This window comes from Setaria viridis, chromosome 2 (assembly GCF_005286985.2).
Source record: "Setaria viridis chromosome 2, Setaria_viridis_v4.0, whole genome shotgun sequence".
Lineage (NCBI taxonomy): Eukaryota > Viridiplantae > Streptophyta > Magnoliopsida > Poales > Poaceae > Setaria > Setaria viridis.
The window spans coordinates 44,774,054-44,837,962 of NC_048264.2; the positions used below are offsets into that span (position 1 = coordinate 44,774,054).

The 63,909-nt window shown below is 47.2% G+C and overlaps 5 protein-coding genes across 5 annotated transcripts; 2 read left to right on the plus strand and 3 right to left on the minus strand.

Annotated features, from left to right (window-relative positions):
• Positions 1 to 14,455: 14,455 nt before the first annotated feature.
• Positions 14,456 to 19,121, minus strand: LOC117843838 (probable inactive receptor kinase At5g10020). The gene is made up of 3 exons (XM_034724564.2): positions 17,990 to 19,121; positions 15,425 to 17,092; positions 14,456 to 15,218 (listed from the first exon to the last, which is right to left on the minus strand). Exons 1-3 carry the CDS (start codon positions 18,909 to 18,911, stop codon positions 14,638 to 14,640), a joined length of 3,171 nt encoding a protein of 1,056 aa, XP_034580455.1. The 5' UTR covers positions 18,912 to 19,121; the 3' UTR covers positions 14,456 to 14,637.
• Positions 19,122 to 28,464: 9,343 nt separating this feature from the next.
• On the minus strand, positions 28,465 to 33,918 carry LOC117844872 (putative MYST-like histone acetyltransferase 1). The gene is made up of 9 exons (XM_034725691.2): positions 33,564 to 33,918; positions 33,142 to 33,230; positions 32,909 to 32,968; positions 32,537 to 32,749; positions 31,454 to 31,522; positions 30,734 to 30,895; positions 30,458 to 30,551; positions 30,191 to 30,333; positions 28,465 to 28,837 (listed from the first exon to the last, which is right to left on the minus strand). Exons 1-9 carry the CDS (start codon positions 33,853 to 33,855, stop codon positions 28,634 to 28,636), a joined length of 1,326 nt encoding a protein of 441 aa, XP_034581582.1. The 5' UTR covers positions 33,856 to 33,918; the 3' UTR covers positions 28,465 to 28,633.
• Positions 33,919 to 34,384: 466 nt separating this feature from the next.
• On the minus strand, positions 34,385 to 36,469 carry LOC117844486 (uncharacterized). The gene has a single exon (XM_034725182.2). It carries the CDS (start codon positions 35,907 to 35,909, stop codon positions 34,524 to 34,526), a length of 1,386 nt encoding a protein of 461 aa, XP_034581073.2. The 5' UTR covers positions 35,910 to 36,469; the 3' UTR covers positions 34,385 to 34,523.
• A 4,529-nt stretch (positions 36,470 to 40,998) lies between these two features.
• On the plus strand, positions 40,999 to 49,214 carry LOC117845411 (E3 ubiquitin-protein ligase RKP). The gene is made up of 11 exons (XM_034726449.2): positions 40,999 to 41,194; positions 41,428 to 43,034; positions 43,617 to 44,435; positions 45,618 to 45,778; positions 46,161 to 46,299; positions 46,392 to 46,475; positions 46,741 to 47,019; positions 47,150 to 47,281; positions 47,530 to 47,729; positions 48,072 to 48,276; positions 48,412 to 49,214. Exons 2-11 carry the CDS (start codon positions 41,535 to 41,537, stop codon positions 48,706 to 48,708), a joined length of 3,816 nt encoding a protein of 1,271 aa, XP_034582340.1. The 5' UTR covers positions 40,999 to 41,194; positions 41,428 to 41,534; the 3' UTR covers positions 48,709 to 49,214.
• A 500-nt stretch (positions 49,215 to 49,714) lies between these two features.
• On the plus strand, positions 49,715 to 55,676 carry LOC117845412 (4-alpha-glucanotransferase DPE1, chloroplastic/amyloplastic). Its single transcript, XM_034726450.2, has 16 exons — positions 49,715 to 50,128; positions 50,928 to 50,990; positions 51,110 to 51,198; positions 51,319 to 51,379; positions 51,665 to 51,743; positions 52,907 to 53,043; positions 53,212 to 53,370; positions 53,471 to 53,547; positions 53,663 to 53,802; positions 53,921 to 53,952; positions 54,046 to 54,120; positions 54,587 to 54,659; positions 54,742 to 54,830; positions 54,939 to 54,983; positions 55,067 to 55,219; positions 55,320 to 55,676. The coding sequence occupies exons 1-16, from the start codon at positions 49,763 to 49,765 to the stop codon at positions 55,422 to 55,424; spliced, it is 1,743 nt and encodes a 580-aa protein (XP_034582341.1). The 5' UTR covers positions 49,715 to 49,762; the 3' UTR covers positions 55,425 to 55,676.
• Positions 55,677 to 63,909: the final 8,233 nt, after the last annotated feature.

Consider the following 63,909-nt stretch of genomic DNA (forward strand, 5'->3'; position numbering starts at 1 on the left):
AACAAGTTCCAAGTCTCCAAATGCAACTGCACACTTCGTTGCCATGCCTTGCTTGCTTCCGTCCCTTCGTCCTGGACAGTCGCGCGCTCTCTTGCATCTAGCCAGGGCAACGTTCGGACACTCGTGCACTTGTGGCAGCTAGACGCCAAGGAACTGGTTCCGGTTGTTTGGTGGCCACGCATGGTAAGAGATGGTGCGTGCCCACTGCCCAGTCGCGATGGCTAGTTACGGCATGCCATCCCGTGGCTTGCCCGAGCGCCACCGAGTTCCCGTCGTCCAAGCACTGCCCTCTCTTCGTACCACGATGGTTACAATTCTGATCTGACGATGACGACGCATACGCAATAATGGTGAGGCGTCGTGCCATCGTTGTGAGCAGAGAGGAGAGGAGGATGTGCCGTTCAGCAGCCCGTGTCTCGTGGCGTCCTTCTTATGAACCAACGGCCACCCCTGCCCGGTTTGCTCGTCGCACAGTGGGGGTGGTGGTTCGAGGACGCGAAACGGAGCGCAAGGACGTTTCGCTTAATAATTGCATAATTAAACAAAGCATTTCACTTAAGTATTTTGAATATTTTCACGATTCCAAATGACCAAAATAACTTTCACAAAAGGCTTATGTTTACACTAACTCTTATGTTTACCATTCTGGTTATTACTCAGTGCATTTTAAGATTGCAATTGACAATCTTGGGAGGAAAATATTCCACACGTAAAACTTTGTAGTTTTACCCTTCAGCTAATAAATCACGTCTCTTTGCAATTAAATTGGGCATTGGAATTTATGTGTTTAATTATTATAAATGGGTCTAACCCAATTAAAGTAAGGCTGTACCATAAATGAAGAAGGTAATGGTCTTGCAGCCGGGTGGTGGAGCTATGTTTAGGCCAAGAGGTATAAGGGAAACTTATTAGACACTTCAGAAAATATCTCTCGTGTAATTCCCAGTTCTTTTGCATTTGATAGAAAAAAACTATCTCCAACTCAAGTTGCTTATGCGTGCTATTCTCTTACTCAACTTCTTTACAAAGACCCCTTTAAACATCAGACCTTAGACCATCTTAGCAAAAAAAAATTGTCACACTAGAATACCAATTCATAATAAATATCTTTCACTGGTTGTGTGGGTACGCACCTTGATGTTTGAGAGCATATCTACCGGCAATGTAGGTCTATAATTGGCCAAATCATGATGTGCTATAGAAGCATAGTGTGTAAGGCAATCTAGCGGCAATATAGGTCTATAATAGGCCAGGTTACCTCAAGAAAACCAAGGGCCACTATAAGCATGATGAGCTATATAAGCATACGGTGTATGGTTAGACTGCCATAGATTATTCGCATAAATCAAGTATGAGCGAGTAATGAAAAATGTCAATATCAAAATAGGGAGTTTTTTTTCATGTTTAAGCACTCGCAAATATAAATACCATCTAAATGCTCGCAAAATTGAAGGACCCAAACACGAGCCATATTGGCAATCACTAAACTCTGTACTTACGATAAATACACTAGGATGATAGAAAATATATAAGTTTTGATGTAACATTTGTGATCATAGAAAATCTAAGCATGACCCGTGTATAAATGCTCAAAAACTTGTGTAAATCATAATCCGTATGTTCGCTTCTGCTACTGCCGTAGCTGCTGCTGCACAGCCAAGCAGCACAGCTGATCGTTCATTCTCTCTTGCTGTTTTGCGGTTGCAGCCCACCAAAGCTCCTGCTCCCACCCAAGCAGAGTTCAGCGCTCACCACCTCTTCGGCTCCTCTCCCATCCCATCTCCTCACCATGGCTTTCTCAAGCGCAGAGCTGATCGGCGCTAGACACGGTGCTATTCTAGTTTTTTTAAAGCACATCTGGTCTCCTCTGATCTTTTCAATTTGGGAAGAAAACCCTAATTTTTTTCTTCATTCTGGTTCTTTACCTTCGTTTCTTTCTTGTTCTCTGTTGGTTTTGGGGAGAAAGCCTTGATTTTTTTTTCTTCATTCTGGTTCTTTACTCCTGCTCTTTGTTGTCCTGAAATATTTCTACTTCTCCTATCTTCTTGTTTTTTATGGAGAAAAGCTGCTTTATTTTCTTGCTCTATGTTTGGGCATGGTTCTTTCATTCTCTGAAACCAATTTTATTCTGATTTTCTTAATCTCTTATTTTCTTCTTTTTTGTGAGAGAAAACCCTATCTTTTTTCTTGTTTTGTGCTTCGGCACTGTAATTTTGCTGTCCGATTATTCTTACAATATTTTTTTCTTTGTAGTCCGGGAGCAGTACAAACATGATGCTGAGAAGGTGATTTTTTTCTGTTGTTCTTTTTCTCAATCTTACCATGTTGTTTTCCCTGACTGAAGAAATTGCTCATTTTTCAGATCAAAGGAGCAATCCACACCCCACTCTTAATCCTAATGATGTTGTATCCATCGCTCATCACCATCACCCTGATGTGCCGCAATCAAAACTTCGCTATGTTCAATCCCAAGCTTTTCACATCAAGCCCCCCAGGATCGGATGCATGGGTGACCATGAGCGCCGAGATGCGTGGACGCACCTACCTGGCATTCGCGTGTGTCTCCACAGTGCACCTGCGCCTCCTCACTTACCTCAGGTTTGATGGTGGTGTGGGGGCGATTCGGATTGCTACTCGCTTCGCTTGGATCGTGCCTACGGTCTTTTGGATCTCTACTATGGCCTATTTTTACTACTACATCACGATGACAAGGTGTTTAGAGCTCCTGTACAGTTCTTTTCCTGATGCATCTGTTGTTCATTCTTAGATTCATTCGTTGGCATGTTTACATTTTGTCATAGGTATGGTGTGACACTAGTGGAGTGGATCACTATGGGTGCTTTCTCATTTCTTATCTTGGTGCTCACCCTTGTGTTGATCATTGTGAGTTTTCTCAAATTTTACACTATATTATCCTTAGCTTTAGAATTGTGTTAGATCTGAGTAATTTTGTTTGCTTTCATTTCAGTATCCTGTCAAGTCTCAGAAAGAAACGACTTCTGTATGAAGAAGCAATGAAGATATTATCATCATGAGCAACTGATCAGAAAATGCCGTATGTTGGCATAGAGAGTATCATTTTGAGCAAGTATTTTTGTTTAAGTAGTAACCTTGGGGAAAATCACCCTTTCCGTTTGGGCGACGAGTGACATGTAATTCCTCACTTATGTAATGGATTTGTACTCTATTTAGCCCTTATAACTATCGTCGATGATGAACTTTTGGATATGGTGCTGGCTGTGCATTATTCTTTTTTGGATTATCTGTCAGAAATCGTATGTGTGTTCCTTTTTTGTGAATTCTGTTTACAGTGAGATGCAGTTGTCTAGACAAGGAAGAACGGCAATGCAGGCGAATGGGGTAATCTCCTTCCTTCACTGCCAATCCCCGCCATCAAGTTTTCCAACGTGAGTTGTGTTCCCTCCTTCCTATAGTCCACCTCATCCTGTATGGTCAAATTGGTTAGATAGGGGGAATTCATTAGGGATGCTTGTCTCTATCATCGGGGATTTCTTGGTTCTGAATGGAAGAGTGAGATATGATTGTGGTCCACTTTGTTGTATTTCTATTTTGTCTTTTTTCTAGTATTCTTGTTACTGCATAACCCTAATCCTAGATGCATGCTTGGTGTCCTCTTGGGTAGTGGCATTGGGTAGCTAAATAAGATTCAGCTAGATTTTCTGTGACTCTGCTTTGTTCGTGTGAAGTAAATATATTTTGCTTTACATATCTGTGACATTTCTAATATCTACATCTTAAATTATTCTTGTCCCCTGTATTGTTCCGAATGTTCCCTTTACCTGCTCCTATATGTACTTCAAGTTCCTCGAAAGGGTTTTCTTTTCCAGGTTCTAATGGAAGATCACACTAGCTTACCTTTTTGTTTACATAATTCCAATGTAGTTTAGAATTTAGTTTCTCTACAGCATAATTTAATATTTAGAGATAATAAGGTATTCATGCATTTATTTCTTTTGTTTTAAAGCTTTGTAAATGTTGTATTGCCTTGGATGCCTGTTCAATTGAAAATGTATTTGGTCTGTTCAATTGAAAATGTCCACATCATTGCTTGCTTTATGCCTGTCCTGTTTCTTTATGTTGATTTATACCTAATGTGATTGTACGGTCATGAGTTGTATTCTAATTGAATTGTTGCATTAAGTACTCTTTAGATATTTCTTTGCAACTGCATAGCTTTTAGGGTATTTGTTATCATTTTAGGAATCAATCTATATGTTTATGTAAAATATCAATCAACACTGTAATTTTTAATAATAACGTGCTGCGAGTTACTTTACTGACAGCAACCTGATACGATAATGATATTTGGACTCATGTTATTTTGAATTGCTTATTAGGTTCTTAAATTTCTCGTTTATTTCCTCAAGTGTGTTTATCATAACCTATAACTTCTACCTTGTCCCAAATCCTTGTGTGTGAACCTAATACAAGACCCTCAAATGCTAATAGGAACTATGAGATAACTGATGAAATGGATGCAAGAGTTTTTTATGCTGACTGTGCATGGCACTTTTCCTTATAAGCCTTCCTTGTTATTTATAGATGAACAACAAGTTCTGTGTGATATATTTACTAATATCACAAATATATAATAAAACTACCGAGTTAGGGTGGCCGAGTCGAGCCCTCACACGCCGCTGGGACGCAATGAGCGCAAGGAGGCGGCACGCGCACGCCAAGCATCATTGCATCTTGCGGAGCCTGGAGAAGCCAACGCGCCATCAAGGAAACTGTAGACCATCCGATGCCTCCCTTGTAAATCCAACGGTGGAGAGATGACAGGAGAAAAGGATGGACGGACCACACGTCACGATGACGACGTGGAGCGACGAGTTGAGAAAACTCCTGCCAGGTTTCGTTATTTAGAGAAGAGATTGGTGTTTTGCATTGGGATGGTTCCCTCATCAGATAAGTCCAGCCACGGTTGAAATTGTAAAGGTGTGTTTGATTTGAGGGTCGAACTGGTTGGAACGGGTTCGACCCCATCAACCTGCGTTTGGTTGAAGATGCATCTGGGTTGGGTCAGACCCAGCAGGGAATATACCCTCTAGATCCGGGTGGGATGGATTCCACCAAAATGAGCGAACCATTTCAACCCAGATGGATGGCGTTGTTGCTCCGTTTCCCCTAGGCACAAGCGCGAGAAGGCCCGGCTGGAGTGCAGGGATGGAGAGGAGCGCGCGCGAGGCTCGGCACGTGCAGGGCTGAAGGGAGGAGTAGCTGGCGGAGCGGCAGGGCCTGGTGCGCCGGACGAGGAGCGTGCAGCCGGCGTATGCGAGAAGCGCCACCGCCGCGTCGACGGTAGAGGAGGGGTTGGCGCGGCATCACGGGGAGGAGCGAAGGAGTACGCGGCGAGGGGAGCGGCGGCCGACGCGGGGAGGGAGCGGCGCAGGCAGAGGGGCGGCGACGCGGGGGAGAGGAGGAGCGGCGCGGGCGGAGGGGCGACGACGCGGGGGAGAGGAGGAGCGGCGCGGGCGGAGGGGCGGTGGCCGACACGGAGAGAGGGAGCGGCAGGCAGCGCGGGGGAGGGAGGGGCGGCAGCGCGGGGACCGATAGCCGGCGCTGGGAGAGCGTGGGGGAGGGAGAAGCAGCGGTGCGAGGGAAAGTGAGGGATAAGGTGAGTGAGAATGACATGTGGGCCTCGCATCTTACAGTCGACCCATTACTAACGGTGTTAAAATGGCATCAATCCCATCCCTCGCAACACCTCCAACCAAACAAAAGACTGAAACAAACATATCCCTCTTATCCAAATACGAGATGGGTTGAACTCAGAATACGAGATGGGTTGAACCCAACCCACAAAAAGTGGGATGAACCCAACCTATTTCACTTGCCCTAAATTTGTGTGGGCTTGGAACTGGAAGTGCAGCATGGGATGGGCTTACGTTGGCCTACGGTGGCTTGCAACAGAAGTACTACAGAAAAAGCCGACAGAAGCAGCGAAGAAGGCATCGATGACCAGAACCAGAACCCGGTGGCGGCGAGCGAAACCGGAGTCAAGGCAAGGAGCAACAGCTTGAGGCTATCTTAGGCTAGATTTCTAACTATCTTCTCCTTCCTTCCCCCACTCATATACCCAGTTCCTTGTATATCGAGTGGGTTCGTGACATATCACACATTCCTACGGAGCGATAATCTGAGGACTCCCAACTCTTTCCCAGCTGGTGCCATGAACACAAACGTCGCCGCATTTGGGGTCCTCCATAGATCATCTTGGCATCCCGGCGTCACAGATGTTGGGCAGCATCGACGGACGACCTGCTCCGACGCAGACTACTGCACGCTGGTGATGGGAAAAGATATCCACCAACTTGAGCGGACGGGGCGGAGAAGAGCATGGAGTCACGCCGTCGCGGAGGAGGAACAATGAAATTGTGTTATCATAGCAACTTCAAAAGGTCCTTATATTATCCTCAAATCTTATTTAAGAAGAAGAACATACTTTAAAAGGTCCTTATATTATCCTCAAATCTTATTTATATTATCCTCAAATCTTAAGGATAACATAAGAAATCAGGCTCCAACAGATCCACTATTCTTTCCGAAAAATACACCGACGCTGAAACCTACCCTGTCGTCCTGCATATTTCCGTATGCTCCTCCCCCGGTAGCCCCCGGTTCTCCTTTCCCGCGGGTAGATTTCTTCCCGCCGATTTTTTTTCCTCCGCCTCGCCGACGCGCACGGCAGCTTCCGGGACGCGCTAGTGTCCCGCGCCGCGCTCCAAGCCGAGGCTCGCGCCACGCTGCGTCGGGAGGAGCCCGCCCGGCTCGCATCGGCGCCGCGCGCTCGGTCCCGCCGCGACCTCCCGCGGATCGCGTCTCGACGGCCCGCTGACCTCCCCGTGCGGGGAATCAAGCGGCGGAAACAGCTTGCTTTGCTTATTTGATGTCCACATGCGAGCATGAGTCACCGGAGCCCAAGCTTTGATTTGCGTGAGGTGGAGAGGTGGTTGGTGCTACTCGTCGCTGTTGCTTGCTGTTATTGCTGGCTGCTAAAGGAGAAACAGAGGGAGTTGAATACCGGGGAGGTTATGTTTGCTTGATGACGAATAGAGCAATGAGAGGTAAAGCATCCGATTATTGTGGGCTGAAATTTTGTTCAGCCAAGGAAAGAAGAAGAATCGGAGAGGCGGGATTTGAGCTGGTGATTGGAACCGGCGACATGAAGGCATGCTTGATCTGCAGAGGAGCTCGAGCAGTTGAGGATTTATGGCATTCTTACTGTGCCGACCAGCTAGAGTGGGGAGATTCCGTCCGCTCGGGTTCTGCTCATCCACCACTCGCGTAGCCATGCCCCACCCGCGTGCCCGCTGCCGGCACCAACCCTGACGACGACGACGAGCTCGGTCAGTTCAAGGAGACGGAGCAGAGCAGGTTGGCTGGCTCAAGGGCACAATGGTCAGGTCACGTGGTTAGAGGAGGGAGAAATCAACAAATGAATTGAAACAAAAATGGAGAAAATGCACTGTAGCAGCCCAACTGGATTAGGTCCACCAATAAATTGCGGAAATTTGGTCGGCCGAACATATATCACAATAAAACCAATGCAACGAAATAGCATGGAGCATTTCTCTATAAACACCCATTGACACTATTATCGTTTATCTTTAGCTTTGCTTGTTCATGGTTATTGCGAACAAATCTCTTGATCAACAGGAGGATCTAATTTTACACAAGCATGGAATGCGTTCCGTGTTTTTCATCAGATACTCCTTCCCTCCACAAATATTAAGTGCAATCATGTGTACTTAATTATTAATTTCTCTTTTTACGCACCAATACGAAGTTATCATCACCTTAAAATTCGCCAACCAAAAGCTTGTCCCGAGGCTTAATCAAGGGGTATGATAGAAGTTTAACAAATTTTTTTAGTATATACAACAAGTAAGAGCGGTTTTTTTGAAACATATTACAAACGCAGAAATTGACATGCAGGCGCACACACTCACTTCTATCACCTTTCTTCATCTACTTTACGAGAACTTTCTACCTCCAGGGGATTTTGAGTCCACTTTGGGATGGACCAAATGAAGGCAGCCAGCACGACTACACACAAGATGGTCAACGCGTAGGCTGAGACTTGTAACCACCAGTGCTTCGTCTGACTAGCAAAACTAAAGCCCATTCCTGCTCCCATCAAAATAGCACAAACGAACCAAATTATGAACCAGACCTGCAAAATCCAAAATGGAAGATTATAAAACTAAGCAAGAATGTTAACAAGTTCCTTTTTAAAAAAAAAAGATATACGCAAGTCAACGACGACGTATGGTCCCAAAAGTGATCATCTAGGGAAAATCAAGAATTGCCAACAAAGACCACGTACCAGGGGTTGATGGAAAGCAGAAAGGATCCCGTGGCATGCAGCCCTCGCCACGTCGTACTGTTGCTCATCCTCGAAGTAGGCCGCCGTGAGCTTGTGGTACCAGTACTTGCCCACGCGGCCCTCCCGGAATGCAAACCGCGGCAGCGCAGGCAGGTTGTTCCCGGCGCCGCGAGATGCGGCGGCGGCGGCGTCCCACCTGGTGACGAGGACCTTGGGGCAGCGGGTTCGGCAGACGCAGCACCGTTTGTCCTGGTGGAAGAAGCGGATCCGCACCATGCACCGGCCGCACACGACGCGGTGGCCGCACCGCCCGACGACGACCCACTCCAGGGGCTCCGTGCACACCACGCAGCAGCTGCTGCCGTCGTCGTCGTCGCTGCCGGCGCCGTCGCGTTTGGCGCCCCCAGGTTTTGCGGCGGCGTCCGCTACGTGATAGTCGGGGCTCCCAGCTGTAGGGTTGCCGACGACGACGCTGGGGACATGGAGTAGGTTCATGTCCACGACGCGGCAGTCCGCGATGTCGCCTGTGGGGAGAGGTTTGACGACGACGTCCACGGCGTTGCGTTGGCTGGCATCGCCGCCGTCGCCGGCGACGTTGACGGGTTGAAGTTCGATGTCCACGACAACGTGGTCTGGGCGAGGCTGTTGCTGCTCCATACACGCACGAACGTATAGCGTCGGGATCGATCGATTTGTGCTACGAATAGTCCATAAGCGTGAGATGTCGAGGGACGTATGTATATAGGGGGCCAAAAAAGGGAAGCCGGCCGACTCCGAGTAGGTGACGGTGTCACTCCGATTTGGACTTGAGTTTTTCTGGCGCGTACACTAGCTAATTCGGAGTTCCGTATGACCGTATGGGGTTTAGCCCGGCCCTCTCTGCTGGAAAGGAAAGTAGTTGAAGCCTGCGCTGAGTGAGGCTTGCTGAGGGATCGTTTCTCTTTTTGGCTTGTTTTCATGTTGTGAAGCATGCATTAAGCCATGCCATCATCAGTTAGAATTGCGTCTGTAACGTACTTGTGCCGCAGACCGATCGAGAGGCTCTGGGAAGTTGGACCTGATGCTGTGAGACACCAAAGATTATCCGAAGAACGGCCACGTCGATCGGTACGAAGATGTGTCGTGTCGTGTGTGATGCTGTGGTTTGCGTGGTCAAAGACGAGCGTGCAATGCATGCAGCACAGGCAGGGTCAGCGTGCAATACGAATTTGGGCCTTTGCTCTCCACCAACTATCCTTCAATTCATGGGTGGAGGCCCAGAGCCGAATGATAGTGTTGGATGAAGTTAGCGGCTGGTTGGACAGTTTGGTTGAGGTGCCAGCTTTGAGCCTTTGATGTATAGCTTAGCACCATCTAGCTTCATTAGCAGGCCCCCTCAAAAAAAATCTAGCTTCATTAGCATGGTTGTGAGTTTATGACAGGCGCAAACATTAACAATGCGGAGCCTTATTGTAAACGGAGAACAAGATATTTACATGTTTTTTTTATTGGATGGCTAGCTACTTTTTGATGCTGTGAAGGTACTTTTGGTACCAAAATACTCCTGATTTTTTTATGGATGGCTAGCTACTTTTTCCAACTCAAAGACAATAATCTTGAATGTCTACGCCTATAGACTCCTGATATGCTAATGTGCATCAACATATCCACTGCTGCTCATTATTAGCTTTATCATAGCGCCACTGTTCCAACTCGTCAGGCTCGTATTTGGAGCACCTTGGCAGTGACCACATGACGGTAGCAAACAACAAGGCAACGAATATGCATGCTCAGGGCGCCGACTCCCACTTGTGACGTCAAATTCTTCATCTCGCTTGCAAATACAATCCCCATAAATGCTCCGGGCACAAAAATCAAACCAAACCAAAACACGAAGAGACCCTGGAAAATAAAGAAACAACAGAGTATACACACACATTTAGACCCTGTTTGGGAGGAAGGTGCTAAAATTTAGCTTTGGACTAAATTTTAGCACCATCAAATGGGGTGCTAAACTTTAGCTCTTCAGGAGGAAGGTGCTAAAATTTAGCTTTGGACTAAATTTTAGCACCATCAAATGAGGTGCTAAACTTTAGCTCTTCAGGGTGTTTGGGAAGGAGGCTAAATTTTAGCACATGTGTTGACAAATGACAGATTTACCCTTGCTTTCTCCCCCTCCTTCACCCCTCCTCTTCCTTCCTGCTCACCGGGGCAACCACCATCCTCTTCCTGCTTCTGAGCCCAGTGCCGGAGGTGAGGCGGCGGCGGCGGCTACGAGGCGGCGGCGGCGGCGGGGCGGGATGCGGAAGAGATCGACCCGTTGGACGCCTTCATGGCGGAGATCCAGGAGGAGATCCGCGCTCCGCCCTTGCCACCCAAGCCTGAGGCGGTTCGCCGCGCAGACTCTGACGATGACGAGGATGACCCCGTCGAGACCTTCCTGCGAGCCAAGAAAGACGCTGGGCTCGCTGGAGGTGAGGCGGCGGCGGGCGAGGTGGAGGCGGCGGGGCGGGCCGGAGGCAGAGGCGGCGGCGGGGCGGGCCGGAGGTGGAGGCGGCGGCGGGGCGTGCCGGAGGCGGCGGGCGAGGTGGAGGCGGTGGGACGGGCCGGAGGCGGAGGCGGCGGCTACGAGGCGGCGGCGGCGGGGCGGGCTGGAGTAGGAGGCGGCGGGCGAGGTGGTGGCGGCGGCGGCGGTGAGACGGAGGCGGCGGGACCGGCGCCGGAGGTGAGGAGCCAGCCCCCGAGCGGTTCGGTGAAGGAGGCGGGGAGAGAGAGAAACTGAGGGGAGGAGAGAGAGGGGAGGGGGCAGGGGGGAAAGTGGTCCTGGGGGACCACTTTTTAGTCCATTTAGCCCATTTTAGCTACCCCAAGTGACTAAATGATTAGTGGGGGGCTAAAGTTTAGCCCACAAGATTTAGCCCACCTGTTTGGGAAGCTTGGGGGCTAAAATGAACTAAAGTGGGGGTGCTAAAGTTTAGCACCCCTCTCCCAAACACCCCCTTAAATATAATATCAGGTAAGAAATGCAAGTTTGAGAGATCGAGAGGTATCTGGGGTACAACCAATTTTATGTATTTAATTTTAGCTTGCGATGGGAAAAATTTACCAGGGGATAATAGAACGGTGGCATTATTCCTTCGCATTCAGCCCTTACGGCTTGATACACTTTCTCTTCCTCGAAGTAGGCCGCTGCGTGCCTGTGGTACCAGTAGTTACCCACGCGGCCGTCTCGGAAGGCGAACCGGGGCAGCTTGGGAGGAGTGGCTGCTCCGCCGCGGACACCGTCGTCCGCCCTGGCGACGAGGACCTTGGGACATTGGATTGGATGTTGCAGATGTAGCAGCGCTTGTTCTGTTGGAAGAACCGGTCGCGGACCATGCACTTGGTGCACACACCGCGGTGGCCACACCGCCCGATGGCAACCCACCTCATGGGCTCCCCGCACGCCACGCAGCGATTCTTGCCGGCGGCTCTGTCGTGGACGCCTTTGGGTTTGACCTCAACGGCGTGGCCTTTGGGTTTGACTACCTCAACGGCGGCGTGGCCTTTGGGGCTCGTTGTCCCGGCGTCGCCGCCGGCGACGACATTGACGGCCAGACGATCGACGTCCACGATGACGTGGTGATCCTGCTGGCCTCCGGACGCAATCCGTTTATTGGGCAATAGCAGCTGGTAGAGCAGGCTGCTGTTGTTGATCCATTTCCATACGCGAAGCCTGATCTGGGCAAGTATAATGTCGATTTGGTAGCGTGGATCTGAGGATCTCTCCCCCCCTCTCTCTCTCTTCTTGTGTACGGAGTATGTGCAGGCTGGCGCGCGTGCTTCTATGCTTCAGAGAGAGAGAGAGAGAGAGAGAGAGAGAGAGAGAGACGGACAGGGGGGTTAAAGAAGAGGCACGTGTGCGACTGGATCGTTCCAATCCCGTTTCGGTGTCGTCGATAGCCCAAATCAGTAGCCCATACAAGGTGCTTGGGTCGTCCATACGAACTCCAACTCCTGTACTGCTGTACAGAACAACACGTAAACCACTGAATTGGTCTTCCAAGCGAATTTATTGATGAAAGAAACTCTCTGGAGCCCTGTATTCGGATTTTTTTTTTCCTTTTGAGACGAATGTCTTCGTTTCTAATACACACAGGGCCGGACTCTGGAAGAGGATTTTTTTTTTCCTTTTGAGACTTATGCCTTCGTTTTTAATACACAAATTTGTTTCATGCGTCCAATTTCACATGCTGATTGTGATGTTTCGTGCCAGGAAGAGGATTATACAAAAGAATATGTCTTCAAGGCATCCGGATCATCACCCAACGGCTCACCTGTTGCATGATTGCATCATGTGTTGCTGCTCCTCCGCGCTTGTGCTTTGTGGACCCGTTAGCACTTGGAGGCCTATTTTTGCCTCTGTTTTGGGCCTGCTACTAGCCCAATCGTTTCGATCCCATGCAAATCCCGTTCCCATTCCGCCGGATAAGTTATATGGGCTGGGCGTGGAATGGGCCAGGCCCAGGCAGGGACCATGCCTACGCAGACACATTGTTTCGATAGTCCCGTGTTTGCTTCCACTTTGCATCAAAGACTTCACTTAGAATCATTCCTAGCGAGAGGTTCATGAGTCATTTGAGGACTTTACATAGATCGTGATTCTTTTGTGAAGAATTTGTAGGCTCACGTTCATCCCGGTTGCCGCTCCCCGGTCCTTCCATATGTGCTTTCAGTACAGCATCAGTTGATTCGATCTGTTGAGGACTGTGTGAGCTCATTGCTTCTCTGACAGATGGCACACCATTTATTTCGTTTCGGCGCGAGATGACAGGAACATTAAGAGCCCTCCCTCGGCAAGCTCCGCGAATACTGGCCAGCCATCGTGCAGCAGTAACCTATTATTAAAAGACGTGCATAGCACGTTTGTCATTAAGAAGAAGAGATGTTTAAACAGGTAAACTCGAAGAAACACACAACACCACATCACAAAGCTTGGGAATGACCCGCCACACAAAACAAGGAACTCAACGTCTGGCGAAGCGGAAGATCACCAAGCACCAAGCGCGAAGTCCAATCTTGCCGAGTAATGAGCCACCACCAAAGTTTGCGGCTCCTATTCCATATACATTTCTCTACAAGTGCACATAATTTTCATAGTCTTCAAGAGATGGACAAGGCATGCAGGTCAGTGGGATATGAACCGTGGCATTTGCGCAAACGACAGGGGTGCCGTGACAATCGAACGGATGGATCATGATTCATGGCCTGCTTGACTCCTAGGAGCACAGAATTATAGATGGATTTAATTTTGAGTTGCTTTCCTTGGAAGGCGTCTAAAAGGTTGCATTGATCTAGCAGATTCAAGATGCTGAGGATCAGGAGTAATCATGAACAAGTGCATTTGTGAAGTGATGGTGCGCTGACAATACGATAACAGATACAGCCAAGGACCACAGGCCCCACGGGGCAGGCCTTCACTACTGAACCAAGATCATTATGATCCACGCACGAGTCCATGACCCATGTGTCTTCCGATCCTGCAACCGAAGGACGACGACCCTCCAAATGCTTACCTGGCAACACCACGGCCCACCTGTCAGTATCGGAGCGCCATCCGACGGCAGGTTCGATGCCAATTGGCACCATCACGACCCGGTCATCGAGTAGCTGCCAGTCCCACGGCGAGGTGAAGATGATCAGATTCAGAGGTGGAGTGGAGAATTTCTGGCCGGGAGAACATGGCTGCGCTCTGCCTGTCTTCTCCAGTTTCCACAGCGAGAATTGAAGGCTGCTGCATGGACCGGCTCACTAACGACCCCCCCCCCCCCCCCCCCCCCCCCCCCCCCCCCCCCCCCCCCTGTTTCATTCAATAAATCTGGCGCCAGAATGGTTGCTACAGGGGGCACTAGATATCCAGCACATGCTGCAGCTGCTCCAGAAGCGCATGTGATGCAAGTAATAGTAGTCAGGCAGGCCGAAATCGAAGTAACTTCACATACAAGATCAACAGGCCAACTGCAGGATTGCATGTTGCAGCTACAGTATTGGGGCAACAGGAGCAACCGTGTGCAGTAACAATTCACAGGGAAATGTTCTGTGTGAAGAAATTGATGAGTGAACAGCAAGGCAGTTGTGTCGAGCTCATGAAGAAAGACAGCAATGGTTGATATCAATCAATCAATGGGTGGATCGAATCCTCTTTACACTAGCAGTTACCAATCAAACAAACCCTGGCTACAAGGCTCTGGAAAACCCACGGAAAAAATCGGGATGGGGAGACGGAAAATCGGTTACATGTACACTGGGGAAGGAAACCAAAGGAAAACTCACACTGTTATCGAACACAGGTCATCACAGACCGTCTTCATGTTAGGCCTCTCATTTACAGGTAGGATACACCTAAGCGAGATCGCCAGCAGCTCGTCCATTATCCTCGGGGATTCTTCCAAGCCCGTGATGTCCCGGTCAAAGCAGTCCGTTCCCCGCCCCTCCCTGTTGCACATCTGAATCCAGTCAGTTAGATCAACAGCGCCAGATTGGCCTGAGATGATGTCTCCTGCACTCTTCCGCGTCAACATCTCCATGACAATCACCCCGAATGCATACACATCAGCCTTAAAAGATGGTGCCGGCTTGGCTGCGTTTGCCAGTTCTGGGGCTCGGTACCCTAGAGCTCCTAAATTCAGTATTTGCTCAGCAGTGCCGCTTGGAGCCATGAACCTATGCAGACCATAATCCACCAGCTTCGGAGACAGGTCAGGACCAGTCAAGAATATATTAGTTGGCTTCAGATTGCCATGAGGCAGGCCCTTCTCATGATGTAGGAACTGGAGGCAGCGAGCTAGCTCGATGGCAATTCTGAGCCGCTGAGAAACTGACAGACGGGAGTATCTTCTGGGAGTTGACTCTGTATCACAGCCAGCACAGATTAAATAATCAGTGACTGCAAGTAAATCTTAAGTCTGGTGAGAAATGACTAAAGAATTAGACACATCTTTGATACATATAATAGTAAAACATTTTCTTTCCCAAGGAGACAATGTATATCGACCTAACAAACAAAAAAATCAAGAAAATTGATGCTTAAAATGAGGATGAGCATAAGATAGTTACCATAAAGGTAAAGTGCCAAGCTATCACCACTGATGTAGTCAGAAATAATTAATCTCTCTTGCTCCTTAGGACCCCAATAGAAGGCTCTCCATGAAACTATATTTGGATGGCTGATAGTGCCAATCCTCTTTACCTCCTTAATGAACTCTTTTTTATGCTTCACAAGACCAACACGCAGCCATTTCACTGTCAGGACATGCCCACTTTGTAGAACAGCCTTGTATGTTGTTCCATGACTGCTCCTTCCAAGAACCTCTGCTGGTGCACGTGAGAGGTCCTCAGCTGTGAAAACCAAAGTGCTGTCCACGAAAATCAATTCTCCAACCAACCGATCTGGCGAGTATACTTCAAAAGCTACAGGTTCCTCATGGAATCTGGAGTCAAAGTGTGGTGATGTTGGCAATGCAGCCTGTGGAGAAGACTCCCGAGCCTGGACTGCAGCAGAAGTCTCAGCCACACCTGAACTTGTGGATTGAGCAACCTCCTTTGGATCGGTGTAACCATATTCCACAGCAGCTTCAGCCAATAACTCTTTCTGAGCAGACATAGATCTAGCTGCAGCCGTTAAGAGATGATCATTTGAGAAACTTGTTTTACTTGGTATAACATTATCTTTGGGCGACTTGAACAGATTTGGACGGCTTATTCTCCCCTTTAGATCCCTGATGGTAATCTGACCTCTAAATCCATTTCTTCCACAAAGCTCTTGAGACCTGACCACATAGAGTGCTAGGGCTATGAAGATCACTAGCAAGATGGCTCCAATGCAGCCAACAATAAGAGCAACTCGAACACCGGCCTTATGTCCGTGAGATGTTCGGCTCTGACCAACTCCAGTGTAATCATCATTTCCAGCAGGTAGGCCATCTGGGAAAACTAACAAGTCATTTCCAGGTCGGAAGCAAGATAAAGGGAACTTTTCAACACTTTTAGGAACAGTTCCTTGTAAATTATTGTAAGATACATTGAATAACTTAAGACCATTTTGAGGCATATCCGGAATTCTGCCTGTAAGGTGGTTATGTGACAAGTCAAGATACTCCAGAGCTTGAAGCTTGCTTATCTCACTGGGAATCTCCCCAGACAATTCATTCATCGCAAGAATAAGAAACTCAAGTTTTTGCAAGTTGGAGATATCTGGTGGCAATGGTCCATTCAAAGAATTACTGGACAGATCAACAATCTTGAGGGCAGGTTGAGATGAGAGAAGTATTGATTCCGTTGAGTGGGTGCTCTGAAATGGAATAGTTCCAGTAAATCTGTTTCCAGAAAGATTTAACACTGTCAAAGCTGGTGACATGAAGAAAGTAGGTAAAACAGATCCCTCAAGTGCATTCAGACTGAGATCAAGGACAGAGAGCTTTTGATAGGTTCCCAAAACAGAAGGGAGAGACCCTGACAATGAATTGTTCCGCAACTTCAATGAGACTAGGTTCTGAAACTGGGCAGCATCATTCGGGTAGCTTCCCTCCAGTTTGTTCGAACTCAAGTCAATAACCTCAACAATCCCATCCCAGGAACGCAGTTTAGCTAGCTCCCCAGAAAATTGGTTTCCGCTCAGATCAACTGAGGTACACTTGCCAACAGTGGCTGGTAATGATCCTGATAGAACATTGGTGGAGAGATTCAACACCTTCAAAGTTGTAGAGTTCACGATCGGCAGTGACCCTGCAAAGTTTAAGGGCACATGCATCATTTAATGACAAATATCAATGAATAAAGTATCTGTAAATGACTGTAAACAAGACAGGATACATGTAAGTGGAATACTATTAGACTATTAGTTAAACTCGCACATGATCAAATGTTAATGTGTATACATTTCCAATAGTCAATCTCATGTCACGGTATTCAAATAGTTTGTAAAGTTCTTGATTGAACTGTGAAAAGTCATGATAGGCTCAGACCAAGAAACAGGTCTACATTAGAAGAAATCAAGAGCCAACATGATAGTTGATTCAATAGGCAAAAAATGTTTACTTCGCTTATCAATCACCAGGCACCAGCTGTCAGAAAATAGTCGGTTCCGAACTAATACTTTTCTTAGTAACGTAACTGATTCTTGCTAACATCACATGCTAGAAAAGCAAGCACATGACTAAAATGAGAGGAAAAAAATAATTCTCAAAATCAATTGTAAGCCAGCATGCATGCAAGTACAAGGTTGATGACCATATCCGTCAAAAGGAAAACGGCACACTTTCTACACCACGACAAGCGGCATTGATGGAAGAGCCTGTTTTTATCTATGCTCATCAAATCCTCCAAGCAAATGGAGTCTTCCAGATTCAAGACACAGCGATCATTTTGCAATGTCGTCACGAGGAATCCGTTTCCATCAGACATGCATGTCTGCGAATGCACCAATGCCCAAGATCTGATTCGCGGCTTGCAATTTTAAGCACCTTGGCCCGGGAGCCACTCGCTATCCCCATCATCAAGAAATTAAACAACACAAGAAACAAACTAATAGATCACCAAAATTCAACTTACAGTGGCAATCCTACTCTGATAGATCACAAAATTCAATGAGATATGTACATTTCAGTAGAAAAGGGAAGGTACCTGAGAAGCCGTTCCTGCTTAGATCAACCTCGATGAGCCGCATTGAATTCTGGAGAAGTGCCTCGGGCATCATCCCAAACAGCCCATTGCCAGAAACCCTGAAAATCTCCAGTGAGAACCACGCATCGAGCCTCGGCACTGTCCCACCAAGCCCATTGTTGCTCAAATCAAGGACCGCCAAGTTCTTGAACGCCCCCACCGTCTCATTCCGGAAGAAGCCGCCACCCAGCTTGTTGTGGCTGAGGTTGAGATACTTGACTGTATTCCCGATGCTGGTCAAGTTGTCCAGCTCCAAATCGACGCTGCCGGTGAAGAGGTTGTCGCTCAGATCGATGTGCTCGGCATTGCGGAGCTCTTTGAGCAGATCCCCGGCATTGCCCCAGAAGGAGTTGTTGCGGACGTCGATGCGGCGCAGGTTCTGCAGCTGCCGGATCCCGTCGGTGGGGAAGCCGTTGGAGAAGTTGTTGTGGGAGAGGTTGAGGTGGACGAGGCCGTTGAGGTCGGAGAGGCGGCCCGGGATGGGCCCGTAGAAGCGGTTCCCAGAGAGGTCGAGGTGGCGCAGCGAGGAGAGGGTGCCGATAGCGGGGGGCAGGCGGCCGGAGAAGGCGTTCCCGGCGAGGGAGAGGTTCTGGAGCGCCCGCATGCCCGCGAGCGTCGCCATCTTGAGCTCCCCGGAGAGGCCGAGGCCATCGAGCGCGACGCCGACCACCGCGCCGCCGTCGCACACCACGCCGCGCCACGCGGCGGGGCAGCTCCCGCCACCGTTGCCGGCCTCGGTGGTAGCGGGCGGGGACCAGGACCCCAGCACGGGGTCCCGGTCCCGGTCCGCGATGCCCTTCTTGAACTCGAGCAGCGCCGCCACGTCGTCGCCGGCGGCGCCCCCGGAAAGAAGCAGGAGAACGAAAGCGAGGAGAACAGCCATAGATGCGGGGGGAAGTGGCGATAGCTACCTAGGGTTAGGGTTTGTAGGAGGCGGAGGAGGGGGAAGGGGAGGTGGTGGTGGCGGCCGCCATTGGAGATGGAGAGAGAGGTGGTAGTAAGATGTGTGAGAGAAAGGCCAATTTTTTGGAAACGGGAGGGGATGGATGAGTAATAACAGGAGAGAGAGAGGGAGAGAGGGAGAGAGGGAGAGAGAGTACAGACTGGAAAGTCACAAGTGGTGGTGTGCTTAGCAGTTTATTAAGCTTAGCTGTGAGACTACTGTGACCTGGTGTTACCTCTCTGTTTAGACTGTTACTGTGGCTTGTGGAGTGCTATGGGTACTTTATGGATTCTTTTTTTTGGGCTGCTACAACACTCCTCTAACAATTTGCAATTTTCGTACGAATAAAAATGTCAGATTTTTTCTACTTTTATTTTTTTGTTTTGGTTAATTGTTAGTAATTTTTTGCTTATTGTCCGCTCTACTAGGCTCTACAAGCAATCACATATTATCCAAACAGAGTGGTTTGAGATAACAAATGTTGGATGATTGTTATCTATCCGTACATCATTCAGCCTGTGTCTTACAAACACAGAAAGTAATAAATAAAAAATGTAAACAACCAGGAAGGCAAAGATTGCTCTCCCATCCGATGCATCCAAATCAAAAGGGAGGGGGAGGGGCAAAAGAAAACAGAAAAGAATCTGCAAAATGATGTGTGCAGGCACTGGGTACTGGTAGGAAAGTAAGAGCCCCACATGCCCCTAGGCTGTTTCAGTCTTTGACCCCTTTCCTCCAGCTCAGGTGAGCTGCCTTTGCCTGGCTTTCCCCTCCCCTCCCCTCCCCATATGCTTTCTTTCTTCAGACCACTCAACAGGCCAAGCAGGGCCAGCTGCCACATTCAGAAATTCAGAACAAATTCACATTTCGGGTGACGAGGACAGGTTGACGTGATGAGAAATGGAGCTTAGTAGTAGTGTGGTAGTGTTATAATTTCAGCAGCTCGTGGGGTCGCATTTTCAGGAACCTGTCCAGCCACTAGAGATTTTTCTGTACTATGTGTATGTGGATCAGGCTCTAGGCAAATTTGCATGACAAATACACAATGCTTTTTTAAATAAAACCAAGCTTTGATTTGCTCCACCTAAATTGCCCAGCTAGCTAAACGGAATCTATGACTGGTGAGTTTTATTAAGGATGACAGCAGGAAAGGAGGAGGAGGAGGAGGAGGAGGAGAAGAGTGCACGGCAGATCTAATCCGAAAGGGGGGGGGGGGGTGTGCTGGAGACGATACCCTAATCCGGGCGGATGCAGCAGGATGCTTGCTGTTAGGAGGAAAACATGCCCTGAAAATGACCGGGTGTATCGCATCCATCAATCCGGCGAGCGCGATGGGCGTTGGGAGCGCTTCAGCACCCGGGAGCTGTCGTGACGGGGACACGAGCGGTGCCTGCCCTGGGAGGAAAAAATCATTAGCCGGGACGCGGAGAAAGAACATGAGGCCCGGGCCGGGCCGGCTGATTAATCAGGGTCGCAAAAGCGAAGCGCTAGGTCAGGACAGGGAATATATTTTTCCAGTTTAAAAGGCGGCCGCGGCAGGCATGATTGATTGATTGCAGCCGCTGCACAAGTCAAATATTCCTCCTAATTTCCTCCCTTGATTTTGTAGTAGTAGTTGTATAGGATGTGCTTGCTCGTGCATGGTAGAGAGAGAGAGAGAGAGAGAGAGAGAGAGAGAGAGAGAGAGAGAGAGGATGTGCTGAGCTGGATGCAGGGCCTGCATGGATGCCTATTGGTGGTGCAAAGCCATGTGTTAGAAGCAGCTGTTTCTGAATTGATTTTTTTTCTTGTAAGAGTCCATTATCAGATTACGAATGCATCATATGACCAATCACAGGAAAGATAAGTAATCACCGGATTTGAATACTATGAATCCAATTCCACAAATGCATGCCATGCGCTAGGTATCATTACCTGTGTGAAGTGACGAGGAAGTTTCTTTCTTGGCATGATTAGGTAGGTTCAGCACCAGGATATAGTGAGAGTGACGTGTCGGTATGAATCGCAATTCTCGGAGAGCAAATCCAAAGAAATGCAAATGCCGTATGGGCATTTCAGCTGATTTGGCACCTAGCAACGCTGCTAATTTTATGCAGGGCATCAGTAATCAGGTGACGTTTTCACTCACGCGTCCTGAACCGACGGAATACCGAGTGGGAATTGGTTGGCTGGAGAAGAGAGAGAGAGAGAGTACCAACAAACCCAATGCACATGAGCTGTACGTAACCAAACCAAACCGTGTAGAGTAGAGCATCGACAGGGAGGACAAAAACAAATGCGTCTATTCACTCCTTGAAAATTAGATGACCGAACTAATATTCTTTGCCAAAGTCGGTGAGTTTGAAAGAAAAAAAAAAGATTTAAGAGCAGAGACGAGAAGGGTGATGATTGTGGCAGATGGAGAAAGGACATAAAAGATATGGGCGGCAGTTGGTGGCAGTACAAAGGGCGGGGAATTAACCAGGGCACTTTCACTGATGAAAAAAAAAGAAAGACGATGAAACCGGGCGGGGACTCAAAGCTGCCATCGATGGGCAGGGAGGGACAGACGGGCAGGCAGGCTAGCTTTGCTTGGGTTTGAATCATCTGGTAGAAGAAAAGTAATTTGTCACTCCACCAGTGAGATGATGTCTCGCAGCTAAACCTGGGCCGGTTTTGGTTAACTTGTGATCCAGGCATGCATCATGATCACGGTGGTACTGTGTTATAAAAAAATAAAGGTACCTTGTGTTAAAGTTTAGCAAGTGTTCAAATTTTAACACTCTTAAAATAGAGTGCTAAAGTTTAACATATTAGAGTGTTCGGATGGTGTGTTAAACTTTAACACATTCGGTGGCAAATGACTCCATTACCCCTTCCTTCGGTGGGAAATGACTCCATTATCCCCTCGTTTATGGCCGGCGGAGAGAGGAGAGGAGAGAGAAGGGAGCAATGGTGGGAAAAAGTGGAGAGGGGACCACTTTTAACAAGTTTTAACACCTTCTCCATGTATTTATGAAATTGGAGATGTTAAATTTTAACACATCCCTTTTAACACGTGTTTGGGAGGTAATGTAATAAAATATGTTAAAAATAAGGTGTTAAACTTTAATCCCTCCTATTCAAACAAGGCGACACCGAGGCCTCAGTCTTAATGAAAACACATCAATGGCAAACAAATTTTTTTACTGGTATATAAGACCTCTGCCATGGATATGTGGATAGTGGAGTAGTGCTACTGTCTTCTGCCGGTGGGACCTAGCCACCCAGGCTATGGATGTCCGCTGTGGCCGCAAGGAAAAGGCTCGGATCAAGGTGGGCCAGACATGGCAGAAGGATAAGCGTGGCGTGGCCGACTGCCAGGTCACACACACACAGCGCCTCCGGCTCCCTGACTGAGGTCGAGCCGAGCCTCTGCAAATTTGCTTTTCCAAAAAGGTCTAGTTCTTCGAGAGACAGGCACGCAGACAGCGAGAGAAGGGAAGAGCCGAAGAGGGGGATTGTTTCTGAGATAAAGAATGCGAGGGGAAAAAAAAACAAGTGTTTTCCCACGGCGACAGGAATATCTGGAGGCTCGCGACACGCCGGATGAGGCTCCAGCAAACCACCGCCCCCGCCGCGTTCCATTCCGTGGCGCCATCTGCCACCGGCGTGCGCGCGCGCTTTACAGGGGCGGGTCACAGCGCACCACCGGCCGCGCGTCGCGTCATCTCCTCGCTCGCTTGCCCGCTTGCTTGTCGTCCTCTCGCACTCGCCGCGACGTGCCCGGCCCCGGTCTTTCCCTGCCTGTCGTGTCAAGGGGTTCGGTGCCGAAGCGGCCGAGCCCACCCCCGCGCCCATGAGGCCGTCACTGTCTCGAGGTTTTCTCTAGATACAGTAATGATCACCCTGTCTTCAGCTGCTTATTGTCCGTGATGGGTGAGAATATAGTAGTGCTGATCGATACCCGGGCTCATGTGCCATGTCTTTTCTAGGAAGGTAGGAAGGAGCACGGCCTATTCATCTAAGAAAATAGAAGTTGCTGATTATAATAAGTTTAATATTACATAAATGGATGAACTCAAACTCGAATAGCTTAACTAATATTAATGAAATAAAGTTAACTCAAACCCAGATCCGAGTTGCCACATGCCATCTTCTTCATATTGATATCTTTCATATTGATATCTTCCTGAATCGTGCCTACAACTTGGTCAAGGTGCAAGCTTTTGCCTTCAAATACTCTCTTATTTCTTTCTTTTTCATATATTCCAGGTTGTGTACACGAGGAAAGCTGCTACTGATTTTCTTTGCTTCCCTTTGACATTGATTAGAGATCGCTGCCACCATTGCTCCATGTCTTCGTTGGCCGCGTCAGGTATGTTAATCACTCCCTTGGTCCATATGCTCATCAAGTGCCATGTTTCCTTGGTATAACTACAGTGTAAACACAGATGAACTGTCATCTCGAACTCTTGATCACACAAGGCACACTCACTCTTACATGGCTAGTTTCTCTCTTGCATCTTGTCTGCCGTCATGATCTTGCTCTGTACTAGTAGCCAACCAAAAAATTTTTGCTTCCCCTCCGCATGAGCATGCCAGATAGCTTTAGCGTCAAAAGAGTTGTACGTTCCTTTCAGTTGTGCCAGATATGCAGATTTGGAAGTGTAGGATCCATGCCCAGTCCATTTCCAGACTATGTTGTCTTTTTGATCATTGAGTTGGACATCTTGCACCAAGTCCCAAAGCGTAACAAAATTCAACCATTTCCTCCCCCTAACTCATTCTCCACAGGCTCCTGGTCCAATTGTGATCAGTGATGTCCTCTCTCACTGTTCTATTCTTCCTCCAGGCTAGCTTATAAAGCTGTGGTGCTATGTCTCGTGGAGCTCTTCCTTGCAGCTAGGAACACTGCCAGAACTTTGCCTTATTTCCATTCCCAATTGTCACTGTCATGCTTGCTCTGAACAATTGCTTGTCTATTTCATCACAGGGAGGCATTGTTCCCACCCATGGTCTATCAGCTTCCATCCATTCAAACCATAGCCAGCGTAGGCGCAGAGCTCTACTGAATGTCTGAAGATCGAGAATGCCCAATCCTCCCAATTCTTTTGGCAATGCTGCCTTTTTCCATTTTACAAGGCAGTGTCCAGCACTTACCTCCTCCGACCCCTTCCATAGAAAGTTTCGTCTGATTTTATCGATCCGCTTTGCAGCCCATTTCTTTAGAGAGAAAACAATGAGGAAATAAATAGGCATTGCAGTCAATACTGTTCTGACAAGTGTCAATCTACCAGCTTTATCCATGAGCTACCCCTTCCACCCCCCTTCCACCTAGGAAGTTTTCCTGCAATTCTGTCTATGAGTGGCTGAATTTCCACTCTCTTAAGTTGTCTCAAGATGAGTGGTAGTCCCAGGTATTTACAAGGAAAGTTTTTGATCTCACGCGGCATACTCTGTCGTATTTCCTGTAAATTGGTACCCTCACATCTTATTGGGTATGCAGCACTCTTGGTAAGGTTGACATGCAACCCTGAGGATCTACCAAATGCATTCAGAATCTCTTTAACAGTTTCTATCTCCTCTCTTACTGGGTTGATGAAAATGGCAGCAGCATCTGCATATAAGCTGATCCTAATCTTTGTTGCTCGGTTATGTATGGGCGTCAAGGTGAGCCATTTTCTGCTAATTGTAAAAGCCTATGTAGGGGTTCTAGTGCAAGAATGAAGAGCATTGGAGATAAAGGATCGCCCTACTAGCCCTGTTCTGTGTTTTAGTTTTTTCGTTCTCGATCCATTTACCAAAACTGATGATGTGGCTGAGGAAAGCAGTGTAGATATCCATTGTCTCCATTTGACCCCAAACCCCATGATTTCCAGCACCTCCATTAAATAGTCCCACCTTACTATGTCAAAGGCTTTTGCTATGTCCAATTTGAGAAAGAGTCGGCCTCTTCGCTCTGTGCAACTTCTTTATGAGATTCTGAGTGTATAGAAAATTATCATGTATGCTTCACCTTTTAATGAAAGCACTTCGATTTCTGGATACCAGCTCATTCAAAACTTTGGACAACCTTGCAGCCAACATCTTTGATATGATCTTTAACACACCGCTAGTTAAGCTTATTGGTCTAAAATCAGTTACAGTCTTTGCTTTTGCTATTTTTGGGATTAACACAATGTGTGCAGAGTTGAGAAGGTTGAAATGCTGTCCATGTTGGTTATAGAAGAATTGTACTGCAGCCTTGAGGTGCTCTTTAATTATTTTCCAACAGCACTTGAAAAACTTTCCAATGTACCCATCTGGTTCTGGTGCCTTTTCTAAGTTCATTTCCATTATTGTTGCTTTGATCTCTTCCTCAGTGAATTCTTCCTCCAAGCATTCCAAATTATGTTGTTGCATGCTCAGGGTCTTCCAATTCAAAGTTTCATATGTGGCATGTTCAGTCCAGGATCTCCTGGAAGTGTGTCAATATTGCTTCTTTCTTATCTTTTTTAGATGGACTACCCCTGTCTTGTTTCGTCTTGTTTCCATCGAAGAGGGGAGTGTTCAAATTATCGGAATCGAAACCACGTTGCATTCTGCACGAAATGATGCCCATCACAGCAGGCAGGGATGGTAGACAACAAGTAGGTTCAGCGAGGGAGGGAGGCCGAGACGTGGTCCGCTAAACAATTCGGGTTGAGGTCTGGGTGCGTCCCGATCCAAACGAACCCAACCCCATCACTAGCTAATAAATCGCACCCCTCGTGGCAGCGCCACGCGATGCCAGGGAGCATGTGGGGCCACGGGCCAATGGACAACGAGAGGGGAGCTGGCAGAGGGAGCCTGAGCCGGCTTCCTCCGTCCTTCGCACCACACGCCGCTCACTCGCTCATGCGACGTGAGCTGCCACTCAAGAAGCCAAGCCCCAAGGATTAGACTAACGGGGTGTTTGGCGGCACTTCACTCTAGAGAAAAATAACTTCACTCTACCAACTTCATCTTTTGCAGCTCCACTCCACCAACTCAAAAAAAAATATTGAGTTGTTGTACGTGTTTTACTGATTGCAGTACTCCAGCTCCAGAAACATAAAGACTTATTGTGAATAGTCTATTTTAGCCATTGTAAATTTACAATGGACCCACCTGTCAGTCCCTTCTTTTTTTTTCTCCCCTCCTCTTCCTCTCTCCTCTTTTATCCACTGCTAGGGTCGTCGCCCTCCTCTACTCTTACTCTCGCCCAAGAACAGAATCTAACAACAAAGTGAAGGTCAATTTAATTCTCACCAAAAAGAATAACAAACAATAATAAAACCGAATTACAAGAGCCAATTATTCTAGATGCTGTCGCTAGCAGCAAGCAATCTTGAAATCCTTTGCTACGCAGGCACGAGCAAGATGGACGGACAGAACCAGAAGAGCAGCTCGCCGGCCGTACCACCGCTCTGCTCTCTGGCGCACCTCGAGCTTGAAGTCTCCAACTTCCCAAAAAATTGTACTCTTCCTCCATGCGACCATGGATCTATTCGTTGGATTTTGACTTAACGCGGAAGACAGGAGGAGTGGCACAAGGCTAGCGGCTCGATCTTGTTGACTTGGAGGCGGAGAGGCAACCTCGGGGGACGCGGGACCCAGCACCGGCAGTCTGTGGAGGCTTGGGGCCGCAGGGCAGTAGCGGCCTAGCGCGACGTGCATCCCCCGAGACCAGCGGCGCCCGAAGGGCGGCAGCGGCTTGCGACGGAAGTAGAGGCCCGGCGGTCGGCAGCGCGCGGCAGGCAAGCCGCGCGATGGTGGGCAGGCAGTGCCAAGTCGGCAGCGCGACAGCGGGCAGGGGTGGCGGGGCGGCCCGTCTGGCGACAGCGACCGGACCACGAGGGGCAGGGGCGGCACGGCGGCGGTGGGCAGCGGAGAAAGGAAGGGGGCGACGGGAGGAGGGAGCGATTGTTTTGTTTCGCTAACCAAGTTGTGTAATGAGCGTGGGTACCACAACTTCTCGAGGAGGTCTGATTTAGTGTTTTTGAGCACTCTTTGAGATACTCTAGAAAAAACACGCTTCACATTTTTCCTAAAGCTAGAGTTTGTGAAGCTAGACGTGTTTAGTAGAAAATTTTGTGAGGTTGGTGGAGTGAAACTATTTTTTCTGAAATAGAGTGCTGCTAAACACCCCCTAAGGGCATGTTTGGATGTGCTATTGATAGAGTTTAGCCCATCTAAAATTTAGCACCCGTTAGAGACATGGTTGATAGATAGAACTAAAGTTCATGAAAAATCACTTTTGCCCTTTTATCTTCTCACCTCCTTCCTTTCTCTCTCCTCTTTTTATCTTTTCATAAATCATCAGCAACCATCAGCTCTTCTCACTAGCTAATACTTTTGTATTTTTTTTTGAGAGTCTTCCGTTTGAATGGGCTAGCGTAAACTTTAGCGGACATTAGCCATGGGATCAAACATGCCCTAACCACACCCGGAGCCGAGAGACAGCGGCTGTGCGCGCATGATTAGCGCCCGTGAGAAAGCGGCGCGCATCGGTATTAGCGTAAAGCGGCTGGGGGATGGGCACGGCACGGCCGCGGTTGAGCACCGAGCACCGGCGCCAATCATGCGTTCCTGCCTGGGCGTACGTGTACGGTGGTCCCCTTGGCCCTTGCCTTCCGAGACGAACGCTTTTGGCGCGCCTCGTCTGTTCCGGATTTCCCTAGCTTCTTCCAGCATGAGAAAGCGACCATATCTTCAGCGTCACAGCGTGCATTCCCTCCTATTTTGCGACGTTCAGCAAAGCCAAACGGTTAGATGCAAGGGGCTAACTCTATCTTGAGGGCCCGGGACGGGGTGGCCCTGCTGCCGTCGCCCTGCGGGAGCCTCGTGGACTGCCGAGTTCGCATCGCAGGTGGAGCGCACGCGCCAGCGCCACCAGTGCACCACCCGCCCAGTAGGTTGCAGAGCAGAACGTCCCGCCCCCACGCCACGACGGATCTCATCTCCTCTCCTCTCCATCGCGTCCCCGCCTGAAGCCGCAACTGCATCTGTCGTCTTCCCCACAATCCCTTGCTCCCCGGTGTGTTTTTTGTCCCCCTCCCACATCACCCATTCCATTCACCCCCCTCTCCAGTCTCTCGCGGCTCGCCAGGGCGGGGGCTCTCATGGGCACGCACGTACACGCGAGCCCCACCCATATGGGCGCACAGGTGTGCGTGCCGGTACGCCCAATCCGCTGCAACGGCCATGCCAAACGTGCAACACAAACACCGGGAAACAGAAATGAAAGCACGAACCAGGCATGGCAACGGGGCCAGGCGCCCTTTTCGTTGCGAGTGGCTGTACAGGATCTGTATCCGGCAATGGCCACCTCGGCACAGTCAGCAGATCAGCACAGCTGTTCCGCTTGAATCATGGGGGACGAAGACCGGTCTCACTTCGCTGCCTGATTTGCGTATCAAGGAGAAAAGGCGGCATGATTGATGCTTGATTTCAGAGGGGGAGTTTTTTGTTTTTTTTTGGGTGGGGGTGGTGGTGGTGGTGGGGGGGGGGGGGGGGGGGGGGGTTGGGGGGGTGGGCACAAGCACAACATTGTGGATGTTACATTTACAGACTACAGTTCGACAACAAAACCAGTGAGGGGAGGGGAGATCCTAGCAAATGTTTACAGGATTGTGTCTGTCAGCGTCTCTAATCCCGGGGTGGGGGTGGGGGGGGGGGGGGGGGGGGGGGCGCGCTGTGCCTTAGCCTTGCTCCTTGTAGGGAGTCCAGATCAGCTTGCTAACGTCGACGTCCAGGCCGCCCCGACCCGCCGCCTTGAGGTGGCGGTCGAGGACCTTTGGGTCCGCGCAGATGACGTGCTGCCCTTTGCGGTACTGGATTAGGTCCAGGCTCTGCAGCGTGCTCAAGATGTCATCTGCTTTTATTGCCGTCATATCGCTAAGTTCCTGCATCCAAGTGCAAGAGCTTGTTAGAAACAGATGTGACTGCAGGATGCTGTCATTTGGATTCAGAAACAAATATGAATGGTGGAGCTGTAGAGGAACACGTTATATGCATTTCTTCATGAATTTATTGTATGGAAAGTGAACTCATAAGATCTGCCACGACCATGTGCACTCTACCAACAGACACTGTGGTACAGGTCAGAGACAAGAAGGAAACAACAATTGACGTTCAGAATACAATTGTTCCATGTACTATCATCAAATCGTCTGCTTTGCATAAGTCCAAACGATTTCAAAGGCTGCAGCAACAAGAACAGGAAGCCACAGGCAGGAGAGCCAGAGTGCACATGGATCAAATGTCCTTCAATGGAGGAAGTTTCTGCAGATTTCACTAGTTGCACGTGGCCCTGTCAACATACACTGTGTCTTACCATTTTAGAAATAATGCCATTCGATACACTTCTTACCTGGCTTGAAGAATCTGAACCTAATATGTTTTTTTTGCTGTAATCCTTGCACATATATGTTACAGCTGCCTATGATATGGCATTACCATATACAAGTTATTATGTCTTCTCCATGATATTACAATGGTTTCAGCAACAGACATGATTATCCTAGTTCAAGAAGAGGGGGGGGGGGGGGGAGCATTGACTGCTCATATAACGGTTCCTGTAGCAGTTTTTCAGTAAAAAATCTACTGCACATAAGAGTTAAAACCAGGTATAATAATCTACTGCCTCCCTGAATGGCAGTGCCACAGTACATTATGCTGATGAGTGATGACTACAATCCCACAAATATCCAGAAAACACCAGATATTGATTTGTACAACAAAATGGGCTGCTTCACATGCAACCAAAAGTTCCAGGGCTCAGACAAGACGTGAAGGAAGGCTAAGGTGAAAAACCAAAAGTTTCACAGCACAGAGGAACGTACATCTGACTTTGCTGCCCGCCTGGCCCCCACTGACCCTTTAGGGTATGTTTGGTAAGAGGAGATTGTAACTAAACTAAACCCAAACATAACTGAGGTCTGCGGTGATCTCCCATGTCCAAAGACCTAATAAGTTCCAGAATACTACTTCTAAATGTCCTTATTTAGGGAATGCTTGATTAACACAGCATTGCAGCACAGCAACCTACTTGTCAAGTATAATCGACGAAAAACAAGACGAGGCAACCCTTTTTTTTTGTCGCAGAATGTATGATCAAGGGGTTAGGTGGGTAGTTCGAGGAATTAAAACCAAGAGAAAGAAACTCTTTCTAGAACTGTTGTGCCATAATTCAATCAGCTTTTGAAATTTGTACAACCAAAAAACAGGGAAGATCTGGATCGAAGGAAGGCTGTTACCTTTATAGATATGTTGCCCTTATGTTTCTTCAGAATTTCTAGAAGCACTCTAGTCCAATAACCTCTATAACTGAGCAGACCAAGATCAGAAAGAGGACGCTCCGGTGTCCCAACTTTACCTTCCTTCTTGGAAAGCTCATATGCTACAACAGTAGGAACAGTTCTTCCATGAACAAAATGACGAGTACAAAAATTGTTTTTGGGGCACAAGAGACTCAAAATTTAGAGATTAGGTAATGTAATATACAACTCAAAGGCCATACTTACAGAAAGCAATCAGGAACTTTCCATATCCTTTTCTTTGATATGGAGGGAGAGTGAGAATGCAAGCCAAATTATAAGATTCTTCGGAGTGCTTTTCCTGCAAATAGAAAACCCTATTTAAAAAATGTAGCTAAATGTTTTCTATTAAATCACCAATCTCTACTGCTGCGAACCATATATTGTATAGAAACTCTTGAAGGAGCTTAACAAAAATAGCATTCCGTTTCACAGTAAAATTAAGTTTCATAGTTTTGTATTGTCGTGAAATGCGAACTTTACCTTAGAGAAATATCCCACCATATGACATCCCCGGTCATCACATTCACACAGGACATAAAACAAGAATAAATCAACGTCATAGTATAACGTCTTGTGATCAAGAAATAGCTTGGCCAGATAACAAAGGTTCTGTCCGTAAACCTTGTTCTTCTTGCCATCAACCTGTCATTACGCAAGCATTCTTCAAATTACTATCCAAAGAGTAAAATCAAGCAGTCTGACAACAGAAATTCTTCATTCCATCAATTGCGGCACCTGCCCCTGCATGTTCTTGATTCCTGAATAATACATGTCGATGATGGCTTTTAAAAGATTTTTTGATTGACCAACCACAGCTGACCAAAATATATTGGTAGCATACTTTCCCAGAATCAACAAAGTGGATAAACTTGCTAACAAAGAAAAATACATGTACTTCTTTTACATTTTGCTAGAGACTCTAAGACATTCTAGCCAACCCCAACTTGGTTGGGATCAAAAGGTTTTGCTGTTGTTTAATGCATTGTACCTAGAATGGGAAAACTCTGAGCTACATAACTACTGCTAAAATAAGTGTAAGTAACTATTTTTGCAGAACTGCAGCAAGAGCCATCTTCTCAAAAGTGGCGGAAGTAAAACTTTGGCACCCAATCAACAAAATATGTCAATAAGAGCACTAGGATAAGATGTCCGGAAAGAAAAATACTTACGGAAAAAGTTAAGATGGATGCAAAACTTTACCTCGAACATCGACAGAGTTCCACTTCTATAGATTTCATCACCTGGGGGATGTTTAAGGTCGCACTTCTTCTGTAAAATCAAAGAAAATGATATTCAGAACCAGTTGTGCCTTATGGCACTTTAGCTGTTTAGCATGAGAGTTCTACTGAAACAAAAAGAAAAATATATCATAGATCAACTCAGGAATAGTCTAACAGAATGTGGTACATGTGCTACGATGCTAGAAAGGTTCATCTTAGATATGATATTGTATAACAGTAAACTGTAATCATGACTTCAGCTTGTCAAAGAAGGCTTTGCTACTTAATGTATTTCCTTGCACTTAAGAGTGAAAGTTGTTGTGATCGATTCTTGCAGGAACTGCCAGAAGGCATACACCATGGTGGTGCCTTGCGGTCAATGTACATAAACTATTAGACTAAACGGCTAACTAGCCCAACTAGTCGGCATCTAGTAGGAAGTCACTATTATCTGATCAAACCCCTAGTTTAGGAGGTAAAACGTGGGGTAATCGGTTTTACTGTCTACATGATTATATTTGGCATTAGTCAGGATGGGGGCTAGGCAGTTCTTGGCAGTGATTAACATGTCTAGGCAGCCAACTCCGAAATGGCACGTCCAGTCACGTGATGAAATATTTGGACCAATGATTAGACACCTGTCCACCATGTTTTGGGTGTCTGTGCTTGCGAGTTGTGACCTTGTCATGTGTCGTTGCTCTGCTATTTGAAGTAAGTACTGTATGATTACTCATTGAAAATTGATTAATTGCAAGATGTGCCTACCTGCCTACTGTATGATTAATTCCATACATAGATATTTGTTTGTGTAAATATACGGATGTTTGTGGATACAGCACAAAACCAGACCTTCTATTTGCTGTTTTGACAGCCTAGTTCCTACTTCCTAGTCTCGGGGTGACCAACCGCATAGCACCTAGGTTACCACTAAATAGAAATCAATGAAACATGAGTCGAGACAAACACAAAAGGAGCTAAGTATGCTAGAGGAGTTTTGATCTCATAGTAGAAGCATGCATCTGACAAATAGGCAAGGTACAAAGGACTAACAAGTATAGCTCACCATGTGCCTCTGAAGCTGTTCTTTGCGCTTCACGAAGTTGAGGCAAAATTCACAGAAAAACAGCTTCGGGCAGTCATTGTACTCTGGTGGAAAAGGAGAGAAATACCATGTATCTATCTCATATCTCCCAAGTTCTATCTTCGCAATATTTTTCACCTTTGTGAATTCTTCATGTTCCCTCAAGCTGGCTGCATCAAGCTCCTCATGTCCTTGCTACAAGAGAAATCGAGGTCAAATGAGCAGGAAATGTTTTTTTTTCCCACCAAATGCATCAAAAGCTAATGTCCCAGCTACCACTCAGATAATAAATCATCACATAACATTTGAGTTAAAATAGTAAAAGTATAATGAGTATAAATGCCGGCAGCATACCTCCACATGTGTTTCATCAATTTTACGTTTTTGATGCCGTGTCATCTTTAAGCTTGTTGCCTGGACAAATATAAAAATATCATTATATTAAACATTCATATTGCAAAAGCAGTGCTGTCAATAAAAGTTATACACATTGCTTCATGAAAAATTCGCAAAGCGGTGCAGCCAGTGAAGAAATTAAAATGGTATAGATATCTGTACAGCAATATAACAGCATAGATTTCACTTACCTTATCTTCTACTTTCTCATCAACATCAGTCTCAACAGTATCAAGATCAAGTTGCTCAAGCTTAACCCACTCATCGAGTCTTCTATTGACTGAGAATTCAAATCATTTAAGTTACATTAGCCTTCAATTATCTGAACAGACTGCAGTTATATTACAAAAGAACGCCCCAATTTCTAACTAAAACTGTCGGTAGAGTTTGTGATTATACTAAAAATTCTCGACCAACAGAATGATAATTGCTGAAATGGGCAGATGAATGAAATGGAAAGCTCAATTCATTACAAAAACCCTTCGAATTGAACGTCTTCAACACCCCATTAACCAGTGGGCTGTTAAACCCAAATTTCCTAAATCTGAAGAGCCCAAAACCTAACCCTAGACACGAAGAATCCTGATGATTGGGAGGCAGGGAGGCTCCTTACACTCGGTGTAGTGGACGTAGTACTCGTAGTCAGCGGGGGAAGAGGAAGAGGAGCCCTTGCGGCGCTCGATGACCTTGACCGGGTGGAGCTTCTGGTCGCGCCACCGGCACATCACGCGTGTGCCCACCTCCAGGGGCAGGTGCGCCGCCCACGATGCGGACGCGGCCGAGGACCTCAGCCTCCTCTCCATACCTCCTCCGTTCGGTGCTGCGCCCGCCCCGTTGCACGCCGCGCCGCCGCCGCCGGCGGCGGAGCCGTTCTCCGGCGCGGTCGACGGTTCCATGGAGCCCATCTCGTCGTCGGAGCTGGGGCAGATCCGATGTGATCCGGTTCGGGGTTGGGCCTTCTGGACTGTTTGGGCTTTGATACTTGAGTTATCTTCTTGATTGAGGAGTTGCGGTCCAGATGATTCGTTGGTGGGGCCCGCATGTAAGAAGCTTTGTCTATTGCCAAATGAAATAGACGTGTGGGCTAACTTGAGCCACGTCGACCCAGTTTAGGTGATATTGGGCCTTGCCAGCCCCATGCGAGACGACATTTCTTCCCTCTTTATTTTTCCTTGGAAACACCGACCTCTCTTCTTCACACGGGTCATGGACATATTTCTCACTATCTTTAAGAAAACAGTTTAAGATATATTATTCCTTTTTTATCATTGCTTCTTTGTGAACGACGTTATGGACCTGAAGAGCCTCCATGCTTGAAAGGAGCTCGCGAAGTAGCTATTGATAGTTCGACTGAATTGTTCAAACTCGTATGCTGTGATGATTTGTTGCATTCCAAGTTCCACTAATGGTACTGTGCTCACAAAACAAAGAGAATTTGATGAGTGAATATGAATCAAATTAGCAAAAGGAAACTGTTACAGATGTACATGTACTTGTCACTCAAAAGAAATCCTCGTTCATCCTAATGAATTTTCATTCCCACAGCAAAACGAACCAACTCAGAGGCTCAAGCTTAAGAGGACAATCCCCTGTCCTTGGCCAGAGCCTCAGCCGCCCTCCTCCCGGACACCAGCGCGCCATCGAACGTGGCCGAGCACCAGTGGTCACCGCAGACGTACAAGCCGTCGCCGATCCTCGGGTCCCTCCCGGCCGGCGTCGTGGGCGGTGTCTGGTCCGGTTGCGCGAACCCGATACGGTACGTCCTCAAATGCTTCCACGACGCGACCTCTCCGGAGCCGAACCACCCGCCGAGCTCCCGGACCACCTCGTCGGCCAGATCGGTGTCCTCCCTGTCGGCGAACGAGCCGACGAGGGACACGGATACCAGCACCTTCCCCGCCGGCGCGTACGACGGCGCCACATTGGTGGCGAAGAACATGTTGTTCACGATCCCCTTGCCGGACCCGTTGAGGAGCAGGATGGGATCCTCGACCAGCGCCCGGTCGGTAGAGAAGTAGAGGCAGACGGTGCTCCTCTCGGATTTCTTGGGCTTCTCTGGAACTGATAGCTGCGGCAGGAGCTTCTCGGCCTCCGGCTGCTCGACGGCGACGATGACGCCGAGGTCGCCGGGGATGGTCTCGCCGGTGTCGAGCGTCACGCCGGACCTGTTGATGGCGGCGGCGCGGGAGTTGAGGCGGACTGAGCCCGGAGGGAGGCGATCCGCGAGCTGCGACGCGATGGCGCCGATGCCGTCCTCCGGCAGCGCGTTATCGCCGAGGGCGAGGCGCTTGAACACGAGCTGGAAGAGGCGGGACGACGTGTCGAGCGCCGGGTCGAAGAATATCCCGGCGAGGAACGGCCGCAGGAACCGCTCCACGATGGACGGCGAGAACCCGAGCTGCTGCAGGTGCGTTGCCGTGGTCGTCTCCGGCGCCGAGAGGATGGCGTCGTCGGGTGTGGCCGCCGCGCGGAGCCGCGTGAGCCCGACGAGGACCTTGTCGGCCAGGGTGCCCACGGGGGAGAACACCGCGGAGAGGGAGCGGAGCGGGAGGCGGAACGGGTCGGAGAGCAGGTAGAACGGCTCCCCGGCGCCGGTGAAGACGAGCGCGCCGGGGTAGAACGGCCGGAGCCGCAGCGCGGGGAAGTCGAGGAGGCGGCGGCACTCCGGGTACGCGGTGAGGAAGATCTGGAAGCCCCGGTCGAGGCGGTACCCGTCGACGACGTCGGTGGCGACGCGGCCGCCGAGGCGGCCCGAGGCCTCGACGAGCGTGAACGGCACGGAGAGCGAGGTCAGGTGCGTCGCCGCGGCGAGCCCCGCGAGCCCGCCGCCGACAATGACGGCCTTGCGGGCGGCAGCCGACGGCGTCGCGGCGGAGGCGGCCACGGTGAATCGGAGCGCGGCGGCATGGCAGTGGGGCTTGGGCGGCGCGGAGAGCAGGTGGGGCGCGTGGACGGGCATGGGCGTGCGTTGCGGTCGCAGCGAGCCAGCAAGTGGCGGGAAGCGGCCGGGCCGGTTTGGCTATTCGAGTGGTTTAGGAGCTCGTCCATGGAGATTGTGGATATGGTGGATTAGTGGATGGAGTTGGCGTTTGCGTGGAGACCGTAGCTGAGATACTGCTTGTGGGCTCACTTGTGAGTAGGTGTGTGTAGGCTCGGTCCATGGAGGAAGAGAGTGGTGGTGCCCGCGTTATCCTCTCTGAATCTGCTGCTGCTGCACGCGGAACAGGAGAACTTCTTACAGGATCAGATTGCGCTGAGGGTTGCTTTGGTTCGCTGCTCTAGAGCTTTTGTTTAAAACTGCTGGGTGATGGAGCTGGAATAAGGATTGGTTGTGTGCAAAACTCTTACAGAGGCAGGAATAAAAATTCCTTTTTCTAAAAAACGAGCTGAGATCGAAATTGTTGTGATGGCATGGGCACAAAGATTAGCTTTTGCTGTTCCAGATTCTGCAATGAAGCACCCAGCCCACTCTGCTCATCAGATGCATGATCGTGACGAAAAAGGCAAGATGGAAAGTGCATGACTGCTGCCTGCCTGCCTAACTGCATTTCTTGCCCAGCGTTGTTGATAAGAGAACCTGTATCGATTTCCAATCTCCTGAAAATGGCATGGCATGGCATGGGGTGGACTGGAGAACAGGGTGCGCCACTCGCTCCAGCGCCATACCGCGCAGTGCTCCGAAACAGGGAAGGGTTCAGTGCCCGGCAGCGGCGACGCACGTGATGGGGCGGCGTCCCCCCGAGAAGCGCGGGGGCGTACGCGCGCACGGCGTCAAAGCGACGATGGTGGACGGGGTGACGCGGCCGCGCGAGAGCGGCACGGGCACGCGGTCGCCGCACGCCACCGGCTCATCCGCGAGTCGTGGAGGCGCCGCCCGCGCGCGCGGCGACGGCATTGCTTGCCACCGTGCCGCACCCGGGCGCCTACGTGATCAGATCTCGCGGCGTCGCTCTCGCGCCTGGTCTCCTCCTCCGGAGCGACGAAGACAGCCACGAAGATCACACCATCATTTCCATCGCTTTCGCTAACTGGAGCCTGAAGGGGAATCGGCCGCGGCTAGCTCTTCGCCAAATCGAAAGGGAAATCAAAGTGCTCCGAGAAAAAGGATGCAGGGAAATTGCCCGAGGCGAGACGGGTTCACGTGCCGAATAAAGTAATCCTTCTTCCGTTCCGTCCATCGTGCACGCAAAATAATCGACGAATCTTGTGCGGGTAGGCTACGTCTTTCCGGGACGGCTACCAAAGCACCTTTCGTCTCTTCCTTTCCCCTGTCCAGAACTATGCCTGGGGCTTTCTACGCTTTCGTCGCCCACCTGCCAGTGGCTGCGCTAGATGTGGCAAAGACACGGACGAATCAATTCGTCCCCTTTTGTAACAGCAACACCTGCGAGGAGATGATCGATATACAGTTATACACGGTGAAAAGAGAAAGCTTCTTCGATCAGGTCATCATGGTCTACTTCGTGGTTGTCGCAAACGGCAGCGCCATTTCTTTTTAAAAAAGAAAAATAAACCGGCAGTGTCATTTCATCTTGTTCTATTTGTATACAATTAACAGTCGGCTCAAAACTGAGTGCACACGAACAACAGCTTGCCAGGCGGCGAGCTCGGAGTCCAGACTCCAGACGGTTCAGGACTTCCCATTTTGTATCAGCAGACAAATGCAGAAATGCAAGTTGCTGCGAGCTCCAAACAAAGCCCAGCTTGTCCTACTGCCATCAAAGCATTCGCCGCTGACCGGCTGCGGCGACGGCTGGATTGGTTGCGAATTCGCGATCCGTCGCACGGGTGTTCGGCTTAGAATGACGACGCAGGAACGCCGGATGCAACGGCGGTGGATGGTGGGGCGCTTTCGGACATGGACGACCGCGGTTGCCCGTGGAGGAGGAAAAAGGGCTTCTCTTTTTACTCTCTGCCGTTTGTGTGACGCATTCTCATTTTCTAACGGGAGTTTTAGTTGAGGCATTCTCTATGCTAATGCTATATAAGATACTCCGTAGATGATATATTGATATGCATGCCCAAAAATGGTATTATCCCTCTATTAAATTCTTGTGTCTATTTCTTGATATAAGCAACTTTGTCAGTGGTGTTCTTGAATCTTTTGTTCCAGTAGCACAGCAAACTAATAATAGATGATCAAAGGCTGACGTCCTACATTGCCTAACTGCTTCCGAATGTTTGATTATTGCATACCTGCATTACATGGTAACTGAACTTAAATGGGATTGCTTGACAGTTGGCCCTAGCATTTCAAGCTAACGAAAGGCTAACCTCACAATTAAGTATATGAAAGGAAAAAGGTCAACGGGGACAAAGAATACTTTTATAGAAAAAGGTAAAGGTCGATGTCTCTTCTACCGCCATTAAAATTGGCAAAATCAACTGAAAGCCACACATGCAGTCATGCAAAAACGAAGTTGACTCTTAGAGGGAATCACACATAGCACACAGCGTGCGCACAGTAGAGCTATATGTTTTCTGAAAAAGGAAAGTCAAAAATAAAAGACAGTAAGAAAATTCTCTTACCAATCGAATTTTTATTATCTTTCTCTCTCCACCTCATCTTCCTCACAACTTCTCCAAAGTCCTTCCAAACTTCCCGCTGATTCCAACACCGATGGACGCAGGGGCGGATCTAGCAGTGGGGGACGGGGGCTCGCTGTGGAACCCCTCGAGCCCCTGGAATATTAAAGTTAGTGTTTGCCTTATCAGTAATTCATTTGTTATGTGTAGATTGCTCTTTATGAAGAATAAGGTGTATCACAATGGACGTCACGTATCATCTACTTCGTTCGATATGGACTAATTCAAATTGCATATTTTACATATTTTACTTGTCCCTGTGATGTACTTTGAGTTATCCTCTACGTTTCTCTATAAAACTGCTTTAAATTACAATGTTGGTCTTGTATGGGGTATGATGAAACTTATATTATCATGTTGATGATCTAGCGCTCTTATAAGTTCAGCCCCCTATATGTTTTTTTGATCCGCCATTGGATGGACGATAATAACTGAATAGAAGAGTACGTTCGGTATCTAGGACCTCTCAATTGAGGTTTCAACTGAAAGACGTGGAAAATAGTGACCGGTAGTTTTATTTGCGTACATTGATTAATGAAATTTTGAATTTCAGCTCAATAAAATATTTTTGTTAGATTAGCATGATAGATTCTACCATCTAGTTAGGTTACAATACAAATATGCTTATGGGATATAAAAATGTGATGAAAACGATTTAATTGGTTTGGGTTGTTTTATATAGCTGTATGTATAGGTGCGTGTATAAAACTATATATGTATAGAATATGTATGGAATTCTAAATCTGAACATATACTCTTGCTTAAGGTTTCTTAACAGGCAGGGAAAATATTTTTTTTCTGTTTTGTTATTTCCTTTTAAGAAATTAAGAAATAAATCAAATAAGAAAAAACTTCTAGATTTTTCAAAAAAATCTCATTAAGTATTATAAAAAACCAAAATGAATTTAGTTGTTTAAATTGAAAAGATGAACCGATTTTATTATCTAGCTATTATATTAAAACTATCACCCTTATGTTGCTACATGTTCTTACTTACTACGTTATTATTCGTTTGTTCCTAATATGTTGGTTTCGCTTCACAGTATGTTGGTGCGTTGTCACTAATAGTCCTCTTTTTACAAGTATAGTAGTAGAAGGCATTTGTGAGTGGCATCTGTTTATTACGTGGGACCCACACAAGGAAATAAAAAAAAATTCACCGCTTAACTTCCGCTCTATCCATTCATTCGATTTCCCCCGTACTCATCGTCATCCAGCCAGTCGCTTCCTCTTCGTCTATCGGCGCCACCCACATCTTGCTCCATCCTCGCCGTCATCGGCGCTGCGCATCTTGCCGTCCTCGCCGTCACCTAGGCAAGCGCTCGTCCTCCCCGTGCCTAGCCTCATTCCCGCTTCGAGCGCTAGGCCACAGCGCCTCTGGCTGCCATGAGCAGGAGTGCGTTCTCCTCTTCTTCTCGTTTCCATCCACCTCTCTTCTACACTCCACTCCAAATCATTCCAATCAAGTGCAAAATCGAGCCCCCAATTGCTAGATGTGGAGGCCTTAGTTACGGATCTGGAGGTCTCTTTTATACTCCACTCCAAATCGTTCCAATCAAGTGCAAAATCGAGCCCCCAATGGCTAGATGTGGAGGCCTTGGTTACGGATCTGAAGGGGTTGGACGTCATTGAGGGGGTGTGAGGTCCCGACCTCCGCCCCGTTTGCGTTGCCTGCCGACCGCGCTGCCCCCCGGGAGACGACCTCCATTGCAGGTTGGCATGACAGTGATTGGATCGACCAGTGGTCCCGACCAGATGGTGCCCGAGGTGCTGGGGTCACCGACGAAGATGACGATGCGGGAGGAAGTGGTGCTTCCCGTCGGTAGTGGAGTGGCCGCCTCACGGGAGGGCAGCTCTGGAGGGTTGACAACGGCGGATCCGTTGGGCAACAGTGCGAGTGACAACGAAGGTAGGGTAGGGCGAGGTGCATGAAAACAGGAGCTTTCCTCTTCACCATGCCGTCACCCTGACTGCCGTGGCACCGGCCGCGCCGCTCAGTGGTCGGCGCCTAGGGGCCCACGGCTAGCGTGGGCACGTTGGCACGGCAGTCGGAGTGGCACAGGCCCACGCGACAGTGCACGGGGCTCGCGGCGGGTGACGCTGTGCACAGGAGTGCGGGACCGACGTGGTTAGACACAGCGCACGACCCCCGCGGTGGCTGGCGTGGCCAGCTTAGCGTACGGGAGCGTGGGGGCTGACGCGGCTGGGCACAACCTGTGTTCTCGATGGTCGAGCCTAAAATAATTAACTCCTAGGATGACGGGTTGATTACAAAAGTGTTGAGGAATTTTTTTCAAAACAACCACGACGGTCGGAAGAAACAACCACAATATGGATATAGATAAAAAGATAATATCTATGAAAAAAGGGCGACTTCGTAATAACCGATAATAAATAAAGAAAGGAAAAAAATAACGGCAAAGAGAGTCAGCGACTGGCTGCCACGGTCCGTCGAGTTGTCCGAGCGCGTCGCGGCTCGCTGCCTGTGCGTGCTGAGCGTTCACGGTTTCGCCCCTCCCGGCCTCCCTCTCATCTCTGTTTCTTTCCCCGTTCCCTTCTCCCTGTCGCTCTCTCCTCTCTTGCTCTTCCTTTCCTGGCGGCGACGACTGGGCGAGCGGCGGCGCTATTGGGTCTTCGCCGGTGACGAGCACCCACCAGGTATGCCCTACCCTTCTCCTCCCTTCCTGCTGTGCGAAACGGAGCACCCAAACCCTAATATAAGCTATTTGTGTTCGGATCTGACCCAGTTACAAATATTACCTACTAGCTTCGATTTTTCTTTGAACGAAACTACCAGCTTCGATTTTGTTTGCAAAAATTATCGGGTGTACATGCGTACACCTATGTCCTATGCTGGGTCGGCCCCTAATCAGGTTATGCTTTTTCTTCAGCGTGCAAGATCAATCCGCCCAAAAGGTTGCGGGTGCAGTTTATTTTCCAAAGAAATTGGGGGTTCAACTGAATCACATGCTCCACGTTAAGGTCGCCCCTGAGCTTGATGGCAGAAGGAAGCTGTAGCCATAGGAGGAGTGGTTTCTCCCCTGGGCTGGCTGTGTTATTGTCTGGCCATGAAGCTAAGATTAGTCCCCAGAAGACACACTTGGTGTCCTATCATGACGAGATTGGGCATCAGGCTGTCGAGAGGACTATAGAGCGCATTCTTGATCTCCCTCACAAGTCAGTGGTCCGGCCTCCTGGACTGATCGATGCGGCCTTTGTGCGCTCAGTGTTGAGGAATCAGGCTAGAAAATTTGATCTTGACTGGGACAAATGTATCCATGGATACCATGGTAGTGTCTTGATTGATGACAAAGGTTCTGGGCAGAGCAAGGTGGTTCTTGATGATTCAAGCATTTGCGGTAAGTTCAGGAGTGTCAGGGGACCGTTACTTGTTGAGAGCTCTGCCCCATTCAGCAGTGCTAGGGCTAATGCCTGCGTGTGGAAGGGCAAGTGGATGTATGAGGTGACCCTGGAGACTTCTGGAGTCCAGCAGCTTGGATGGGCTACTCTCTCTTGTCCTTTTACTGATCAGAAAGGTGTTGGTGATGCTGATGATTCATATTCATTTGATGGCCGAAGGGTGACTAAGTGGAACAATGACCCAAAGCCGTATGGCCAGCCATGGGCAGTAGGGGATGTGATCGGTTGCTGCATCAACTTGGATGCAAGAGAGATCACCTTTTACAGGAATGGGACATCTCTTGGTGTTGCATTTGGTGGAATTCGCAATGTGGAACCAAGCAAGGGCTACTATGCTGCAATCTCCCTCTCAGAAGGTGAGCGTTGTCATCTGAATTTCGGCTCACATCCATTCAGGTATCCTGTTGATGGGTTCGAACCAATGGAGTTGCCACCGCGCTCTTCGACATTCACGACATATCTTCTTAGATGTTTGTTCCGATTGCTAGAAGTTCAAAATCTGGAGAAATCTGAATCAGCATACTTTGAGAAACTGAGGAGGGTCAAGAAATTCGCACCACTGCAAGAACTCTTTCGACCAATTTCAGAAGCGATATGTGCAGAATTTTTCAGTGCTATTGAAGTGAGCCAAGGGTGCCTTGAGTATATTGCCTGGGGCTCATTGACCACTCTTCTCTTAGATGTTTTCAGGGCGCGTGAGCCGCATGATCTCTCATGCCTTGATCAGATTCTCGACCTTTTCCTTCAGTTCCCAGGTTGCACATCATTATTGCAGGAGCTCATCGTGGCACTTTCTTGCATGTGCAAAGTTGCACCACTTGTGTTGACAGAGTGCCCATATTCTGGGTCATATCCATTTTTAGCACTGGTTTGTCACCTTCTTAGGCATAAGGATGTAATGTGTCTATGGTGGAACTCAGAAGATTTTTCATTCTCATTTGAAGGGTTTCTTACAAGGAAGATACCAAATAAGCATGATTTACAGTGCCTCGTACCATCTGTTTGGTGGCCTGGGTCTTCTGAGGATGAGGTTAGCATGACACTGACGATGACAACACTCTCAGATGCAATCAAGAAGGTAAATATTCCTTGCCTCTTGGAGAATTTTGCTGTAAGCTGTTATTTCTCCTGATGATAATTAGGAATTCTTTGTTGCACAGAGAAGTATGTTTTATATTTCTTTCCTGCTCATTTAATACATAATGTTGCCACAGCAACAAAAAGCCCGAGTTTCTGCTATTCTGTGAGCTTATGCTAGCATCAAATAATGTTTCAGGTTGATGATTCTTATTCTACTTTCTTCCTGAATTGAATCATGGTGACACGTGTATGCTAACGCTACACATTCTTTAGTTTGATTAGCATGATGTTTGCAGTTGACATAGTTTAGGGCTCTTTGTTTTTGTTAGTAAATCGCATTGTTGTGACTGAACAGCTATTGCAGTAGTGAACTTACGCAGTTCTGCTATCTTTTATTTTCTATACTTGTATGCTACTTGATATATTTGAAATTCTTTGTTTGTTGTTTTTGGGATTGACCTTTCAAGACCTTTTACTTTTAAGATACTATTGGTTATAGATATCTGAAGCTCCCTCCCTACCTCCCTGCCTGCCTCTGATATTTTGTCATATACTCACATGCTTTAATCTTTCTATGCAGATCGAGGAGATGCATCGTGAGCTTTGCAGCTTGGTGATATGCTTTATTCCACCAGTTTCTCCCACTCAGCCTCCAGGCTCTGTATTTAGGTCCTTTGTACAAAGTTTGGTACTGAAAGCTAGAGGTGGAGATCATAGGATGATTGTCAATGGGACTTTCAACAATACTGTACTTGTTTCATTGTACACCGTAATCCTCCATTTGTTGTCTGAAGGATTTTCCATGGATTCTTCTGGGTCTGCATCATCCTCTAAAGTGAACTGTGGTAATGGGGTTGGATTTCTTCACAAAGGTGGAAAGAGGAAGTTTCCGACACAATTACTTTTCAGGAATGATGCCTATTATAGCGTAATTCCTAGAATTGGTGGATCACCAAGCATTTTGATGCATCACCAATTTGATGATGTGGAAGAGGAAGTGCAGTGGGATGAAGGCTGCATGAATGATGAAGAGACACACGTAACACACACTACAGTACAGAAGCCTTGTTGCTGCTCAGTCACAGATGCTACTATTGGCCTAAGATACAAAGAAAGTGCTAAGTATGTACCATCAACTTCAAAAGGCCCATGTAAGCCCATGCCTGAAAGACCTGCTCATGTTGCTGCTGAGTGCAGTGGGAGAAGTCTGAGTGATGAGATCGAAGACAAGGCTAGCACAAGTACTCAATCAGAAATTGAATACGGATACCAAACACTTCACAATCTAGAAAGCATGCCAATGGCAACTCAATCTTCATCTGAAGCACTTAAAGAGGAAGAGCTGCTTGATGTTATGTTATTGTTATATCATCTGGGCATCTCACCAAATTTTAGGCAGGCAAGTGTTGTTTTTTTTAAGCATACAAATACACATATATGCTGCAGTAAGGATTCCTATCTTTGCATCCTTGGAGATACTCGCAACCTACAAACTAAATGACAACAGTTCCCAACTAGCCACTGAATAAGTCGCCTTAGTCTCTTTAACGTGCATGTATTCAGTCACCTAGAAACTGCATGTATTCAGTCACCTTAGGTGTTAGTGCATGCATGCATTTTGCTTTTAAAAATATGCACAATGCTCATCAGCCAACGCATTAATTTTTTTTAGACGACTTCACTTGGTGGTGATACTATGGGACATTGGATCCTCATCTGTAAAGCAAATCCCCCTGTTCAAGAACACAAGGCTGTTATAGGCAGTTGGTTGGGCCAACTGGGCTTATTGGGCTGGTTAGGTTGTGTTTTTTGGGTGCATACCCCCTTCTCTAAAGCAGGATGGGTCAGCCTCGTTACCCAGGCCAGACTTTTGCAAAACGTACCCCTAGCTAGGCTTGCTGGAAATGCTCCACTGAGTGTTCTAGCTAAGCCAGGCTTGAACAAGCTATTGGCCCAAATCCCCTCACCTCCCATGGTGGTCTACTGCAACCTTACCTCCTGTCTTACCGCCGTCACCACCATCTCCTTCACACCTGCGCTGACTGAGTCTGGCGTCGGAGGAGCCCCTCCTCGGTCCATTAGGGTTAGGGTTGGTAATCTTGCTTATGCGTCAAGTAAGCCTCTTTATATAAGGAGGGGAGATGTATCAATCAAAGGAAGCAAGAAGAATATCAATCTTGCTATCCCACAGTCCCCTTCTCCTATCCGTGCCCTTATGATGCGGCTGCCATTCTAGGGCTATCTAGATCTAAGTTCATAACAAGGCATATTAATGTTTTGACCTAATTTCAGAATTAGACTTTTACAATTGTTTCTCACAATATCTAGCATTTATAGTGGTGAAAGCATTTTGAAGTATAGTTTTATAAGCTTTATAAACTACAAATACTTATAGTTTGACTAAGTTTTGGTCAGAATATGCAAACTTTTTCCAAAATAAAATATGCCTTGTATTTTTGAAAGTAGGGAGTATCTACTTGTTCATTGACTTCCCATATGACCTATCATCAGCTTACTATGATATTAGTATATCCTGATTTTAATATATATTATAGTACTGACTTATGTTTGTTCCATACAGGCGTTTTATTTCATGTCTCAGCAGTCACAATCCATTTATTTACTGGAAGAAACTGACAGGCAGATACGAGAAAAATCATGCGCAGAGCAAGTAAGGCGTTTGAAAGAAGCCCGGAATAGCTATCATGAGGATTTGGTGGATTGTGTACGCCATTGTGTTTGGTATGATTTCTGAAATAATAAAGCTTCTATATTTTTCTCGCTACCATGGCAGAATGGTTAAGTTTTTTGCATGTGCTACAAGGTTTAGAATTGTGCCACAGACATGATTTTTGAATTTAGTCGTGATCTGGAATATTCATGTTAAAATATTTACAATGGGTTCAACTGGTTAGCTAGCCAGTAGGAGAGATGAAAGAAAGTATTTTAAACATTTGATGCCTTGCAGCTGTATAACTTATGAGATGCTCAACAATTTATGTTCTTTGATATGGATATTATTTATGCAAGTAGCACTATGAGAATTAGACGTACTAAGCGTTTTTGCAATCCTTCTTTGGCCACTGAGTTAATCTGCTGTTTTTTTTTCTTATGTTGCATTCAGGTGCCGGGCCACTCTTTTCTCTCCATGGAAGCAAAGGGGAATGTATGCAACTTGCATGTGGGTTGTGGAGCTTCTTTTGGTCCTTAGTGACTCAAAAACCATTTTCCAGTATGTTCCTGAGTTCTATGTGGAATCGCTGGTAGGTTTGTTGTTTCATTTAGTGTTATGTTTTTTTCCCATCCACAATGAGCATATTTACCCAAGAGGATCTTCTTTTTATTATCTTTGCAGGTTGATTGTTTCCATGCCCTGCGAAGGAGCGATCCTCCTTTTGTTTCGCCTGCAGTATTCCTCAAGCAAGGGCTGGCCTCATTTGTATGTAACATTCATTTTGATTCATCTTAATTCATTACCTTCTTTTTTGTTTGAAATCTAATTGCACTGATCTTTGTTGTTGATATTAATGGTATTGAAGGTTTGCAGTGAATAGTAGCTATAGTCCAGATCTTAAGCTCAGAGAGATAAAAAGCCTATTTTAAGTGATAGTTTGGTTGAGCCAAGTCATTATTATTTCTTGATAGCTTTCAGCATGCTGTTAAGTGCTTCAAGTTATCTAAGGGTTCTGTTCTGTCACTAATAGGTCACTCTGGTTGTCAAGCACTTTGACGATACGAGGATAGTGAATCCAGACTTGAAAGATCTTCTTCTTCAATCAATTTCAGTCCTTGTACAGTACAAAGAATTCATGCTTGTTTTTGAGAACAATCGGGAGGCTATAAATAGAATGCCAAGGTCACTTTTATCAGCTTTTGACAACAGATCATGGATTCCTGTTAGTAACATACTTTTCCGACTCTGCAAAGGCTCAGGATTTGCTTCCTCTAAGAATGGTGAATCTTCATCATCCGCAACTTTTCAGGTATTTTTAAATGTTGCCACTTATGTTATATTTTTGTTCAGTCTTCTATTCAATTAGGTGTATGAATTGCGTGAGTGTTATAATATTATGCAAACTATTGATTTGATTATCTGTTTTTCCCCTCCTGAAGGTTCTACTTAGGGAAACATGCATTCATGAACAAGAACTGTTCTTTTCCTTCCTCAATCGACTTTTCAACACACTCAGTTGGACAATGACCGAGTTCTCCATGTCGATCCGAGAGATGCAAGATAAACACCAGGTGGATTATCACTTTTTTTATTATCCGTGTACTGATCGGTGGTAGCCTGTAGTGCTCATATCTTTTAACTTCTTCTCTTTTATGCAGCTGTATAGTAATGAAATTTAGTGATAGGAATCATTTTCTGGTATTTGGTTGCTCCAGTTATTCCAATACGATCTATCAGGAGAGGCACAATCTATGTTCCTTTTTCCCTCTGGTGTGGCCGTGCAACTACGAAAATTTGACCATACATATTTTATTTTCAGGTTGCTGACCTGCAGCAAAGGAAGTGCAGTGTAATTTTTGATATATCTTGTAATCTTGCGAGGATCTTGGAATTCTGTACCCGAGAGATTCCTTGTGCATTCCTCGCGGGACCAGATATGAATTTGCGGAGGTTGACTGAATTGGTTGTCTTTATTCTCAACCACATCATATCAGCAGCTAACGCAGAGTTCTTTGACATGTGAGTCAACATCTTAATCTGAAGTTTCTGAAAAAATTCGAGCGGTAGAATGTCCTTATTGAAAGTCTGAAAATGTGCAGCGCTGTTATTCTTGTAAATTGGTGTATGATCTTTGAAACCTATGTATATTAAATTATGTTCATAAGTCATAACCTAAATTAAATTGCTAATGTGATTCATTTGAGCTCAGTGAAGTGAGTTATTATGCTTCCATCTTGGTAGGTCTACCTTTATGTTTCATGGTACATCTATCTCTTGATCATGCAACAACTAATTTTATGTGTACAGCCTACAAAAGTTGGTGGGCGTAATTTTTAACCAGTAGGAAGCTTGTGTATGCAGGACTCTAAGACGGCCAGGGCAGCATCAAGAGAAAACAAATCGTACTATGATCTTGGCTCCTCTTGTAGGCATTATCCTCAATCTTATGGAATGCAGCAGCACATCAGAACATAGGGAGCTAAATGATGTGATTGCAGTGTTTGCAAGCATGGATTGTCCCACAACAATCCATTTTGGGCTGCAGTACCTACTGAGCTACAACTGGGTTAGTTTTCTTTCCTTTCCTTCTTCTCCATTTTATATCCGATTTCCTTAATCAGCTTGATTTTAAGTTTTTTTATGGTTTTTTATCTATTTTTTTGGTTGACACTGGTTTTCCATTATGCATGTGTTTATATAGAGCAATGTTCTCCGAGGGGATGCCTCCCTTGCAAAGCTAGCACAGCTTGAAGAGTTCTCTCATTACTTCCGACGCATTACAATGGCTGTGGACGGTGAAGATCGTATCCTAAACACAGGTGACGAGGAAAAAGATGACACCTGTTGCATTTGCTACAGCTGTGATTCGGATGCAACATTCCAGCCATGCCATCACCGGTCCTGCTTTGGCTGCATAAGCAGGCATCTCCTGAACAGCCAGAGGTGCTTCTTCTGCAATGCAGTAGTAACATCAGTTACAAGGATAGCCGATTCGTGAGCGATGATGCACTCACGGCCTCCTTCGGTGTAATGATCCGAAGGAAGATCGTGCCACTGACCTGTCTATCCATTTTGTTTGATGGGAGGCGCCGGCGGCTCGGAGATCTCTCCTTTGCCTTTCCAGGAAGACCGCACTGCCTTTGTGCAAAAGGTCAGAAACGGTTCCTCTTTTTCCTTGTAAAAAGGGTCAGGTAATAGTAGAAAAGATTCAATAACATTATTGCAGAAGGAGGTTTCTGTACAAGGTGGGAAGCCAGTACCACCGAAAGGATTCACGGAATCGCCAAATTTTTGTAGTTTGTAGGAAGATTCCACGATGTAAATATGAGATATGAAACGGAGAAAGGGGGTGGCAGATCAGCATCAACCATTTGTAATTAGCCAAAATAAAAGAACTAGATGCTTTATATTGGAAAGAGAGCTCTAGTCTTCTTTTTGTTCCTCCCCACGGTGTAGCGCTCAGAGTGAATAAAATCTTGTTTCCGGCCTGGTTGTAACATGCTATCAGCTTGTACTACTTCAGTGATCAGTTTCAGGAACAAAAAAAAAAATCTAAAGCTGCTTCTCCAAGCTTGGCCTGTTCGCTTCAGCTTATAAGCCGGTTGAAAAGCTGAATCGGCTGATTTGTTGTGAGAGGAAAACACTTATGTTAAGCAGCGTACGTTTACGCTACCCTGTCAGTTATACCATTGTCTAAAGCCAACTTTTGCCCACGCACGCTAATACTGGAGGGCTGTTATACCCGTTTTGCTCCATAAAGAAGCGTATTTCTAGGAGTACGTATTCCAGAAGTATGCTGTCGCGGGGGACCTCCTCACCTCCATGCCATAGGTGGGTCACGCCAGCTGGGACCCTACAAGCGCACGACATCGTCACGAGCTAGCGGGGGCCACCACGTCTCGTGATCCGACGCCTCGGCTCACGGGACCCGGTACGCGCGCGCTGCCCGACATGCGGGGCCCACGTGTCATCCCCCACCGCCCATATCCTCCTCTCTTCCCCTTCCCCTCCCCGCTCCACTCCGCCCCGCGCGCCCGTCCCCTTGGTCGCAAATGGTTCTCGCGCGCGTCCTCACGCTCCCGCTGCCCGCCCCGTCTTCCACGCCCCACCGCCGCTTCCTCCTCCCGCCCCGGGCGGCGCGCGTGCTCCCCGTGCGGGCCGCGGCCTGCCGCGCAGCGAGCGCGATGGCGGCCGTGGCGGCGCTGGACCCCGCCGCGGCCGCGGCCGTGGGCGTCGGGGAGGAGCTGCCGGAGGGGTACGATCAGATGATGCCCACCGTGGAGCCGGCGCGGCGGCGGCGTGCGGGGGTGTTGCTGCACCCGACGTCGCTCCGGGGCCCGCACGGCATTGGCGACCTCGGCGACGAGGCGCTCGCCTTCCTCCACTGGCTACGCGACGCCGGCTGCACGCTCTGGCAGGTGAACTGACTAGCGCCCCGCACGATGCCTCTATGGTTCGCTCATTTTGCTGGCGCATTATGCTGCGATTAGTGTGTTCTTAGCGTCTTAACGGCGAATTTTCGGGGTTTAGAGATCATGGGATTCTCTTTTGCTGTTGCACTTGCGGGCCGCACCGGCGCCTGCAGAGAGAGGTGGGCCGTGTCATCGTCCTCTTTCACTGTGGGCTTGGGAACGGGACGAATAGGCTCAGGATGTGCTGGGCCCATGTTCAGTACGTGGAGCTAGTATGGTCGTCCATTTTTGCTTAGTCACTATGAAACTTGTAGTTTTGTATTACTGGGACGGTAGTTGCAGCTTGATTGAAAGGTACGTCCGTATCTGTTGTGATGGGACAAGGAATCCTTTCGTTTTCATATCAATGAAACAAAAGAGAGGGTGAAATGAGTACTATGAAACCATAATGCTAGAGAAAAGGTGATATCAGAGCATGCATGCAGGTTCCAGTGCATAAACTTGAGGTAATATGCTTGCTGGAAATTGTAATGACAAATTGTTAAGGGACTGTTTATCCTTTGCTGCTGTCAATAAACAGATGCTGCATAGTCTAGAACGACGAGCATGAAGTAAAGAAATAGAAGCAATGTTTGTACAGAAAAGTTGTATGTAACTATTGATATTTATTTAATTGCTTCATTGTCCCCAGTAAGGGTCCTAGTTTTTCCACACGTTCTATTTGGTATTTTGTTTTTCCTGTTTGATCTTGTGACAACCAAGTTGAATTTCTGAAATCTTTTGTTTGTTCTGTCCATGTTTGCAGGTTCTGCCACTTGTTCCTCCAGGGAGGTCGGCTGGGGAGGATGGATCTCCTTATTCTGGGCAGGTGATGCTCTATTCAAATAGGATTGACTTTTGTTGATATGAAGTTAACTTTGTGGGTAGCTTGGCTTGCCTATTTATGACAGTAATATGAGGTGTACTTAAATGGGTTTGCATTTGCAGGATGCCAACTGTGGTAATACCCTTTTGATATCTCTTGAAGAGCTTGTAAAAGATGGTCTATTGATGGAAGATGAACTTCCTAGTCCTGTGTGAGTTTGAATTCCTTCTTGGTCACTTTGAAGTTCATTTATAAGTATGCTCCCTACTGCCCTGGGTCGGGGGTTTGGAGGATAGAGTTGAACCTTTTTAGTTTCTTTAATTAATGACAGGGATGTGGAGTATGTTGAATTTGACACCGTTGCAAATCTGAAAGAACCTCTTATTGCAAAGGTTAGTCGTTAATGTTTGCTTATTTAGGTTTGATTTTTTAGTTGAGCTTAAGTTTGGATCAGTGCTACAATAAAAAAAATTATGCATGCTGATATCTACTGATGATTGGCAATTGTTCCTCATTCATGCAACTGGACACTTTTGTGGCAACCAAGTTCAGACATTCGTTTGTTTTGTCTAGAAATGATACAAAAAATGAGCTCTTGTGTAACTAATGATGTAGTAATAATATTGTATGATGTACTGAATTGAAGAAGATCAATCTTTTGCTTGATTGGCTTGTAGGCAGCAGAGAGGCTCTTACTGGGTCAAGGAGAGCTCAGAACACAATATGACTGCTTCAAGAAAGATCCAAATATATCAGGCAGGATTTTTTTAAAGATAACTTTTAAACCATGTTTTCACCTTTCATGTTGTTCTCTTACTGTGAATAGCATACATCAGTGGCGGACGCAGGAATTCAAGATTGGGTGTACATAAAAATTTGCAAACCAAATAGTAATAGCAGACAAAAGATATATATGCACACGAAAAAAGGGCACATAGTACGGTACAAATACTTGCTTAAGCCATTATCCATACAATATCTTGAAACTACAAACTAATAAATAAAATTACTCACACTAATAAATAAAATCACTGCATGAAAGATGAGTGAAACAGCATTAAGAATATCTTGTGGCAGCCATGCCGTCGCCGTCGTCCGCGCCAGGCATGGCCATTTGGCCAATAGCTAGCAGAGCGCCCGTGGCCCGGCCGGCTGGCTCCCTGCCGCCGCTGCCGATGAGGATTCGTGGATAGAGTCCAACACGAATCGGCAAGACTCAAACTCTAGTTTCGATGGGAGGAAGAGGAAGAGAAAAATCGATTGGGGATCTCGATCTGTGCAGCATGAACTCAGAACAGCGACGAGCCAGCGAGAGGGAAGCAGAGGGCTTTTTCATCTCCTTTTCTGTTCTAGCCAGCTCCCCCCTGCTGTGGACAAGGCCATTGGGGTGTACTGGGCCTGTGAGTGGCGTTTTGTGCCAGCCGAACACGGGAGGATGGGTAAACAATGATTGGGACTGGGCTGCTTTGCTTGTTTGGGCTCCAATATTCACAGTTTGGCCCTATTATTTTATACATGTATGTATATACATACTAACTGGTATTTTTCTTGCAAAATTATTAGGTGTACATCTGTACACCCATGTCCATATGCTGTGTCCGCCCCTGGCATACATACCTACTGGCAACATAATGTAATTTTGGATGAGAATATAAACCATTAAATTGCATTTTATGAAATAAGATTAATGATATAAGAAAAAACAATGCCTTTTATGGTAAGTACTAAATTATATCTCCGTAAAAACTATTGTATCCATACATAGCTGGATATTAAAGAACCGCTAATTATCAAATAAGTGACTGTCTCGATGCATGGGACATCTTTTACAAATGCTTGCCTTTTCCTCTTGGAGGGAAAATATCAAAATACCTATTGATGTACAGTATAGCTTACTGTCTCCTGTCCTGTCCTGCCAGCTTGGCTTGAAGATGCAGCACTTTTTGCTGCTATTGACAGAAGCATTGGTGCATTCTCCTGGTATGAGTGGCCTGAACCTGTGAAAAATCGCCATCTTGGAGCCTTGGAAGACATATATCTAAAACAGAAGGACTTTGTAAGCATTCGAAACTATGATACTTGCTTTGTGGTTTTTTTCTTAAACAAAGTCAGTAGATTTAGCAACTTCATGTGTTATGCAGATAGAGACATTTATGGCTCAGCAATTCTTATTTCAAAGGCTTAAACAAAGTCAGTAGATTTAGCAACTTCATGTATTATGCAGATAGAGACATTTATGGCTCAGCAATTCTTATTTCAAAGGCAATGGCAACGGATCCGTAAATATGCACAGAAGCTGGGTATCAGCATAATGGGTGACATGCCTATATATGTTGGCTACCATAGTGCAGATGTATGGGCAAACAGGAAATCATTTTTGCTGGTATACCCTCAATTATTTTATTAAAACAATCTTACTTTTATTGTTTGAAAACTTATAATGATTGTGTTGTCGTTCTTGATTGTTGTCTCTGGTTGCAAAGGACAAGAATGGCTTCCCCACTTTTGTTAGTGGTGTCCCACCTGATGCATTTAGTGAAACTGGTCAGCTATGGAACAGGTAGATGCTTTTCTCCCCTATCAATAAATTTGCCTAGTCCTTAGTCTGTGTATTTCTTATTCAGTACCAGAGGAAAAAAACACACGACATTTCCTTATCAATTACAATTCTGCAGTCCATTGTATGACTGGAGAGCTATGGAAGCAGATGGCTTTTCATGGTGGATAAAGAGGATTAAACGAGCCCTTGATTTGTATGATGAGTTCCGTATCGACCATTTCCGGGGGCTTGCAGGTTTTTGGGCAGTACCTTCTGGTAAGCTGAATACATCAGGGCACTAAGCCCTGCAAATTAAATATCTGTACTGTAAGTGAATCTGTTTTATGGGAAGATCGATTTCCTTCATCTAACTTAGCATTCGTGCATAATGTAGACGCAAAAGTAGCACTAGTTGGAAGCTGGAGGGTGAGCATCGACTTGATGAACGTGGTATTGCATTTTTCCTTTTCAGAAAATCTTTGCTGCTGATATGTGTTTTCCTGTTTTCTTTGGCAGTAGGCTGGACCAAGGAATGCCTTTTTTGATGCGATCTTCAAGGCTGTTGGTAGCATAAATATAATAGCAGAAGACCTGGTATGCATCCAACAATCCAAATCTTCTTTAATCAATTAGAGTCCAGTATGGGTGTAGAAATTAGAAAGAAGTTCTCATGGCTTGTAAGCAGTGGTGGAGCTTGGATGGAAAGTGAGAGGGGGGCAACTATGTAATAGAGGGGGCCAAATTACCATTTTGTATGTGCTTAAATGGTGGAATTAAGGGCTTCTTAAAGAAATTTCCTAAACCAGGGGGGGCATGGCCTACTTTGCCAGCACTATACTCCGCCCCTGCTTGTAAGTTGTAACAGACTCATTCAAGTAAATCTGCAAAACTACACACGTTTTCCACTGAATAAATGTTAATATAGATACATGGAATTAGCTGTCAAAAGGTTAAGTGTAATTTGAACTGGGAGTTCCTAGCAAATATCTTGATACTCTAAAATATAGAAGGTTTGATTCCTCATGCTAATGTTTATCTCATCCATGATTGCTACTTGTAGGGGGTGATTACTGAAGATGTCGTTCAGCTAAGGAAAACAATTGGGGCCCCTGGGATGGCAGTTCTCCAGTTTGGTAATACTACCAAGCAGAGAGCATACTTTTCTTTATCAATTAATGTTTTGGTTTTCTCATTCCATTTGTATATGTGGAACAGCCTTTGGATCTGGCTCTGACAACCCTCACTTGCCGCATAACCATGAAATGGACCAAGTTGTGTACACCGGAACACATGATAATGATACAGTTAGTTCCAAGTTTCTCTACTGCTTTTCATTTTAAATATTTTTGCAGGACTACTAATTAAACAAATAAATATAGAATCTTTACACATTTCAATGATTTTCTTAATAGGTTCTTGGCTGGTGGAAAACTTTACCCGAGGAAGAGAGGCAAATTGTCGGTATCTCCAATTTCTCTTGAATTATCATATTTACGGAACTGTTTGTCATAATATTTATCTCTTTCTTCCATTTTTTTAGGTGATTAAGTATCTACCGGAAGCCGAGAATACTGACATCTCATGGACACTGATTACTGCTGCTCTTTCTTCTGTTGCGAGGACTTCCATGGTAACCATGCAGGATATTCTTGGCCTCGACAGTTCTGGTAGAATGAACACTCCAGCTACCCAGGTTATCTACTACATCCCATCTGACCTTCTACCTGTGTAATTCACATATGCTCCTAAACAGCAATGTCACGAAAGCCTATTATTTTTTACCTTCCGAACAGAAAGGAAACTGGAGATGGAGGATACCGAGCTCCGTTGGCTTCGACAGCCTTAGCCCTGAGGCAGCAAAGCTGAAGGAGTTGCTTGCGCTGTACAATCGTCTGTGAAGGCCACGACATTATCTTCTACTGCCAGAAGCTCCTTACATTAAATGGCAGCCAATTGTGAGCGGTCTGGCTGCTAAGTTCTATGAGACTACAGTACCTGTCCCCGAATAAGCGTTTCTTGTTCTGGTTGGCTGGAACCTTCGCGTGCTTGTACATGATGGCCTTGGTTTGCAGGTTAAGGCTTGAACATGAAGTGCTGCACATGTATGTGCATTCCCAATTTGATTAAGCATTTCTTTCTTGATGAGGGTCCATGCAAGTTTTCTTCTCACTCGTCAACAAGCATTGCCAATCGGACCCGTTTCCTAAGAGCTTTAAGAGCTCTTTTTAAGAGCTCTTTTACAGTACACAATATTACCTTATACTATTATTGGAAAATGGCTCGTACTTGAGGATCCAACGGTTGTATACTACTAAAATCTTAAGTTGTAGTATAGTTAGTATGCATGAGTAGTATGGGTAGTATAAGGGTATGATTAGAAATATGTAAAATGGTATTGTTGGGAGATCGACAGGCGCCGCGGTGTGCGTGGCGGCGGCCGAGCACTGTCAGATTGACGGGCGCCGCACGCGGGTGGTGGCGGCGGCCAAGCGGGAAAATGTCGTGCAGAAAAAAATTCCCAAATAATATATATTGTGCTAATTATAATTTTACCTATAAAAATACTGGTGGCGGCGGTCAAGCGGGAAAATGTCGTGCAGAAAAAAATTCTCAAATAATATATATTGTGCTAATTATAATTTTACCTATAAAAATACCACCTGACAGTTTTGCCTTTTTGTTTTAATGCACCCTAATTACACATGACCCACCCAGGAGTAGACGACGCTAACTAGTAACAAGAAACCTATCGACAAATTCAACGACTTTCCGAAGCGGAGAAGGATCCCGCCGCATCAGATCGAGTTCGAGCGCCTGTACCTCGAGCTGCTGGAGGAAGAGGACGGAGGAGGTGTGAGCCTGGAAGTCGTAGGAGAGTTGGAACCCGCGGTCGAGGAGGCCCATGGTGCCGTCGTCGCACCCCACCGTGACGCAGCTGCGGCCGCCTGAGTAGCAGGTGACACGGCCCGCGATCTCGACCGGCACGGCGGCGGACGACGACCCCCCGCCGGCCCCGCCGCCGCGGCCGACCGCCTTCTCCTTGAAGAACTCAAACTTGCACCACTGGTACATGCCGGGCCGACGCGAGGCGGGCGGATCGGGCTCCGGCGGGATAGGGCTCAACGGCGGACGGTGGGGGAAGCAGGAGGGAAGGGGAGGGAGGCCGTGCCGCCCACAGCGCCTCGCGCGGGTCGTGGCACCCTCCTCCTCTTCCTCCTCCTCCGGCTACGGCTTAGGCATCTGGATGCCTGCTAAATGTCATTTACTACCACTATCTGCATATGAGCTCTCTTCCGTGGGGGTGCAGAAGCCAGAAGAATCGCAATGCGTGCCACCTGAATACAAATCTCAGCCCAAACAATACACGTATCTATGTTTTTTTAAAACTCAGTCTACAGGCAGTTCATTTATGCAGCTGATCTGACGATGCTGGAAACTGTGAAGGCACATAAGCAGTCTGCACGCAACAGACGCAAAGCCTGTACTGCATGTCAGCAACAAGCGCGCAGCGCTATGCTATCACCAAACCATCAGCCGAACTCAGATGAACAAGCTGCCCTGGTGGCCCGATCACACCAGCGCGCCCTCGGCCCAGGCACTATTTTATTTCTATCTGGCTTTGAACCGAGTAAAATTTTTTTCATTAAACCTGGCATCGAAGGATGGAATTGCTTCGATCGAACATGCCACGGCGAATTGCGCGTGCATAGCTGCTGCGATTAGCAACCAAATATCCAAACATAGCGAATGAAATATAATATACTACTCTTCTCGTTTTAGTTTTTTTAGTTCTTAGATATTATTATGCATTTAGATGTAGTGTATGTTTAGGTGTATAATAATATTTATGAATCTAGAAAAGTTAAAACGACCTACAATTTGGAACGGAGGGAGTACTACTCTACTTTCAGACGATTATTTCTTTGCTATATTCCATTTTTATACGTTATATTGCTCTATCATTGACGTGTTCACCAACCAATAAAACATTTATGCTGAACTTTAGAACCAGAATTTTCAACCAATCATCATTAACCTGAAATTTTGCTTTCAACATGCAAATTTGAACTTTTTCAAACTCACAACTAGTCAAATTCTTATCCCAAACGCTCAATTTAGAACTTAGAGCTTTCTACTAGGAATTAACTTTCTATTCAATTATACTAGGAAAAATATTGTTGTTCGTGAAGCGATAATATGCCTATGTAGAACAGTATCATTGATAGTTACCACTCAAAAGAACGCAAGAAATAAGAGATAATATTAAGATAGAGAAAAACATGTCATATGGAGAGATAAGAGTAAGATCGATTGAGTTATTGAGAGAAGCATTTCCTAAGTGCAAAAGCACAAGCAATATTCTGCCACTACACTAAAGCATTTCATAAGGGTTCTTGTTCGACACATGCTTTCGCTCATGCCTTGTCGGCCATTTTGTCTCAGTAAGTGACCAACAATTTTAATAGTTTTTAGAATTTTCTTGAGCATCCAAAGTTTTTTAGTACATTTACTTATGTTTCTCAATAATATTAACAAATTGCCAATAACATCATTCAAAAAACAAATTGCCAACAATTATCAATTATGCTAGATAATTAACATTAGAACTACAAACTGCCCATTTAAAAATAAAAAGATATTGAAAAAAGTCTATAAAGCCTCGTAGGGACTTCAACAACTCTCATAGTTAGATTCCTTTCGCCTCCAGCAACACATTAATACATTTCTTTCTCTTCCTTCCACAACACCCGTGACTAACCATTCCCCACTTCATTGCTTCGCGTCACTAATCATCACCACTGCTAGGCTAACTACCTCACACGTGATGTTTTGGAGCTGTGCTTAAAAACAGAGAGGACAGAGATGCTTTGTTTCTCTCTCTTTTGTTTATTAAGAGTGTAACATTTTTTTCTTTTTACTAAGCAAAATCACTCATACAGTATGTTTGGAACCAATTCATACGATTTTATTTACTGCCATATATAAAATTTCTTCATTCCAACTTTAATTCTGTTCTCATCTTCTTGGTCGCACGCCAAAGCCCATTCCCTCCCGCACCCACTCCCTCCCGAATCGGCCCCTCGATCAGGAGCTGCCGATTGCCGGCACGGTGGCACTACTACCACTCCATCCACACTTCCTCGCAGCATGTCGGCGCCCGACTCAGAGTCCCCGGGCAACAACTTTGTATCATGGAGCCATCCAAATCACCCCGCGGTAACGACTCTTGAGCTCGGCTAACAGCCGGCGGCGCCCAAGGCCTCAGGCCGGCGCCGTTCGCGCGTCAGAATCCCACGGCCACGGCCTACCTCACCGCTGCCGCCGCGTGATCCACCTTTTACTATTCTCCCCACGCCGCGAGAGTCTCTCGCGCACCACATGTTACCGCGACCTGTGCAGCGCCACCGTACGGCGCCGTCGTTTTCCGTTCCGGCGAGGAGGCTCGATCAGTTCGGCGGCGGGTACCCGGGCAGGCGCCCCACGGCTCTCATCGTCACGTCGCGCAGGCGCGGCAAGAAACCCGGCGTACGCCGATATGGCGACCTCTCGCCCGATCAGTCGACAACCCCCATTAATCACAGGACAGGAATTATACGTCCTCGCCCCCAAGCAGCCGTATCCATCACAGAAGCCAAATGAAGCTGGGAAGCAGAAACGTCACGGCTATGGCCATCGGCCAACCGCACGCGCTCGGGTGAGCCGGAAGACACCGACATGAGCACCTCCGGTGAGCTCGTTCGTTCTATAAATACCGTAGCTCGCCTTCCGTTCTCTGCATCCAGAACACAGAGTTGATCGATAAGAAGCCATGGCTTCCACGAACACCATGTCCTCCTTCATGCTCGTCCTGGCGTTGCTGCTCTCATGCGGTGGCATGAGCAACGCGGCGCGGCGGATGCAGGAGCTCCCGAAGCCTGACCTGCCGCCTCTTCCTAAGCCTGAAGAACCGAAGCCTGAGCCCCTGCCGGTGCCGCCGCAGCCCCTGCCGAACCCTGAGCCGCTGCCGGTGCCGCCACAGCCCCTGCCGAATCCTGAGCCCCTGCCAAACCCTGAGCCGCTGCCGGTGCCACCACAGCCCTTGCCCAAACCCGAGCCGCTCCCGGTGCCACCACAGCCTCTGCCCAAGCCCAAGCCGCTGCCGGTGCCACCGCAGCCCGTGCCCAAACCGGAGCCACTGCCAGTGCCACCGCAGCCCGTGCCCAAGCCGGAGCCACTGCCGGTGCCACCGCAGCCTCTGCCTAAACCTGACCCATTGCCAGTGCCACCACAACCCCTGCCGAAGCCGGATCCATTGCCGGTACCACTACAGCCCCTGCCCCAACCCGAACTGCCGAAGCCGGAGCTGCCACCCCCGGTGCTGGCTGGTGAGCTTCCACCAAAGCCAGAGGTAGTGCCACCGAAGCCGGAGGTGGTCCCGCCACAGCCATGATCGATGAGCTACCATGATGACTTTAGGGGCGCATATTATTGAAATGGCGCTCTAAGCAAATGCATGCGTGTAATTTGCTCATTCGTGTGACGCACATGCATGCATGCTGGGTTATTGATGATATTGTATAGCTAGGATATCAGATTTGGAGCGTGAGCGATGTATGCGCATCGCCATGCCATCTGATCCGGCCGTGATTGTGATCTGTGTGTTCCGGCCGAGATCCATGTGTATAAATAAATGGATTCATTTGTATATCTATGTATTTCTGTCGCACCATTCATATCGAGTTCGACCCTAAATTACCGAAGAAATGCATGGATTCCAGAATTTCAGTGAAGTCATGCATGGACGAATGCATTACATGTGTTCATTGAATGCTAGAAAAAAAGACCTCCTAGGCTCTCTTCGTTTTATTCATGAAATTTGACAGTTGTTGCAGCTGTTATTGCAGAAACATGTGGACAAATATGAATGAGACATTTACTTCGTGGCCATTATTTTTTATACCATCAAATTAATGAACTACTCTCTATTGTAAGATCAAAGATCTTACGGTAGTTATGTAGCTTCAGCAAGGTTTGAGTAACTTTGTTTTCATCTAAAATGTAATGGTTTGAGGTCTTACCCATCTTTTTTGGTCCTCTTTAATTACTCTATAGCTAAATTAACACCAATCTTTCCAAAACAGATCAATTCATTGGGCAATATACGTTAATATCATTTAATGCACGCTCTCACTGAATGCACTATACCACAACCCCATATCACCAACTATGTTGGAGTTGGTAAAAGCCACTATACCAATTACCAACCAACCATGAGTCACTATAGATATTCGTTGACTCGTCATTTCAGTTCCGGTTGTTGTTAGTTGTCTCAGTATAAATTTAACGATCAGCATTCCAAATAAAACGATCCTTTAATTTGGTTGGATAAATATATGACATGGTATGAACTGAAGTTCTAGTTCTTCAGGATTGAGCTTTGGTTATTAGTCCATTATATGATACAATCTGTCTATGGATTAATATTCTGAGTACCATCATAAAAGAGCTATGGAGTTGGAATATAACAATGATTGCACATGAGAAATGTCATCAAATATGAATATAACGCTCTCAACCAATTTATGTCACCAAAATAATATAATGAGACACTAATCGATGGTCAAGAATTACAAAATGTGACATATACATGGGTGCTTTGTAAAAACAGAGAGGTTATCTAAGGGTTTTGTAGCACATCTGATTATTAACTACTGCTAACTAGCTGTAGTCAGGGGTGGAGCTACCCTATCGGCGGGGTAGGGCGGCCGCCCCAGCTACTGGTGTGCTACCCCACTACCCCTCTTACACCTCTGGACACTGGTCCTTGCCTCTACCTATCCGTTTTTCTGCCGAGCACGGCGTCGGGCGCCATGGACGATGAGCAAAACAACGACAAGCGTGAGAAGAAAGATGACCCTGCGTCTGCTGTCTGGTATCGTTTTTCTTGGGCCATGCCAAGCGCTCGGCAGTTGAAGCGTGAAGGCCCAAGAGCCGAGTCAATAACAATCAACGGTCTCACGCCAGAGAGGCCGAGAGGCTCGATCGATCCCACTTTCCAAATTGTCCGTCCAATTTCCATCTATCCGCTTGGGGGGTCTGGCGGTCTCCTGCCATCTAGTGCTCGTGCTTGCCGTGCGAGCTAGTACAGCAGGAGCGTCGGTGGTGGGCGGTGTACGTCTCTGGTGATGCACGGACAAGGAGTAGTAGGAGTATTTTTTCCCCCACTGGCTGTAGTTTCCTTTCTTTCAGAGTCGTAGTGAAGTAACATTTGGCAGGGCGGTTCACGGTTGTGCGCTACGTGCTCCTATTTTCCAAGACGGCCATGCCGATGGCCTATCAACCACAATTAACTCAACATGCAAGCAATGGAAGCAAGCGTGTCTGCAGCAAATTCAACACTGTTAGACATGCGATCATTTTCTGCTCTGATTTTGCATCCCAACAACTCTCCTGCGCCGATATATCATCCTGTCAGCTGACATATCTCCCACACTGGTCCTTCTTGTCGACGTGTCGGTGTTCCTGTCTTCCTGAGCCTTAAGAAGGACGAGCCCAGATATACATCGATCTCCATTCACACCGTACTGCACCGGTGACCTAACGCCTGAACGCTGCTACGCGAAAGCTTGCTCCATCACCTCTTTTAAGTTGTAGGAGAGATCGTCAACCGGGTCATCAGTTGGACTTCAGCAACTCGATATCGCAGGCATCTGAAACAAGCTTCAAAAAAGGATGACGAAAACGACCAGAACCTACTACCACGAACTCGAAGCAGCTGAACTACCACTCCGTTTTATTGCCAGATGATCTGCAAGGACTCTGTGTACTTGACCATTCGAGTAAATGGCATCTCAGTCAGAGAGATAAGCTAGCTATTAACTCCTTTTCTTGTTCATGTCCTGCTACGTACTGTGACTGCGTATGTTGCAAGTTCATTCCTACCTTATTTAGTGCCGTCGTCGTTGTCAACCCTATCTGGAACTACCAAAACCAATCGTTTCGGTCAGCTTGGTTTTCACATTGCTCTCTGTATCTCAGCTATCTGCTGTTCTTCACATGCACGGTGTCACTTTGCGGTAATACATTTGGTAGCCTAACCACAGAAGACGTGTAGCACACATGTCACCTAGCACCAACAGAAACTACGCTTGTAAAAGTAAAGTATCCACCAACCAGATCACCACGCATGTTTCAGAGTATTCTCAACTGATTAAACCTGACACTGGTAGTAGAGATTGCATGGAAAATAATTAAGTCGAGGAGATAACCTAGAGTCCAGAGGTTTCAGGAGGAAAAAAATGCAGATGACCTACCGCTACCAGGCACCCAAGACCAGAAGACTCCTGCAAGCACACCCATGCCTGCATGCAGCAAGCCTTGCTTGGCAACTATAAATAGAGGGCTCCTCTTCCCTTCCAGCCATCACAACATCACAACAAGCTCACACTGATACACACAGAGATCGCAGCTGAGAAAGCACGAGCCATTCGACATGGTTTCCAAGAAAACCATGTCCTCGCTCCCTCGCCTTTCTCATGGCAGTGCTGCTCATCGCTTGCAGCTCCATGAGCAGCGCGGCTCGGTACCTGGAGGAGACGAAGCCTGAGTACCCGCCGCACCCTACCGTGCCGGAGATCCCCAGCCAGAGCTGCCGCCGCACCCCACCGTGCCGGAGCTCCCAAAGCCTGAGCTGCCTCCACACCCTACCGTGCCAGAGCACTCAAAGCCTGAACTGCCACCGCACCCCACCGAGCCAGAGCACCCGAAGCAGCCTGAACTGCCACCGCACCCTACCTTGCCGTAGTTGCCCAAGCCTGAACTGCCACCGCACCCCACCGTGCCGGAGCACCCAAAGCCGGAGCTGCCGCACCCGGAGCTGCCGAAGCCTGAAATGCCGCCTCATCCCGAAGTACCGGAGCTGCCAAAGCCAGAAGCGCCTCACGTGCCGGAGGTGCCGAAGCCGGAGGGCCACTAACCGGTGCCAGAGGCCAAGCCATGATCGAGCTACACCCGTGTTGCCCCAGTAATAAAATACGTTCTGTACTTGTGTGTATCTGAGATGTCGCAGTAGGAGCCTGACGTTCAGGGTTGTACGTTGTGCTACTTTGATTTGTCGGTTGATGATGTTACCCGTGTATTGCTTTTGGCGTATGATATATATACATGTATTATTTCATTACATTATTATGGTCTCTTATTATATAATCCTTCCATTTGTAATTTCAAAGCGTACTTCGTTTTGTTAGGGCTGAATTTGGCCCACAATTACACTATTGTTATTTTATTTATATGGTACAAAAGTATACTGCTAAGAAAGTATGTTTACGAATTAAATGACATCAGTTTCTGTCACAAAAATCATGTACTATAATAGAGAAATTATTGATCAAAGGGTTATCCTAA

Coding starts and splice junctions, on each gene's coding strand:
- LOC117845411 (XM_034726449.2), top strand. CDS start 41,535: ATGGCAGAAGGAAGCTGTAGCCATAGGAGGAGTGGTTTCTCCCCTGGG. Junction 46,300..46,391: donor AGTTCTATGTGGAATCGCTG/GTAGGTTTGTTG, acceptor TTATCTTTGCAG/GTTGATTGTTTCCATGCCCT. Junction 47,020..47,149: donor CATCATCCGCAACTTTTCAG/GTATTTTTAAAT, acceptor CCCCTCCTGAAG/GTTCTACTTAGGGAAACATG.
- LOC117844486 (XM_034725182.2), bottom strand. CDS start 35,909: ATGCCCGTCCACGCGCCCCACCTGCTCTCCGCGCCGCCCAAGCCCCAC.
- LOC117843838 (XM_034724564.2), bottom strand. CDS start 18,911: ATGGCTGTTCTCCTCGCTTTCGTTCTCCTGCTTCTTTCCGGGGGCGCC. Junction 17,093..17,989: donor AAGCAGGAACGGCTTCTCAG/GTACCTTCCCTT, acceptor TAAACTTTGCAG/GGTCACTGCCGATCGTGAAC. Junction 15,219..15,424: donor CTTGGCACTTTACCTTTATG/GTAACTATCTTA, acceptor GCTGTGATACAG/AGTCAACTCCCAGAAGATAC.
- LOC117845412 (XM_034726450.2), top strand. CDS start 49,763: ATGGTTCTCGCGCGCGTCCTCACGCTCCCGCTGCCCGCCCCGTCTTCC. Junction 51,199..51,318: donor GATGAACTTCCTAGTCCTGT/GTGAGTTTGAAT, acceptor AATTAATGACAG/GGATGTGGAGTATGTTGAAT. Junction 54,984..55,066: donor CCGAGGAAGAGAGGCAAATT/GTCGGTATCTCC, acceptor CCATTTTTTTAG/GTGATTAAGTATCTACCGGA.
- LOC117844872 (XM_034725691.2), bottom strand. CDS start 33,855: ATGGGCTCCATGGAACCGTCGACCGCGCCGGAGAACGGCTCCGCCGCC. Junction 30,552..30,733: donor TGGTGGGATATTTCTCTAAG/GTAAAGTTCGCA, acceptor TTCTATTTGCAG/GAAAAGCACTCCGAAGAATC. Junction 28,838..30,190: donor AGGGCAACATATCTATAAAG/GTAACAGCCTTC, acceptor ACTTGGATGCAG/GAACTTAGCGATATGACGGC.